The following is a 72,089-nucleotide window of genomic DNA, read 5'->3' on the forward strand; positions in this document are numbered from 1 at the left end:
CTTGTAGAAAGATTTTTCTATTGTCTGCTGTACTAATTTAGAATAAAGTACATTTTAATTGAAAATAGGTCACATACAACGTATTTTATAGATACAAAAAATCATAAAAGACTTTAATAAACTGTGAACTATTCTCATTAAATATAGTAGTAGTTACAGAACTGTTACAAAAAAATATTATCGTAATCATTGAAAGATTACTTTTAAGCAAATGCAAATATTGTAAGCCTACAATATTCTCTTCTTAAGGTGCCTTCTCCATTACTGAAGGTTGGCTATAACTACAGCAAACTGCTCTCTATCTCGAGCTGTTCTTAGTATCGAATGTGTGTCCAAGCCTGTCCAGTCTCTTACATTCTTCAACCAGGAGCATTTTCTTCTTCCTGGACCTCTTCTTCCTTCCACTTTCCCTTCCATTATAAGTCGTAGGAAGTTTTATACAGATAGAGTTAGACACAGATAACAAACATGATATGCAGTTGATACTAAATAAAATAAACACCACAGGAAAAACATATGGCCTGAAGATAAATGCTGGAAAAACAAAATGCATGACAATAAGAAAGGGCGCATTTTTCAGAGTACAACTGCACGTAGATAATGCTCCAATCGAGCAAGTGAAAACATTCAAATACTTGGGAATGATAGTGAATGACCAATGGGATCCTCAACAAGAAATAAAATGCCGTACCGAACAAGCAAGACAAGCTTTTCTTAAATTTAAACCGCTACTTTGTAACCGCAATCTTTCCTTCAATCTTCGTTACAGAATGGTTAAGTGCTATGTATGGTCCATATTGTTATACGGCATGGAGACATGGACGTGAAAATATCTTCCATTAACAAGTTGGAAGCCTTCGAAATGTGAACCTTGCGAAGAATGTTCCGCATACCATGGACAGATAGGGTGAGAAACGAGGAAGTCCCAAGAAGAGCAAATACTGAGAGAGAATTGCTCAGCTTGATCAAGGCACGAAAGATTGGATACCTGGGCCACATCCTGAGAGGGGAAAAATACGCAATCCCTCAACTAATTATCCAAGGAAAGATTGATTCTAATAACAAATCAATCAAATATAAAAAACTTCCCTTTATTAATGGTCTAACTCATTCTGTCATATCCATATTCAAAAATGTTCCTAATATTAGTATAGCTAAATATAAAACCATGAACAGCAAACAACTATTTTCAAAAATCAAAGACCCAGTACCAACCTTATATAAAAGTAATGTTGTTTATGAAATACCGTGTTTAGGATGTCAAAATAGCTATATTGGTCAAACATCACAATGGCTAAAACAACGCATCACACAACATAAAAGTGATTGCCGCTTAAGAAAAAATACTTGCGCAGTGGTTGAACACTATGAAAACACTGGTCATATGCTAGACTATAACAAAGCTCACATTTTGGCACATACTGATAACTACAAAAGTAGATTATTTCTTTAAATGTATTACATTAATAAAAATAAAAACACTTTAAATTATAAAACGGACACTGGACAGTTAAGTAACATATATTGTAACATATTGAACAAAATTTATAAATATTAAAAATAGCCAACATTCATTTTAATAACAACTAACCTTAATAATTCATCAAATAAATATTATTCTTCTAACTTTTCTTTTGTTGTTATTTTTATTTTTACATTTGAAATAATTTTAATTTTTTATCGTATAGCTGTAACGAACGTGCTTAAGACAATTTAATCTTGACATTCAATATTTCAAATACTTCAATGTCAGTTTTTATTTGCAAAATCTTTTAAATTCTGTAAGTGTTTTAAAATGTATTTGTACGCCATTTTTTATAATGTTCAAATTGTTTTTAGTTTACTCCTGAGGAAGCTTTTAAATAAATAGCGAAATATTGAGTAATTTAGAAAAAAGAAAGATTTTTATTATAGACCACTATACCCAATAATTTGAATTTATATATATTTATATATATATATATATATATATATATATATATATATATATATATATATATAAATATATATATATATATATATATATATATATATATATATATATATATATATATATATATATATACATATATATAAATGCACTCGTAAGTGAATGGGATGTTTTCGGTCAATTTGGAGATAAAAAAGACAAGAATTGTGCTACTTTATCTATTTTTTGAAGACGTTTCCCCCCTGTTTAATGAGCATCATCAGTTCATCTAAAAGAGTGTTATTAGCGATACATCAATATGAGAAACAATTAAGTAAATTATCTTACCTTTAAAAGATCTGGATTAATGTGAAGAAACATCAAAAAGGCAAACATCAAAAATTAATCTAATAAATACATCAGCAAAAAAAATCACAAAAACACAGAACGACGGAAGATTCCCGAAAAATTTACGTAATTTTTACAACAAATTACAACAAAAGATGCATATTGGAGATGATTCACGTAAAAAAAGATCCAAATTCCATCAATAATAAGACTGGCATCAAAGATCTTTTCAATATGTATCATAATTTAATAAATTGAGTTGTTTTTTAAATGAATTATGACAGATATTTAAGATACGACCCTGAACCACTCCTATTTTAAGATATCTGCCAGATGTCATCTGTCACTGTCAAATAATGTTCAAAGTTTAATAAAGTGCTTATTGAAAATGGCAAATTTGCCGAAACCGCTATTTATATATAATTGACGATATATATATATATATATTTGCACTCAAGACTAATCAATTTTTATTTTTATTCTGCATTAGTTGTCGCTCTTACTACTGCACCACCGAAACGTTGAGCATTATTTTTGTCAAAAATATACGATTTGTTTCCCTGTTAATAGTTACGTCAGTCAACTAAATCAGAGAGACATAACGTAATCTAATTAACTTTATATTTAATGGAATAAACCGTCATTTTTCATTTCCACTTCTTTTTCTTTCGATTTTCACATCTTCCATTTTGATAGCAACTTCCGAAGTGGAAATAGAAACGTCAAATAATATAACATATTTTTAACTAACAGTATTTATTTCCATTAGACATAAAAATACGACAAGAAAATAGTTTCAGAATAGTCTACCTTCACACCATAAATGAGTTTTGTTTTATTTATCTTGCTTATTTACTGGGTACATTTTTTATCCAAATTGATTTTTTTTCCATTTGGCGTGTTCAATTTTATTCCACGTAGTAAATTACCCGACAGCATGGTCCTTTGAAATTTTGTCATTTTTATTACTGATAATTGATCCTTCTAAAATATTTTTCCTGTTCGACATACGAACTACCAGTTTCGACCAAAATAAATGGTTGAATTATACGGGCAGCGCGATGTGGGGAAATTTATTGTTTTGGTACTAGAAGTTTATTTATGGGGAAAACGCTGCGTTTTAGCATACGATAAAAATTTTCTATAATTCTTCAAGTTGCAGCTGGTAAACGTGATTCGGTCGGAATAGATGCACTAGGGTGGAAAATTCGATTATATGTTATTGTTGTAAAATGTATAGGTAAAAACATAGAAAATTCTCGAATGTATACTTAAAGAAATATTTCTATTTGTGAATATTAACCCAGATATTACTGAAACTTTTATTGTTAACATTTTGAATTAATTTCGAATTTTCATGGAAATTATAGCATATGGAACCAAAAAACACAATCATATATTTTTTTATGACGATACCTGTCAAGTTTTGACATGTTCTTTTAAAAGGACGGTAGTAATATACGGTACCAGATATCATATATATTTTATTAGTATCAATTTACAAAGAATGAAAGGATTTAAAACAAAATTTTGGATATAAAGGTATTTTGCACTTTTCACACAAAAACTGGACTTTTTTGTGACAATATCCACATCGCGATTGCTTTTCAAAATATTAGTTGCAATAGATCTTCTAAATTCAAGTTGATCCAGTTTACCGTCTTGAGTTTTGTGAATCTGCCACGCATTTTGAATAGAAATATAAACGCAATGAGCAAAAAGGGGAAAATACCATTTCTTTCCTCTTATGGACACTCGATATAAACTGATGTTCTGGTCACTGCGATCAACGCCACCCATGAAGTTATTGTATATTCTAACAATATTTGGTTGAGGAACTTGAATATGTTTTTTCTCTGCTTGTGAAAATCTCTTTACAGAGAAGCAAGGCATTACTGGTACAAAATTGGAAGCAATAGAAACGATATTATTATCATGCCAGCGGCAAACCACTATTCCTGTATTTTTATCAAGACGATACTCGTATTTACCACGTTCAGTTTTTTTCATAATAGATGAACAGGGTAAAGGGCATTTCATGGTGCGATTTTCCCTTACAGTGCCTGTACCAAATATGCCTCTTTGTTTTAGCTCATGCAGTAAATGAATAGAAGTAAAATAATTATCAAAAATAAGATGGAATCGCCTTTAAGGCCATACTTCATTCAATCTGTCTGCATAGGATAGAACTACTTATGCACCCAATCCAAGGACTTTATATTGTTCAGGTATTGTAGTGGAATTACCTTGGTAAGGAGAAAACCAAACTATGTATCCCAGACGAAGGGCTCCTACCCACATTTTGTACCCTCAACGGATTGGTTTTCCCCTGATGAATTGTTTTGTGGGATGGCGACCAAAATATGGAACCATTGCCTGTGACGTTGTTCTAAAGGGGAAAATTGTATAAATTTTTTGTTTATTACGTCGAACAGGGGTCGCATCTTGGCAAATCTATCAAATCTATCTAATGACAAGTTATTGCAAACATGCAAAACTTTCATTATGTGGGAAAATCTATCCCTAGATATAGGCACAACCACATAACCACTCAATACAAGAACGCCTATAAAACATCGAATCTCATTTAGAGTAATGTCGTTCAAAAGATTTCTTTGTCCTGCGTAGATGTTAGTGTATTCGGTAACCAAATTGATGATTTCATTATCAAAAAACAAATTGAAAATTTCCATCGGCGACTGAGTCATTTTCGGTCCAAATTGAGTTTTCCAGTAAGTACAATCAGGGTGTTGATACAAGTCTCCTTGAATCCAGTGTGCAGATATTCTCTTCTCTAATTGATGGGGCAGCTTTTCTTTGGAAAGAAACAAAGCCAATGGTATATTGTCATCATCCGAATCTTCTTCTGGTAGGCTGGAATTCACAGAATCTTGTGGTAATTCAGTCGCGTTGTCAAAAACAAGTTCTACATCGTTTCTCAACTGACTACCCGGTAAATTATTTATTGTAGTTAGTTCTTCATCGCCGTAGTCGCAATCGGTGACATAATCATTGGCATTTTCTGGGGGAAATATGATCAAAACATCTGGAGGGACTGGGATTTCATCAGAATCAAGCTCTTCTAATAGCTCATGCAATTTGAGAGGCCTCCTGAAACAATACGCACGTTGGTAGTACTAATTACTACCGTCCTTTTAAAAGAACAAAATGAAATCCCAAGAGGCGATTGAAACAACGTGACAACTATTCGAGCCAAGAATATACGTACATAAGTCCCTATTATACAATAATCCACATGCCAATGCCGTGAAATAACAGTTTTTTAATTCTAGACTTACCTCCAATTATAAGCATCCATTTTGTAGTCCAAAACCTGGCAATTTACATAGATAACCTCACAATTACAGCATGTGCGCGCACTAACATCGTTAAAACTTGTCGAATGCTGGCTCTTGGAAACACTCCATCTAGAGCCGTCCATCAGTTGGTAGCTGTACTAACCTAAATTACGCATAATTTACACTGCCTTTTAAAAGGACGGTAGTAATATCTGGGTTAAAAACTCAAAAATCTAGTTTGCCAACTGAAATATTCCAGGCGATTTAACAAATTTCTTTATTTAAACACAAGAATGTTTTAGCTCGTACACAGAAAACCTAGAGAGCAACCAAATACACTGCCCCGCAAAATTAACCGAACACATGCATTCCAAAACGTTCTCCTTTTGGTTTTGTTGAATTGCCCTGTATAATAATTCAACACATTTATCAATCTTCAATCAATCATCAAACAATCAAAATATAAATTGTCTTTATCCATTCGGTTTTTAAATGTTTGTCATTTTTTGTGACTGAAAATAAAGTTGTAAGTTATCTGATCGATCGATGGCGATGGATGAGAATTGGCGGCTTCTGCAGACCAAAACTCATACTAGCTGTTTCCAGTAGGGACATGTTGTGCCTAAATAGATAAATCTGTAAATATATTTTATATGTCATTATCATTTTTAGCATATTCTACCGATTATGCTGTTGCCTCCTTTACATATTCATTCTTGATGTCTGCCCACGATTGTCTAAAATTCGCTTTTCTGTACCATGTTGTACCTGATAGTTTCCTTATGTCATCTTAAAATTGGACGTCTTCTTGATCTCTTGACGCCTCTTGGATACCACAATGTAATTCTAGTGGACCACCTATTGTCAGTTCTTCTCGCTAAATGTCCCGCCCACTGCCATTTTAAAGATTTATTTCTATGGACTACATCAATAGCCTTGGTTTTCTGTCTGATCCATTCTATTATTTTTCGATCTCTTTTTGTTATACCTAGCATGCATCGCTCCATTGACCTTTGACTGACTTTGAGTTTCGATATTATCTCTTTCTTTAGTGTTTAATTTTCGCAGCCGTATGTCATGATTGGTAGTATACACTGATCAAATGGTTTTTTCTTCAGGTGGATTGACATCTTCGATTTGAATGTAACTGCATTTCTACCAAAAGATGTCCAAGCTAGTTTCATTCTTCTGTTGAATTCTGGAAGTAAGGAGCCAGATTTATGTATTACTCATCTACTGTCTCAAGTGCAGTATTGTTTATTATCACATCTTAGACATCAACTAGCTCGTTGTACATGGTTTTTGTTTTTGTGAGCTTCATTTAGGTCGCTTATAAGCTCTTGTAGTTCTGCAGGATTCTTAGCAATCAGAACGATGTGCAAATCTTAGATGACTGAGATCTCCATCAATGGATATTCCTTTGTTCGGCCAGTTCATTTTGCTGAATATATTTTCTAGAGTTGCAGTGAAGAGCTTTGGTAATATTGCGTCTCCTTGTCAGACCCCTCTGATAGTGGGAAATTCTGGAGGGTTTCCATAAATTTTTACCGTAGCTTTTGCTTCTCTATATATATATATATATATTTGCTAAAGTTTCTATATTCAGTTTGTCTATGCCTTGGTTGATCAAAGCTTCTATTACTGCCTTGGGATATATAGAATAGAAAGCCTTCTCGAAATCTATAAAGATTGATGCTAGCGGTATTTTATATTCTTTAGCTCTACTCATTAGTTCTGTGTATGAACATGACCTTAAGTACTGAATCCACTTCTGAATCCAGCTTGTTCTCTCAGCTGTGCAGCATCTAATGCGTTTGTTATTCTGTTGTTGATGATCTTTGTGAATATCTTGTATACGATTGGTAGTAGACTTATAGGTCTGTAGTTTTTAGGTCTTTGCTACCTTTCTTATAAATGAGAATTATAAAATGCGTTAGGCTTTCACAGCCATCGCCTAACTTGTTAAACTGTTTGTTTGGGCTGTTAGGCCGTTGTCTTTTGAGATTAGTCCTCGACGTTTCGCCAACACTAGGGGATTAGGGGTTGGGGGTTTCAGCTTACAAGCGAAGCAGTAACATCTTCAGAAGATGCCAACCCCTAGTGTTGTCGAAACGTTGAGAACTAATCTCAGAAGGCAACGACCTAACAGCCCGAACAAATAGTTTAACAATGAGAATTATGTTTGCTGTATTCCAGTGGTCAGGTATGCATCTTGATTTTAAGCAGTTCATAAATATGCCTGCTAAGATTTTCCAGGTTTTATTGTCAGCGTATTTAAGCAGTTACACAGTTATACTATCTATTCCAGCTGCTTTACCGCTTTTCATTTTTGCAATTGTCGATTTTACTTCTTCCGGAAGAAATTCTGGTACATCTTCTTGGTTTTTCAAATTCATGGAAGCATTTGAACTGTGGGTGTATAGGACAATCCTAAAGATATCATGGACCAGCATGTAACAAACAATGAAGTCATGAGAAGAGTTAACAAAAGAATAGAAATATTGGAATGGAAATAAATAAAAGGATATTGGAAATAAATGAAAGAATGAAAATAACCATCAAGACACGAAAGCTGCAGTACCTGGAGCATGTTATAGAAGGGAAAATCCAGGGCAAGAGAAGTGTATAAAGAAGAAGAATCTCATGGTTGCGTACCTTGTGGGAATGGTACGGATGCACATCAATCAAACTATTCAGAACGGCAGCATCTAAGATCGGAATAACCATGATAATTGCCAACCTCCGTCGTGAAGATAGCACGTAAAGAAGAGAAGATCCTTAGCAGTGCTATTTTGGGCTTTTTTTTAGTCTATCATTCTTTTATATTTCTTGATGTTAAGCATTTGTTGCCATACCGGTGCCACAGAGAGTACAGTAGAGTAGACTACTTTTAACAAAATTTTCTTTTTCAGAGTCCCTGGTCCTCCCACATTGAGCATAATCCTTGTCAGTGCCGAAATTCTCTCCTCTGCCTTGCTAATGGCGTACTTCACGTGCTGACCAAAGGTTCGCCTCGTATCTAGGACTACCCCAAGTACTTCACTTTTTTGGCAGGTACGACCCTTTATGCCCCCAGTACAAAAACTATATGGTCTCTGACCCTCGGACCCTTGAGGATCGTAGCTTTATTCTTCTTGGTAGCCAGTATGAGGTCCCTGCTTCCCATCCACGTGTTCACGTTGTTAAGGGCTCGTTTCGCTCTATTCATGATTGGCCAGTTTTCGTTGTGCTACACCAATGCTCAGGTCAGCCTCCAAAATCTCGATGTATAGAACATTCTAAAGCATGGCCCCAGGACGGAGCCCTGTGGCACTCTTGCCGTAGATAAAGAAGGGATTTAACTAACAAATATCACAACGAGATTTTAATGTTGGAATTTTCGATTGAAAATTAGATGTTTTTTCTATTTTAAATCAACATAAGGACAAAAATAAATATTTAAATAATAAAATAACTTTAAACCAAATTTTGTGAACAAAATTTTTTTAGGTGGAAGAAAAAAAAACCAATTTTGATTTTCTGAATGTTTCGGTTTTTTGAATTTTTTGCATAAATTTTGAGGTTATGTGAAAAAAGTGTGGATACCAAAGGGCCAGATTTTTTTATTACCTATAAGTTTGCTATTTATTGCGGTTTATTGAACTTGTAGCTTTTTCCGGAAAAAAATGCTTTTGACACTTAAAACTCACCACTTCTTGACCTCAGATCCCCGTAATTTAGTTTTCATTATTATTTCTTTCTTTTGAAATGGCTTCCAAGCTGATTATTTTTTTTAGGTCCTAAAAATTACCGGTCCTGGCCTATAATAAGTATAATCCTGGCTCAATATAATTTCCATTAAATCGTAAAATTTCGTATTGGGATAAAATTGTTTTTATTAAAATTTAATATCTATTTCGGTAGTTAAAAGTGCTTTTATGTTAATTATTATACTAATTATATATTTAATAGATTTTATATTAAATATATTAATATGTTTCGTAAGGTGCAAGCAATAATAAACACATGAATGCACCATTACACATAATAAATAAGCATATGCCTAAAGTTAAATTACTATATAGTTTTGATGTAGTACACATCTGTTTTAAACTTTTTCCATTTTACTCGTGGTTTTGAAATAAAAGCGTAAAATACTTTTTAATTAAAAATGGTCCTATAAACGCCTATTTATTTTTGGCCAAATTAATTGCGAATTTTAAGTTTGATTCGTTCGAAAATTTAGCTTCAACTCCCTTCTAATTAAAAAGGAAAATTATGAACTTAACTGAGGAGCTTTATAGATGCTCTAATTAATACTAAATCAATTTAGTGTCTATTAGTATGTATAAGTACGTACTTGTACTTATTGCAGCATGGTATAATTGAAATTAGAAGTTTATAAAAATAAAAACTTATTCTTAACTCCAATATTAGCGTAGAACATATCCTTCAATAATTCATTGAACATATCCTTCAATGTTTTTGGCCTTAATTGGTGCCACCCCTAGACTTCTCCTAGTATACAGATTCTTAATTCAATACTTTTTTGATACTTCCTTATTCATATAAATATTCTCATTTTGTTTACATGCACTTATTTCTGCTTCTTCTTTTAACTGTCCAACATTTAGTTCCGCACATCATAGCTGGTCTTACGGCAGTGTATAAAATTTTAGTTTTATTCATCTGTCACACAACACACTCCATTTCATTTTATCCATCTCGACTTAATTATATTGCATGTAGCGACATCTATTTCCCAATTACTCTGTAATACTAATCCTAGACACTAAAAACTATTACTTTTCATAACCATTTTATGATCCAAAGTTATATTAGTTGTGACTTGTAACTTGTATTTATATTAGTTGTATCTCCATCGCTAATGAATATTTTTTCAGTAGCCTCTCTGCAATGCTCCAGTTTTTGTTCTAAATCGTTCTAAATTGTTCAGTAGTTTTTCAGTTATTACATTTAACATTTATAACAAGAAACCGGAATATATGCAACAAAAAACAGAAACATAATGCGCATATACATCGTTATATTTAATTTTGTAAAATCTTGTGAGCCACCCCACTCCGTCGAATAATTTATTTATATTCTAAATATTTTTTAAGACGATATTTTATGATCACTTTAGATCCCATTAGATATTTATTTTGGACTGTTCTTAATATTCCTATTTAAAGATTGCACCAAGAGCACCGTTGTATGTAATACAACAAATCAGAAGAGACATAACTTAATCAGCTTAGAACAAGAAAGCGTGAGAGAATTATACAGAAATAGATAAAATTAAAAGTTGGAAAATAAACAATTTAATAATAATGAAGAACATTACACTCACATAAAAAGCTACCTCCAGGAGGCAGCAACAGAAGCCAGAAGGCTTAACAATTTGATCAAACGAGAAATAAAGAAAATGAAGAAAAATTAGAGGCAAGTGATATTAATTGGAAGGGAATTTAAGTGACCGGATGGTCAAGCTGGTTAACTAAAATGTGAAAGAGATATAGAGTACGATAAGAAGATAAGACGTAGATATTCAGAGCATGGAGATAAAATGGATGATGATAAAGAAACAACAGATAAAAACCGAAGATCACTGAAGGGGAAAGGAGTTGATAACAAAAAAAAACGGGCGCCAGGAGTAAAGGTTTGTTGGAACTTCTACTCCGTTGATATTACAGTGGGAGTGCTACAAAGTATAGTGATAAACAATAAAAGTCTGATTTAATCCTAAAAACTATTTAAAACCCAAGTAGCTGAGGGAGACCAAGTGTAGGTAAAGTAAAACGCAATATACACAATATGTGGTTTAATTCTAGAAAAATATAAAAAAATGGCTTGATTATAATAATATATAATAAATAGAAATGTAAAATATATGATATACTCTTTTTTTTATAATGTTCCCTTTGTTTAAATCAAAAATTTTTACAATATACAAAAAGAAAATCTGAGTGATTCCATATTAAAACTTCAACAAAATACAGACATAAAATTTTGAGTGCTAGTGACTGAGAGCATGCATGGTTGTACCATGAAAAATTATAGTTATAACAACACTTAATTAGGTTAATATATGAATAAAACGGTGAATATAAAGTAAAACTCAAAGATAAAGTTGATTTAAATCTTTATGATTGAAGCGAACTAAAGAAGAAAAATTTAAAACAAGTATTTACGGTGTTTAACCAAAAGTACAGTACATAAGAATGAATTAGAGACACTTATCTTAATGCAACTCCAGACAAGGAATACTTGCTACACAGTTTAATAACGATTATAAGCGATTAACTGCTCCAAATCGATAGTAGTTTGTAGGCGACTTACATCAATAAGATTTCCTTATGAAAATGGGTCTTCGGTAAGATTTACCTTTCAATTTCCTAATTTTTTTCTTGTTCAGAGGTTTATGTTATATAGGCTTACTTGTGTTTTTTTTATATTTACTAAGTACGGCAGACGACTCTTATCATAGTTTTATTTAACTAGAGCTGGCTGAATTCTCATTTATATATTTCCACATCATTATTTAATTCATTTTATTAATCGTGCCTCTCGACTGCCGGTTTTGTTTTCTATTTAATATCGTTTGTGTTTATTCCCATCTAGTTCTGCTCTAAATCGCTTGCCAACTTGCACTCATTTTCAAACAAGGCGTTCAGTTCAGTAGTTAGTAGGTATAATTAGAGTTCTTTTTTTTTGCTCGATACATTTTTTGATATGGAAATGGCTAAGGTTACGGTAGCGTAGTACTACAGAAGAAGCACAGAAAGTTAAAGAGTCGTAAAATCTTTACGACAAGATAAGAAGAGAGACATAATGTCAACAATAACAATGGATGACTGGGACCAACATTTTGAGAAACTCCTAAGGGAAGACCACAATTTAAAGACAGCAACGAAACACAAAATATAAATATTTTAACTTTGCCCATACGAATAACAACGAAAGAAGTGGAAGATGTATGTAAATTTCTAAAAAATAAAAAAACACCGGGTCCAGGTAACATTAGCCAAACTGTTCCAAAACTGCATTAATTGAATGACAACCCCAGGAGTGGAAGACAGCATTTATATCCACTATCCACAAAAAAGGCAGAAGACATGAATGTGACAATTACAGAGGCATTGCCTTGACAAACTCGGTCAGTAGAATATACGAAAAAGTAATTCAAACTGAATAGAAAGCGAATATAAAGACTTAGAGGCTGAGGAACAGGCAGGATTTAGGGAAGGTAGATCTACTGTTGACCATTTGTTTTGCATTACACAGATTATTGAAAGGAAAATAGCCATTAATCAAGAAGTACATTTATTGTATGTAGACCTACGAAAGGCTTATGATAGCGTACCACATTATAAATTATGGGAAGCGTTAGAGAAAACAAACATAAGCATGGATTTAATAAATGCGACGAAGGAGCTGTGCGCTAATGCTAACTCAAAGGTAAAGGTTGGAAATAATCTGTCAAGTGGATTCCAAATGAACAAAGGCCTTAAGCAGGGCTGCTGATGAATTATGCTTATCTACAGGTATTCGGTGCTTTACCGCACAAATATCACAACTAAGAATTATTATGCAACTGGCTTATAAAATGCGATTATCTCGAAAACGGTTGAACTTTGAGGTTACTAAGAAGTATACCTTTTCTTTGTAAAAATAATGTATCTTTAATATTTTTAACACAAATAAAGCTAACTTAAAGAACAAAAAAGTTAAGCGCAAATTTATGCGACATATGTGGCGCCCTCTATAAGTTAAAATAAAGTATGTACAAAATTATAATTAATCCTACACAAATGCATCTAATTGCAAATTTTTGTCCAAAAATATTTACAAACGTAAAAGTTATAGCGAAAAATAAAATTTTAAATTTCCACTTTAACACCCTGTATCTTTTATAATATCAACATTTTATAAAAGCAAGTTGGCTTAAATCGTAATACTTTAAAGTTCAGAGCCTAAGGTTTCTGTTTGTACAATTACTTAAGGACCACCCTGTATATATAAAGAAAGAAAAATTCATTCAACATAAATTAGAGGAAATACGGTCGATACTTTTGTGATATCCCTTGTTTCCTTGTATGTTCAATACATTCCAAAAGGTATTTAAAATGCCCTGTATATATATATTCTTACCTTAGCATAACAGATATAATAAATACTTGAGATATTTAAAAAACCATTTATTTAGTATATTTCAGCACAATTAATTTGTTATTGATTTTTAACACCAACCAGTCTAAGCAGGATTTTTAAAGTTTATAAGAATCAATAACTGCAGATACTCAACCCCTCTTAACTTTTATTACATATGCGTATTAAAAAAAAAACTCATATGCATTATTAGCACAAAAAACGCACCAGTCACAAACAAAAGAAGGAAAGATAAAATGCCGAGCATCCTTTTAGGCGCAATCTACGCATTATTTCGTATTTTCCATTCCACTAGTCGCGTAAATCATGCAAATCAGCGTTACTTAATTACTTTCCGTGTATTGTAAAACCACCAAAAAGCCTCTATGTAATCCGGAAGACACCGCACCGAGCGGAAGTACTCAATAAAATAAAGTTTTTCCGATAGCTTGTGAAAGGGAGCGAGAGAGTCACTAAATCAATTTGCAAAGCATTGTTTCGTTTTGTCATTTTTATGACGGCTAATTGATGCTTCTAAAATATTTTTCCTGTTTGACATAACAGTATACAGCTTTGTCGGAATTATGGGCGATGCTTGGAAATTTATGGTTGTTTTTATTAACGGTGGAGGTTAGTCCCATGTAAACAGTGTGAACACACAGTCAAAAGTTAATTCTTTGTTTGAAAATAGATTTAAAGGGGATTTTGATTAAAAGCGCAAACATTTTTTTGACCTGGTTAATAAAATATTATAGGAAGATATCAGCCGATTTTTTTAAATGAACATATTTTATGCTGGACATATTAAACAGCTAAATCAATATGTGGAACCACAAGAAATAACAACAGAGGAAAACGAACATCTTGGTGGAACGATGAAGTGAAAATAGAAATAAAAGAAAAGAAGAAATTATGGAAAGAATATATCCAAGACAAAACACAACAAAAATATGAAAATTATAAGAGACAAAGAACAAAAGTTAAACAGATAGTTAAGAAAGAGAAAAAGAAAAGTTGGGAAAAATTCGGGGAAAAATGGAAGAAAACAGCACAGAAAACGTAAAATTATTTTACAGAACACTGAAAAACCTAAGAAGCAACAAAGAAACGAAACTGAAACAAATAATGAACAAGGAAGGAACAATAATAAACGACGATAAGACAATAATGGAAAGATGGAGGGAACATTTTCAGCTGATACTGAATGGAAATCAAGCGAATACAATGGAGAAGGAAAGCCACAATAGGAGAGTATCCATGAGAAACACGGAAAATACAGATACTATAAAAAAAGAAGAACTGGAAGAAGCAATAAGAAAGATAAAGATTAGAAAAGCACCAGGAAGCGATGAAGTAGCACCAGAAATGATGAAATATATAGGAGTAAAAGCAAAAGAAAAATTGTTATACATATATAACCTAATATGGAAGAGAAAAGTAATACCCAGAGAATGGACAAATGCAGTAATTATACCTATATACAAGAAAGGAAACACAAGAGACTGTAGGAACTATAGAGGGAACTATGTGTAGCAGCAAAAGTATACGAAACCATAATAGAAAGGAAAATTAGAAAAGAAATAGAACATAAATTAGAGGATGTACAAAGTGGATTCAGGAAAGGACACAACACACAAGACCATATATTCACCATGCAACAAGTAATAGAAAAAGCCTTAAAGAAAAATAAAGAAATACATCTGAGCTTTATAGACATGGAAAAAGCATTCGACTCAGTCAAAAGAAAAGATATATGGGAAAGCCTAAAGAAGAAACAAGTAAGTGAAGAACTGATAGAAGCAACAAAGAGTATATACATGAAAACAACAAATACAGTAAGAATGTTAAATATATAGTCAGAACCATTTGAAACAACCCAAGGAGTTAGACAAGGGGGAAGTCTCAGCCCAGTACTATTCATAAATGTAATAGATGAGATAGTGAAAGAAGGTAAGAAAACATTCAAGAAATACTGCATCGGTTGGAACAGAATGCAAATGATAAATGCTGAGATGTGTATATTTACAGACGACATAGTATTAATTGCGGAAACTGCAGAAAAACTGAAATACAACTTAGAGAAATGGAACCTAGAAGCAAGCAAATACAACTTAAACGTAAACAAAGAGAAGACTCAAATAATGAAAATATCAAGGAAACAAGGGACGGAAGATCAAATAGAAGTAATGATAGACCAACAAAAAATAATACAGACAAATTCATATAAATACTTAGGAACAGTAATCAACAACAAAGGAGACATCGAGGATGATCTTAACAACAGAATGGAAAACACAGGAAAACTATTCCAAGCACTAAATAGAGGATTCCTTAATAACAAAGAAATATCAACAAAGACCAAGATGATAATATACAAAACAATATATAGACCTACAGTGACATATGGAGCAGAAAATTGGATATTAAACAAAAGACATCAGAGCAGAATTCAGGCAGCAGAGATGAAATACCTCAGAAGAACGATAGGAGTAAAAAGAACTGATAGAATCAGAAATGAAGAAACAAGAGAAAGACTCAAAATCAAACCGATACTCGAGTCAATCAAAGAGAAAAAATTGGCATGGTTCGGACATCTAACCCGGATGGACAATAATAGACAAGTTAAAAGAGTGTGGGACGCCAAACCAATAGGGAAGAACAGAAGAGGAAGACCCATTAAAGAATGGAACAGTGACATCTCGCAGATACTACAGAGTAAGGGTAAGACTTGGCAGGAAGCAACACAGATGGCATCCAATAGGAAGGAATGGGGAAAGTTCGTTAAGAGCTAGGACACCTCAGAAGACTGGAGCTAGGACACCTCAGAAGACTGTCAAATAGTGTAATGTAATGAATTGTATTTTAAACGGCCCAACACCGAAAGGTAGAAATGGGTCTACTGATTAAGTAAGTATGCTGAACATAAAAGTCAAGTTCATCCTGTGATGAATCTGTACAGTATACGTACTAATAACTACAGACCGGATAAAATGCACATTTTAATGCACACATTTTTGTAAAAAAATGCAACCATATTAAGAATATTTAAACACCAAAACTACTCTTTGAGGATTTAAAATTCTATTTATTTAATTGATTGATGGATTCGACCGTTACTTGATGGAAATTCATTTTATGTAACAATAAAACACTGAAAATTTTGTTTTAAAAACTTCCACAAAATTTATTATAATTGATATATATATATATATATATATATATATATATATATATATATATATATATATATAAATATATATATATATATATATATATATATATATATATATATATATATATATGTATATATATATATATATATATATATATATATATATATCAATATAAAGCAAGCAACCCATCGGATCACTACCTAGTGGAAAGTAGAATAAGAGCCAGAATCTTAAACATTAAAAAAGAAAAGGGATCCAAAATTGAAAAATATGCTATAAAAAACTTAGCAGACAACAACAAAAAGGCAAAATACAAAAAACATATAAAAGGAAGGCTAGAAAACAGACAAAAGCACGAGGATATAAACAGAGAATGGGAAGCGTGTAAAAACATCATACAAGACGCGGCCAAAGAGACCCTGGGTCTACAAATAAAGCCCAAATCAACTGAAGGACAGTGGTTCGATGAAGAGTGTCGTAACATAACAAAGAGAAAACATAATGCATATTAACGACTACAACAACAACATAGAACACTAAATTCAGAGAAGGAATATATAATGCTAAGGAGGAAAGAGAAGAAAATACATCGCAGAAAGAAAAGAGAACACATATAAAAATAACTCCAACTCAACAACAAAGTGAAATACTACAAAGATGGAAAGAATTCTTCAAAGAAAAGTTTGAAAAAAATGAAGATTCACTATTATGATGGAATTATACTGGATCAAACGGATACCAAAGAAACAACCCCCCCCCCTTCAGTAGATGAAATGCAAGAAGCAGTTACCAGACTGAAAAACAACAAGTCGCCTGGATTAAACAACATTAGCACAGAATTAATAAAGGAAGGCGGATACTCCCTATTGAATGCGATATACGAACTAATAGTGAACATATGGAATAATAAACAACTGCCACAAGACTGGAATACCGGAGTAATTATCCCACTACATAAAAAGGGAGATCAGCTTCAATGTAAAAACTACCGGGAAATAACGCTACTAACTGTGGCATATAAAATACTCTCGAATATTGTGTATAACCAATTGAGACCATATGCGGAACAAATAGTTGGGGGATATCAATGTGGTTTCTGCAGGCAGAAGTTCATAATAGATCAGATCTTCGTCTTAGGCAAATCTTGGAAAAGACTAGTGAATTTAGTATAGACACATATCGTCTTTTCATTGATTTTGAGAGTCCCTATGATAGCATCCATGGAGAATTTCTGATCCATGCACTGAAATAGTTTAATATTCCAACTGAACTCATTGATATAGTAAAAGAAACACTTAAACTACAAAGCAAAATTCGAATTCAAAACGCACTAACAGATACAATCCATGTGAGAACGAGCCTACGACAGGGAGATGCCCTATCCTGTATTCTATTCAACATCACATTAAAGAAAATAATAAGAGAGTCAACAGTCAACACCAGAGGAACAATAATAACAGAAAGTGTACAAATATTGGAATTTGCAGATGATGTTGACATCATAGCTAGAAGCGAAAGAGAGATGATAGAAGCATTTATTGCGATAGAAAGAGCACAAAATAGTGGCCTAGACATTAATGAAATAAAAACCAAATACATAAAGGCCAGCAGATCGACAGGTCAAAGAAACCTACAGAATCTGACAAAAGGAGACTATAACATCGAAAGCGTGAAAAATTTTACATATCTAGGTTCACTAGTTACCGCAGATAACAATGTCAGTGAAATAGTTAAGAGAAGAATACACATCACTAATAAAACATATAATGGACTAATTAAACATCTAAGATCTAACAATATCACAAGAAAAACCAAATGCAAAATATACAAGACCCTGATAAAACCGGTCCTAGTATATGAATTAGAGACGTGGACACTGTCGAAAAGCGATGAGAACCTATTAGGTACGTTTGAACAAAAAATCCTTAGACACATATATAAGGGGGTGAAAGAAAATGACATATGACACAGAAGATATAATTTTGAACTATACACAGCATACAATGAACCCGAGGTCATAACATCCATAAAGATCGGACATTTACGCTGGATGGGACGGGATGTTGGAGACTGAAACACCAAAACATATAGTGAGGCAAATACCAGTAGGGAGAAGGTCAAAGGGAAGACCCAAACTTAGATACATGGAACAAGTGGAACAAGATCTGAAAACACTTAATCATTTAAATAAAAATTAATAAAGATGTGACATTTATAACGTCACAATGACGAAGAAAATTTGTGATCTAATAAGGGTCACTATTGAGGATCGACTTACATTGACGGCCCATTAAACTCTTGCGGCTCTACTCGATCCCAAATTATTTCCTAAATACAACCTTATTTCTCCCGAAGAAAAACTGAAGATTGCTTTGCAACATTAGGTATCCATTTGTAGATGCGACCAAATTAAAATTCGAGTTATGTGTACTATTCGCTAGGACTGACTTTTCAAGGGCGAGTGATTTTGTGCCATTGCTTTAGGTCTTGAGTCATTGTTTGTTGAAAACAATCTTACAAATTTGTTTTCAGAGTCCGCTAAATTAATTAACATTGCAAGCACAACTCCCATGACAACAGTAGAAGCAGAGATATCCTTTTTAACTCTTAAGAGGATAAACACATTTCTGTGGACTACGATGTCAGAAGAACGACTCAATGCCCTAGCCACGCTATCTATTAAAAAAAAATTCATATTCAACTGCCACAAATTTATTGAACTCGTTATTGACCATTTCGCAAGCCAGAAAACACACCGAATTAAACGTAATTAGAAATCCTCCTTCTAAAATGCAATAGTAACTGATACAAAAAACTGATTGTAAGTCTAATATTTATTGACCTATATTGATATATAACCTAATTAAAACTCACATGTGCAACTTATTCATTATTTCTTAATAACGTTTACCAAATAAAAAAACGTTATATTAATATTTTTTAGTTAGATGTATATCGATGTTTCCTTGAAGGCTATAGAAATTTTTTTATTTTTCATCCTGCATATTTTAGAAATATTTTGTTTATTTTTTTTAAATTTTGTACTCATATAAGGGTTCAGTTTTGTCTTTTTATTATCCTTTAATCCGGTATGGCATTTTTTGTGCCAAAGTTTTAATATTTTGTTATCGAATAATTTATTTTGTTAACAATCAAAAGAAGGCTTCAGCCATTTTATGTCCACCATGTACTGTAATTCCTTTTCACCAGCTACTGCTTTATAAACTCATCTGGGTTTCATATTGTAATAATCCAAAACTAAAGTTATGGTGTACTATATGTGTTTATTCTATTATTCTTCTCTAATATCACTCGGTAGCTTGGCTTGGCATAGAAGTCTTTCATAACCATTTCAAGATAGCATATTTTTTGTGCGACTCTACATTTCGGTAATAAATTTCGTTAACGGTGACTTTTGTTACATCTAAAATATGGTACGGTTTTAAAATTTTAAACAATACTAACTATAAACACTGGACCAGTCTTAGTCATTTAGATAAAATTTTAAACAAAAAGATTTACTGTAATGCCAACTCTTGACTATTACAGCAGCCCCAAAACTTTTAACAGCTTAGAGGCTGAAGTAAACTTTCCCGTCCCAAAAACGCACTTCCGCACACCACAACAGCTTGCTAATGATATAAAGAATTTTCCTATTCCATTTACCTACATACCCTTCTTCTAAACGTAGACCATTCTCCTGGGTAATGAAGCCCGCATTAACTCCAAGAAATATAAAGCAAAACTGCGGCGAAATCCCGAATAAAACTAATATTATGTAAAGTAGTATAAAACATAAGACAACTATGGTAATATGCCCTAATTAAGTAGGGCATTTGTATTCATAAAGTCCTGGCACTCTTTCTATTCATTACCTCAGGGCCAGAGACAAATGAATTTTTGAGTATATCAAAAGGATCATTTAATTTAGTCGTGGAGCAAACTAAAAAATTTTAAATTCTCGTTATTCGAGGTAACTTTGAATACAACATGCATAATAAATATTATGTGAAGCATCAAAGAGTTTTCCATAAAAATGTATGTTAAAAATTACCAATAAAAAATTACAGAAAATTTATGAACATATTTAAGGTTGCATGTAAATAAGAGCTAAAAACAAAACTAATAATTACAAAATTGCCAAGAGATTCTTTCATTAATACTTTTTGCTCTTATTTTTAGTATATATCCTGTTACTGAAATTACGACTACATGAATTAATCTTTCCAAGATTGTTGTATTTTTCTTCTTATCTGTCATTGATAGCGTAACATCTTACTTTAGTTGTTAGTATTTTATTTAATGTTTAGTTTAGTTGTTTTAATATCAGTGCTGTGCCGTTGCATGTCCTGGCTAATGAAAGGGTTCAGATGCACTAAAGGGGAAGCGGAGCTTTAGGTTTAGGAACACAAGAAAGAAAAAGGAGTTTGGGGATCTGGCAGGACCAATGATCAAAAGAAACAGACAAGCTGCCTGGACGAGTGCCCTTATCCCAGATGTATAAGGTGGTATGACGTGTCAACTACTACTTCACCCAATTTATGACGGGGCATGGATCTTTCTGGTCTTATACATATAGAATAAAGAAGACCGAGGACGATCTGTGTCCTGAGTGTGGAGCGATGGATGACGCGCATCATGTGATATTCGTTTGTCCGGCATACAATGTAGGGCGAACCCTGCTGCAGCTGGGCCTGGGGTCACCTCTAGGCTATCCATATGAACTAATGAATAAAGCAATTAAAAACAAAAGAATTTTTGACTTGTTCGTTGGTTTTGTGACAGAAACGGCTGACTGAAAATAATTTTCGTTTTGAGGACGGAATGCTAAAAGCCGATTTTTTTGGTTTAACAAAATCAGCGTAACCAAGATTTCAAAATTTTGCGATTAACAAAATACTTGAAGATAAAAGTCATTTGGCGTTGCGACTTTCCCCCTTTGGGCTGTAACCAAACATTAGGTAGGACACTAAAATGTTGACTTAACCTTAAAAGTAGTAGAAACATTATGCGATAAACTATTTAAAAGATTCCCGGCGAATAAATGGAAATCTCAATTTTTATGGAACAGTAACCACTTCTGGTTACTGAAGTGGATAAATTCATTATAAATTTGCAAGAACATAGTAATGATAGTAATGACAGTCAGTGGTGTGATATATCAGATAGTGATATGTCAAGTTAAAATATATCTAGACAAGTAAAGACAATGATTATTGAGAAAAAATGCATACATGGGCACAACCTAGTGACTTCAAAATAGACCAACAGCTCATTAAGATCAAATTAAAATCAAATACAAGGACACTTAATACTGAAGATTTAAATGTTCTTAATGAATGAATCACACAAGCTTTCCGAGAGAGCCAAAAGAAACAGTGTCCAAAAGTTAAGAACGAAAAGAAACTCAGCAGTAAAACCAAAACAATAATAAAACAAAGAAGAAATATAAAACAAAATATAAACAGAAGTAAAGAAGAAATAAAGAAGATGAATCAGGAAGTACATAAAGCAATTGATTTAAAAAAATATAATAACGAAAAATCCAACAAATGGAACAAACAGAGTAAAATAACAGCCAATAGGACTAAGTTGTAGTAGATTTTTATCAAGAACTATACAGTAGTAGACAAAACAGCAAAATAAAGATAAAAACGGCAACTGCAAAAACCATAATAAATCAATGCTGAACTAATGCCAGACATAACACTTAGTAAAATCAAATAAGCAATGGATAAGTTAAAAGCCAATAAATCACCAAATGATGATGCACAAGTAATCGGATCTCTCAAGAACAGGGGTGAGACTGATTCTCAAACTACAAGAACTTTTAATTTAGGCTTACGAGAAAAGTCGATACCGTCTAAACGGAATAAGGCAGTAACGATCATCTTACACAAGAAAAGAAATAAACCTGACTCAGAAAATTATCGACTCATAAGCTTGTTAAGCCATATGTACAAACTCTTCACAAGAATCAACAACGAGATTGGAAAAAAAACTAGATATGTACCAAACCAGAGAGCAAGTGGGATTTCGCTCGAGATTTGGCACCAACAACCATTAGCAAACGATATAACAACTCGTTGAGAAATCCATCGGATACAACAGATCTCTGGTATTTGGGTTTATAGATTTTCACAAAGCGTTTGACTTGGTAGTAACAGTATAAAAACAGTAACAAAATAAAGTCAGACAGGGTGACACAATAATACCAAAGCTTTTTATAACTGTCTTAGAACGTGCTTTTAAAACACTGAATTGGGATCATAGAGGGATAAGTGTTGACAAGGAAAGACTACACTACCTGAGTTATGCTGATGACATAGTTTTGATAGGAGATGACTAGGCGACATAAACATCATGTTAGAGCCAGCAGAGAAATGAGCTTAAAAATAAATATGTATCCCCCAAACAAAAGACATGACGAATCTTGTGTCCAGTAATTTTTTAATAATTTAAAAAAGCAAAGTAGGACTTGTTGATAAATACACCACATTGGACACGAAATTTAACGAGTTAAGTACAACCAAACAGATATGGTATTAAGAAGAATAGTGCATAAATGGGCAGCGTATGGAGCTCTTAAAAACGCACTTCAATCTCAAGTGTTCTGAAAGTCTTCAATCAATGTGTTCTCTCAGTAATAACCTACGGTACTGAAACACATTTGTAGAATTTTTACATGTTAAGAATTGGTAAAATCTCGTACAAAATTTGGAAACATAAAGATTTTACTTTGAGTAGGGACATATGGATCCCGGTAAGTCATTCAATTACATCGGCATTTTGCTGTATAATTTAATAATTTTAAGCATGTTATCTTCAATGTAAACCCAACCACTGTGTAGTTTTGGGATGATTTACGCAAGTACTCCCAAAAATCAGTATAGATGAACTGATTAGTCCGAAAACGTTCTGAAATTTATTATAATCCATTTTTGTTTTTTAAACATAAAATATACTTTACACTACTTACATGTTGGGGTTTTCTAGCTTAGATCAGATGAAATATATTTACCTGAAACAAAAACAATAACATAAATTTGTCTGTTAAGACATTCTGCAAAATTAAATTACATGTGTATATATACCATAAGCTAATCCGGATACCTCCACAAACATATATCTCTTTATTAGCAGCTTATGGTACTAAATAATAATAATATATTATACAGATTTTAGTTCTTTTGTTATTTATAGCGGCTATTTGCAAACGCTCAAGTAAATATTCCTATAACATGTTTTTTAGAGTTAGTCAAAATTTTAACCCTTTTTAATCGTTATATTAAAGTGGGAATACTTACTTTCAGGTTTTCACTAATGATGGTCTGATAAGACCTAAAACCGTTCTGATGAAAATTGTAATTCTTTTGGATATTTTTGTTATGTTAGCAATTTTATAAATATACCATTGTAGAGTATCCACAGATAATTTTTTTTTAATATTAACGTCAGAATAATTATTAAAATAGAAGCTTGGAAATAACTTGGATTAATAACAATAAATCAATAATGATTAACAATACGTGGATTTATAATAAAAAAGGCATGCACTCTTATAGTAGAATCAGCGACTTTTAGATTTACGATTATGGATAGATACACGTAACTACGTAAACTTTTGTTTACGTAGTTCGACACGAACTGGGTCGTAATGTTATTATTAAGTTATCAATGAAGATCGCAACAGTACTATATTTATTTTTTTGAAAGTGCAATGTGGAGAATTAAATTTATAGCCCACCACTGGAAGCTCTCCCTTGAAAAAGCTATATATATATATATATATATATATATATATATATATATATATATATATATATATATATATATATCTATATATATATATATATATATATATATATATATATATCTATATATATATATATATATATATATATATATATATATATATATTGATATGATTGGTTAAGGAAATAAATTATAAGTTACACTACTAGATAATATTAGATATTAAAAGTATTTGGTTATTTTAATAAGTTATATACTAGAGAATTTTATAAAATTTATTTATGTGAGGGCATTTTTAAGAAATTAGCATATAATAATTGTAAAAAGTTGTATTTTAGTAATTATAATGTGGTAGATATATTTAAGTGAGCCATGTGACTAGGCAACCAACTATACATTTGAGTGACAGACAGATATACATACTCTTTAAAGTGACAGATAGAAATTCATAATTGGGAATATAAAGTGGGGTTATAATAATAATGTTAGTTTAAAATATTTAATTTATATATAGTTACTGATTTAAGTGTTTATTCTGATCTGAAAAGCCTAAATGTCAACAAAATTATCAATAGAAAATTAAAGAATTCTCCAGATTACAGAATTTGACCTTTATTTACGGTCGAACATTCTCGAATAATGATTATGTCTGTGGATCGAACATATACTTTTTTCGAGAACATCCATATAGAAGAGATGGAACAGAATCGAATAGGATTTCTTACCAGATGATTCTGGAACATGAAAAAAGATATAAATACCCGGTGATTTGGATTCAAGATGTCCATTCAGTTAGTCAATCAGTTATGAGTTACAGTTACTATGATGGCCAGTTTTTTAGTATGAAAGTTAGTTAGAGTCAGTCAATCAGTTATAATTGTTCAATATAGTAAGTTAAATCAAGATTAAGAAACAGTATAAAGAAAATATTATTGAAGATTAAAAATTATGTTATGTATAAATGATGATTGGATAATGGAAGAAGTATTAATTGAATATTAAAATTAAATAATATATTTGGTGATTGGATATTGGTATATAGAAAAGAAGAATAAATATAAATGCTGTTTGCTGGTTTGCTTGGTGGTTTATAAATGCTAGTGAAGAAAAATATCTTAAATTGGTGGAAGCTGATAATTGGAAAAAGTAATTTCATAAAAACAAGGATAACCGAAGCTGAGAAGAAGACATTGAGTGGTGATTATAATCTATACAGTGGAAAACAGTTCATTTAGGCATTCAGTGACAGAAAGGTACAAAAATTTGTTAATATAATTTAGTTAGTGTCATAACAATTTCAATTTTGAAGATAGTTTGTTTAAATTTTACATTGTCTATAGAATTTAATTAGTTTCATAAGAATTTCAATTTAAAGATAGTTTATTTTAAATTTACATTGGCTAGGTTAGATATATATGTGTGTTTCATAATAGATATAATAAAGATAATTTAAAAAAGTACTTACAAACTAATTCTTTGAGAACCGCGATAAAAACCCTATATATTATATTATTAAAATATACTCATTGCTCATCATTCACAAACAATACATCATAACAATATATATATATATATATATATATATATATATATATATATATATATATATATATATATATATATATATAAATATATATATATATATATATATTTATATATATCTATATATATATATATATATATATATATATATATATATATATATATATATATATAGTAATGTTATACAAAAATCACGATATATGTATAACTTAGAGTTTTAGCACATTACTCAGACGATTCCTATATTGACTTTATTTCAGAGTTCTTGATTTGTCTCTAAACATTAACATGCATTAAAATATGTTAAGAATGTTAAACGTATTCCCTTAATGTTCAAATTATAACCAAAATACATCTTTAACTCTATCGCTTTAAAAATTGTTAAATAATAAACTCTAACGTTTAAAGTATTTAAACATCGACTTTCTGAAGAAACTCTGTTGTACCAGCCTCGGAACTAATGTTAAACCACTGCTCGCTAAGTTTAATATATGGACGCAAGTTTGAGAGAGGTTAGTGTTCTTCAAGTTTTTGAATATGCAGCTAGCTCTATTAGGCTGCCGTGTGGACATAAATTGAAAGTGTTTGTGTTGGGTCGTTGCCACGAAGTTCTTAATGAGAGCAATTTTTTTAATAAGTTTACATTAAATTGGGGAAGTATGAACTTAAGGAAGGTTATTTGATTTTAAATAAATATCCATAGGGGATCCTGTCAGGACCCCCTTTTAAAAAATAAAGAAATTTTTACAAAGTTTATATAAATATAGATATATATATTTAATATAGATATACTTGGATCCGAAACAAAACAAAAGTGACCGATGTATTAACGCAGATAGCAAAACTTAAGTGGAAGTTCGCTGGACATACCATAAGACAGAAAGACGACAGATGGAATAAGATGATTATACACTGGAGACCATATAGTTACAAACGAAAAAGAGGAAGGCCCCAAATGAGATGGTCAGATGACTTGAAGAAACACACAGGCCCGAAGTGGATACAAACTGCCTACAGTAGTGAGACATGGAAGAAGGAAGAGGAGGTCTATGTCCAAAATTGGACAGCAAGGGCTGTATAGATAGATAGAGATACAACTTTATAATAAAAAAGATTTTATAAAAATATTTAACACAAAAATATTTTAGGCGTTAATGGGTTAATTAATCTTCATCGAAGAAAGGTATAACTCGATGTCGGAGAAATATTGTAGACTGCAAGATTAAGTCTAGTTTAAATGACCACTTTGCTATGTCGAATATGTAAGTTAACTAAGTGAAGAGAGCGGGATGAGCACTAAGGCGAGATACGGTTTTATTAACTAAGAACTGCGACATCTAACGCATAAAGAGCGCCGAGATAATTGTCCTACTAAGGACGAGATACTGTGTAGTAGATCATTGAGATAATTAATGACTAGGAAGATTTTATACTATCTTTTTTTTTGTAGTTTTGTACATTCAAAAGCATTAAAATATTTGATTGATTCAAATTATTTGTTTTGTACTGATACTACTGCATCGGATTGACCTCTCGGATAAAGTCTTTTAGAATATATATAAAAATGTCTGTGAGTTATGAGATAAAATCTTAAATAGACATTTATCGAAAACTCGACCTCTTCTGCAGTAAATTAAATCTATTTATACAGAAGTATAGTACGGAAACGTATTTATAAAGAAATATATTAGGACCATATTATGATATGCTACAGGCTTTAAAAGTCAGCATTGGTCTAGATACTTCTGAATTAATTGAAATTCTGTGTAGGTTAAGACTGGAGTGTATATTATTACAACTACTTCTTAATTTGTACTCCTAGCATGTTTTTAAAGAAGCAGTTACCTAGTACAAATTTCAGGTTTAATAAATTTCCCCTGTAGGACCATTAATGCTGAATACTAACCTGTCATCAGTTTTTTCTTATTTTTTGCAATTTAAGCTTCACTAGTCCTTGAACGGACCGCAGAAAACTACAGGATCCATATTTTTCAAATTATTATTTAGACCTAAAAGTAATATTCTTAATAGACGAAATATATCACGTCTATATTCCGCTCAAGAGAGAAAGAGGAAGAGCAGACGATAGAAAAGATATATAGTTGAAACGGAATTTACTTCCGAAAAATGTTGCGCTTCAGCAATTGCCAGCCTTAATCGTACGTATTTTTTTAAAGTTCATTTGATGGAACTAATTCATCTACTTAACGACAAATGGAGTAGAGAAAACGGAATCACAACAGAAGCAAAATCGAATAAATCCATTCCGGGCTAACACAACAACCGTTTCCAAATACGTTAATGAATCGTTGAACCGTTTCAATTAATAATGCTGAATCCTTTGTCGATCGTACTTAAAATTTCCACGCAAAAAAATACTTTAATTCTGGTGATTGATCGGATTCGAACTCTGGAAAGCACCAGAGTGGTAGTGGAGAACTTTCTGAACCGGTTTAGTTACGTAGGGAAAGTGTGATCGGATTTGTTAAACGGCAGAAAAGGATTATAGGGGATTCCCCACTGGACTGGGAGCTTCCAAACTCTGGAATCGAGCTTATGGATGATGGTCTTATACTGTGATCCGCTTTTATTACTTACATTTGATCTTTAATGTCTGAAATTTCCCTACTCTAGCGGATAACAATAACAGCCGAAGTTTCACTCCGAAATTTGTTTCAAGTGGGGATGAAGGATTTTCAATGCTTCGCTGGTTTCGTTCTCAATTGGAAAATTTAAAGTAAGTAATTGCAAAACAAACGCTAACGCATTTAGCGGGGGAAAGGAATTCGTATTTTCAACGTTCTTGCCACAGTCGAGTATCTTAAAGTGTTCTACGTTTTAATAATGAAGGGGTCTAATTATGACAAGGTGAGTAACCCCGGATATTTCTGTCTTGTCAAGAATAAACTGAATTCTCTTACTGTTACCAAAATAAATCAAAACTATGTTAGTCTATGGGAAATTAAAGTGAGTAGGAGAAAAGTGATACGCACTGATGTGATAAAGTTAATTTGAAATCAAATTACACACAAATGTACTCTAGAACCTCTTAAAAATTACCGAAGGATATAGAAATATGTAACAATAAAACACTGAAAACTTTGTTTTCAAAACTTCCACAAAATTTATTTTAAATTCTTATCACTACAGCTATTTCGGTTGATTGCCTTTCTCAAGTGATCTGTTTTTGGCATAGGTTTACACTTTATAGTCTCTAATGAAATAGGTTGAGGAGGGGAGAACTGTTTGTCTCAAGCTGGTCATTCAGAATTATATCTGTGTTTTTTAATTTGTTGATTTCCATAGATTCTAACAAAGATAGCTTAAGGCCTTTATTTTGAACGTGGAAAATTTTAAATTCGTCATTAAAAGAATGATTATGATCTAGAAGGTGAAGTGCGTATGTAGAATCTGTTTTTCTATTATTGAAAGCCCTTTTATGTTCTGCTATTCGTTTAATAAAATTTCTACCTGTTTGACCAATGTAAGTTTTTGGGCAGTCGCCACATTTAAGTTTGTACACACCACTGTGTAAGTGTTTTGTATGTTGGCTCTTGTTGTTTTTAATATATTTGCCTAGGTTGTTATTTGTTCTGAAAGCTGGTGTTATTCCTTTCTTTTTTATGTGTTTGGCTATTTTTGTTGATATTTTGCCTGTATATGTAATCGAGCAGAAGGTACTGGGTTTTTTCTCTGGTGGTGGAAATACTAAGTTCAGGGCTTTCTTGTGTAGTTTTTGATTTTAACATTTTATTAATTGTTTGTTCGTTGTATCCATTGTTTACTGCTATTTGCTTAATGATATTTAATTCTGTCTCAAAATTGTATTTTGACATAGGAATTGCTGTTAATCTATGTAACATACTATGATAGGCTGCCAGTTTATGTTGTGTGGGATGGGATGACGAATTGTGAATAGTTGTGTCAGTATGGGTAGGTTTATGAAATATGGAGAAGTCATGTTTGTTTTTAAGTCTGGTAATTTTTAAATCTAAAAAATTTATGGATTGATTTTGTTCTGTTTCTATTGTAAATTCAATATGACTATGAAGAGAATTAATATACGATAAAAATTGGTCGAGTTGCCTGTTAGTTCCTGTGAAACATACGCACTTCACCTTCTAGATTATAATCATTCTTTTAATGACGAATTTAAAATTCTCCACATTCAAAATAAAGGCCTTAAGCTATCTTTGTTAGAATCTATGGAAATTAACAAATTAAAAAACACAGATATAATTCTGAATGACCAGCTTGAGACAAACAGTTCTCCCCTCCTCAACCTATTTCATTAGAGACTATAAAGTGTAAACCCATGCCAAAAACAGATCACTTGAGAAAGGCAATCAGCCGAAACAGCTGTAGTGATAAGAATTTAAAATAAATTTTGTGGAAGTTTTGAAAACAAAGTTTTCAGTGTTTTATTGTTACATAAAATGAATTTCCATCAAGTAACGGTCGAATCCATCAATTATATAGAAATATAATAAATTCATAATACGAAGGACATAATAATAAAAAAAAGGAAAACTTCTAGTGATTGGCTGTATTATCATCGTCGTTAGCCGTTGTGAGTCCACTGCTGAACATGGACCTACCGTTAATAATTACACTGCTTCCTTTTTTGAGTATCTTGAACTTGAATCCAGTTATTGTGAATGCGTTTGATGTCGTCCAACCACTTTGTTGGAGAACTAAGTATCTACTGAATAAGTATCGTATCTGGGTCTTGATTCTAAAATTTTATTGGTTTATCTTTAATCTTTGATTCTTACAGATCCTACTTAGTTCCGTTTTTGCGTTGTCTGCGTCCCTAATACCAGTTTTTTATAACTATCTGATTTCAAACTCTGTCTCTGAGGAATATATTTAACATTGATCTCTCCATGGTTCTCGGTGTCACCTGTATCTTATTGATTACTTTTCTGGTAAGGGTCAAAATTATTGCTTCATAGCAATGTTAGAACTGGAAGTACACATTAATCAAAGACTTTTCCTTTCCACATGACGAAGCATTACCGCATCGTACAAAAAAGTGGTACTGTGGGTACCACTGGTACCCAGTGGTACTACAGTGTACTAAAAAAAGCTTTATACTATGTTCCTGTATTTTTAAATTTTAAAAAAATTATGAAACATTTCAAAAATTAAAATAACAAATAATGGTCAATTTCGACATTTTGTATACCTAACGACTGTTCCCTCATTAGGTAAACAAATGGACTGTTCCGCCGTGACTGTATAAACATGAAAATTAAAAGATTTTACTAATTGTATTTATATAAAATTTTATTTATATGAAATTATGAAAATATAAATAAATATCATTTGATAGTGAATTTATTTACTATATAAATAACAAATTATATTAAAAAAAGTACAGTAGGCGGTACTGTGAATTAGCGCTGAGCTAACATTTTTCTGTATAAATTTAAATAATATATTATACAATTAAATGAAGAAATTTTATTATTTATTTATTATATTTTAGTCAAATTATTATATTTGCACCTAACACCACCTGTTAACGAATTAACAAAGCATAGAAGCATACGTTGTTTTAAACCTGTCAAATTCAGACCAAATATTAATAATAAAATAGAGATAAATATCATTTGATAGTAAATTTAATCATTATATAAACTAAATTTGTTTAAAAATATTAATTGTATTTATATGAAATTATTTCAAAACAAGAATTATTATAAAAATTTAAACAGATGATTCAATGTTGTTATTAATCGGTTTGTGTTTTTTGTTTCATGACAAAGTATGCCTTGGTTCATTTTTTAGAGCCAAATGGATTTGCCACCCACAATTTAAGACTTTTGTAATTATGATTAATATGAGTTATTTTTTAATACGACGAGGTGGCTTTGGTGACTGTTATCATTATGTCATATTGACACTTCCATTTTGTTTACCTATAATTGATCATGGTTCTTAGTGTCGAAGATTGTGCGAAAGCCGTTGCTCTGGTTGAAGATGGGTGAAATTATAAATATGTGGCTAGAGTACTACACACTCATTGATCTACCATCGAAAGGGTAGTGGAAGGTTTTATACGAATTGAAACAAACAAGGGTAAAGCGGGAAGTGGCAGAAAGCGCAAAACTACCGCTTTAGATGATCGTTTTATACGAGAGATTTGCGGAGTGCGCTTTCGGTGATGGTATGGGCAGGAATATCCCGAAAGGCGCACACTGAATTGGTATTTATTGAGGGTTCGTTGATTGCACAATGGTATATTGAAGAAATTTTAGATAATCAGGTAGTACCCTTTTCTCAATATATCAGCGATGATTTTCTATTAATGCAAGTTAATGAGAGACCCCACTCTGCAATGTGTGTCATGCAATATTTAGAGGAAGTTGGTATTAATAAAATGAACGGGCCAGCGTGTTCGTAGGATCTGAACCCAATAGAGCACATTTGAGAAATGCTTGGTAGAAATATTAGAGGTTGCGAAGTCGCATCAGCCTCAATTAACGAACTTCGCTTGGCTCTAGAAGAGGAATGGCAAAACATCCAGCAAGATGATATTTGCAACCTCATAGACAGCATGTGCCGAAGTGTACAGGCAGTTATAGGGGCTGGGGAAGGCAATACAAACTATTAAGTTATTTTTTAAGATTCTTAAGATTCTTAAGAGAATCAAGATCAATGAACATAAAACTAAAAATAAAAACTGACATACTTTGAATTTGACCAAAATTTTCTCCGTTACGTTTTGTTTGCAAAGTTTGCATACTGAGTATATATATATATATATATATATATATATATATATATATATATATATATATATATATATATGTATACAATATATTATATTATATATTCCTTCTTATTATATAGAAAATAAGAAGGAAGGAGAGAAGATACACGGAACTATAAAATCTTGTGGATGCGATTTCTCTGATTAAAATGTGTAGTACCGAATAAATGTACCGGTAAAGGACAAGAGATAAAATCTGCGTCACTCGAAGCACGGCCACGGGTAATAAACAGTAGTTTTATTCATAATCTTTACGTGTCGCCTCATAAAATAAACTCCCCAGCATAACTAAGATTAAAATTATTATAGTTCGGAGATTACTACAGACACTTCCGGTATTCATAAAATTTAATGCATTAAGCGGCATTTGCGGCAAAACCTCTTCGAGCGCTGTCATTTAGATCTTTCCCATGAAAATTTTCAGTGTTCAGCTGCGCTGGCGGAATTGAAACCTACGTTGGAACGGTCTTGTCGAATATGGCCTTATCGAATGTTACCACTCATAAGGAATATTACTGTTGATATGAATTGGAGAATGGAACTCTTGGGTTAGCTTTATCGACACGGGTTTGATTATTATTCGATGGTTTTTACGCTACAATGGAAAATTTCATTCCGTATTAAACTTTTAAATGTCTCGTTATAGCAGTTTTCAAAACATTGTACTTGGCTCTTGAGTATAAAACTTCGTGGAAAGTTCAAATCTTAATAATTCTTTTTTTATTTTTATCAAATTGCAATAACTTATGTAGAAATATGTTTATATTTGCCTATTTTAAATTTTTTATAAAAAGTAAAAAGAATATTATAAAGAATGTAAACAAAAATGTAATTAGAATTGCTATGAAATCGTTTATTTATAAGTAGACTTCGGCAAATATGCATATTGCATATTTTGCATATTGTGCATATTTTATGCAAATATTTCATATTTTGGCATATTTGTATAAAAGTTTGCATAAAGTGCATAAAAGTTCAGATTTTTATACTGTATTTGAAAATTTTTAAACATACCAATTTATTTCAATTCTTGTATAAAATTTTGTAGTCATTTTAATCAAGAAATGATCTACGTACGTAATCTCTACAGGTACAAAACATTTACAATTTCAAAGAAGATCAATTTAAGTAGCCCTCAACATTCTTAGAAAGTCTCGGTCACTGAGGCATTCAGTTATTGGATAATCGCTAAGGGTTCGCTCATTTGCATTTTATGATCTAATCCCCAAATCTATCTACAATTTATTGTATCTTAATAGCAGGTAAACGGCTAATAGTTCTGTTCCTAATTTAGGGATTTTCCAAAATCTCCCAGTTTATTGAATTAGGTACCTAAACATTTCTAATTTGATGCTCAGATTTGTAAATCATTTTTGTTTTGATATTCAAAGCGTAAACACTCGTTGTGCGTAACAAAAAGGAAGATTGTGATTTTATAATGCCTAAAACAACCAGTGCTTCAACTTGGATTAAACCTTATAAAGAGCTGTCTATGGATATGGGAAAAATCTACTGTTCAGTCTGTGGCAAAATTGTAAGTATCTAATATTTTCTATTAAATATCTAATATTTCATACATACAGGGTGTTTCCAAATGACACTTACAACGTTTGACTGTAGATACTTCTCGAAAAATTGAACAAAACGATATAGTTAATGAGGGGTCAAACTTATTTACTTTTCGAGATACAGGGTGTTAAAATTAAAAAAAATTAAATTCTTTTAGTTAATAACAACAGTTTATTGTAATTGAATTAACAAAAAAAAACTTTTGTTGAATTTTAAAATAAGTTATATGATGTACTAATGGTTAGTAACCAAAACTAATTTGTGGATTAATACTGCATTTAAAACACTTAGCGAGTGTTTTTTTTTCCAAACCAGTTATTTGATTAACCAAAAACACCTTCTATATTTTTATATTTTAAAGGTTGGGTTAAAATAAAGGTTTTTATTTTTATTTATAGATAGCATGTGAGAAGAAATTTCAGATAGACCAACATGTGAGAACTGCTTCACACATTGCAAAAAAAGGAAAAATAGGAGCAAAACATCAAACTTCAATGGCTAAATGTTTCCAATCTACTTCAAAAAAATTAGATAAGCAAGAAACTTTTAATGAAGACTTGTGTCGCGCATTAGTGTCTGCAAACATACCGCTTTCAAAATTAGCAAATGTAAATTTTAGTTCGTTTCTAAAAAAATATTGCAAACTTATTGTTCCAAGTGATCGGTCTCTAAGAAGAAATAATGTGAACGGGCTATACTCGTCGGTGTTAATTAATATTAAGGAAGAAATTGCAGGTAATTATTTTTACATATCTGTAGACGAAACCACTGATTCCTCAGGAAAGTATATTGCTCATTTATTGATTGGTGTTCTTAAAGAAGATACCTTACCAAAATCTCATCTTATTTCATGCCAGCAACTTGAGAAAACAAATGCTTTAACAATTTCGCGTTTTATACAAGAAACATTAGTAACTTTTTTTCTTCCGACAACTATTCCTTCTAATAAATTACTGCTTATTTTATCGGATGCTGCTCCTTATATGGTGAAAGCAAGACAAAATTTAAAAACATTTTTCCCAGATTTAATACATGTTACTTGTGTAGCGCATGGATTAAACAGAGTTGCAGAGGAAATACGAAAAAAGTCTCCTCTTGTAAATACCATGATATCCAGTGTCAAAAAAGTATTTCTTAAATCTCCTATAAGAATTCAACTTTATAAAGAAATGCTACCTAACATTCCTCTTCCACCACAACCTATTTTAACGCGATGGGGAACATGGTTAGAAGCAGCTAATTTTTATGCAGATCATTTTGTTAAAATAAAGACCATAACTGATACGTTAACAGATGAAAGTTCCCAATCTCTTTTGGATTCTAAACAAACTTTTCAGAGTAACTTGCTTCAACAAGAACTTTCATTTATAAAATCAAATTTTAGTTTTGTTCAAAAAACAATTACTCAGTTAGAATCACCAAAACTGTCATTGTTCGAAAGTACAGCATTAATAAAAGAATTTGCGTCATGTTGTCGGAACGTTAGAGGTAATATTGGAAAAGATATTTTAAAAAAAATTGAAGCTAATATGGAAAAAAATAAAGGTTACCATATTCTTTCTGAAGTAGTCAGTGTTCTAGCTGGAAATATTTCGGAAACAATTAATTTAGAACCAAATGTTTTGGTTAGTTTGAAAAATGCTCCCGTTACATCAGTTGATGTTGAACGAAGTTTTTCCATATATAAATATATGTACTCAGACAGAAGCCACAAGTTTTTGTTAGAAAATTTTGAACACCACTTGGTCATTTATTGTTACCATAATTCTAAATAAGTTTATTCATACTTAAAAATGATGTAGTTACTTAAAATAAATGTAAATCTTAATGAATAGTAGGAAATATTTAGTTATGTACACTTTTTTTTTAAATAAAATTGTTACTATTTTACGATTTTTTTATTTATTTGTATGCATATTTTGTAAAATATTTGCATATTTTCGGGTAAACACGTGCATATTTATGCGCATATTTTCTACATTTTTATTTGCATATTTGCCGAAGTCTATTTATAAGGCTCCTTGATAATTCAATGACCAGTAATTTTGGCTAAATTCCATTACAATTATGAGGTTTTTCTAATACAAACTTTAATGAAAAGATATCACAAAAATCAAATCGATAAATAGATAGAAAAAGACTGGAATGCTTATAAAAAAGTAATGGAAAACTGCAATCAAACCTTCAAAAACCAGATAATATTTTTCTTCTTCAGATGAAGATCTTTCGCTCTCTTATTCCTTAATGTTTTCCTTTTTTCATAAATATTCAGCCTATTTGTGTCTTTTTAAAAATTGTATGCTACTCTCCGTGATACTATTTATACCAGGGATGGCCAACCCGCGGCACGCGTGCCACTCTGTGGCACGATTAAGTCCTATCAGTGGCACGCGTAGCGTTTTGGATTAAAACACTTTCAAAAAAATTAAAACTTGAAAAACAAAAAATAATAAGAAGAAACTTGGTAGGTTTACCGAAGTTACGATAGATGCGGCATCATTGCATCCTCTGGCTCCTCCGACTTTATTGAAAAAAAAAGAAAACCCTAGCCAGCCAACAGTCACTGTTTCAGAAGAGAAGTGATGAAATGGAAACTATGGTTAAAACATCATATGAACTTTCTCTGCTGTTAGCCCGGAAGAAAAAAGCGTACTCTGATGGAGAGGAGATAATTAAAAATAGTCTGGCAATATTTGCTAAAAATGTGGGAGATGTAAAGATCAAAAATATGGTCGATAATATTGCATTATACCGAAATACAGTCATGCGCCGTATAGATGATATGGGCCAGGATGTTGTTTCCCAAATTATAAGTGGATTAAAATCCTGCAAATTCTTTTCTTTAGCGTTGGATGAAATTTGTGACAACACAGAAATTACGCAGTTAAGCATTTTTGTCCGTTATACCAATGATAATTTTGAAAATGCCGAAGAGCTTCTGGATTTGCGCCAACTAGTCACAACAACAGGAGAGGACATTTTTCAACAGCTTAAAAACGTAATCGAAGTCAACAAAGTTGAACGGTCAAAATTAGATAGTGTTTGTACAGATGGAGCTCCTTGCATGGTTGGTAGACTAAAGGGGTTTGTTACATTACTGGAAAACTATTTGGGAAGAAAAGTTTTTAAGTACCATTGTATTATTCACCAGGAAGCTCTTTGTGCCAAGGACCTAAACATGTCATCTGTTGTTGACCCTGTAACACGCTGCATTAACAAAATACGAGCTCGGGCATTGAATCGACGACAATTTCGAGAACTGTTCGCGGAAGAAACGGAGCAAGATGGAGAGTTACTTCTCCATTGCAGTGTGCGCTGGCTCTCCAAAGGAAATGCACTCGAAAGGTTTTGGAACTTGAAGGAGTGCGTCTTAAAATATTTGCAAGAAAACAATGAACTACCCAGTGAGTGCTCGTTACTTAATGATAAAGATTGGCTTTGGGATTTAGCTTTTCTCACTGATATTATGAGACATTTAAATTTATTAAATTTAAGATTACAGGGAAAAAATTGTATTTTTCCTACTCTAGTTGGTCATATATCTTCTTTTGTGAATAAACTTATGCTTTTTTGTAACGATTTTGGAGAACAGAGATTGACACATTTCACATTAATGCAGGAATTAGCCAACAAGGTCAGTAGAACTCCAAATTATGACAAATTTAAAAACCTTATATCTATTTTGCTAGGTTCATTCAATACCCGGTTTGAAGATTTTCAAAAAGACAAAATGAATGTTGACCTTTTCATAAATCCTTTTTCTATTTCTCTGCAAGATATCAATTGTTACTCAGCTGAAATACAGATCGAAATTATTGATTTACAGAACCACACTATACTAAAAACCAAATATAGGGAAATTATTTCAACTGTTACTGATCCCAATTATATTGAATTTTGGAAATTTGTACCAGCAAACAATTTTCCTAATTTACACGAGTTACCTCTAAGATATTGTTGTAGATTTGGTTCAACGTACGTTTGTGAGCAAATGTTCTCTATTATGAACATAATAAAATCAAAATATCGGTCACGATTAACTGACATGCATTTAAAAAATCTAATTCTGTTGGCTAGTTCCGAAATTAATCCCAATATAGATGAATTAATTAAAAAAATACAAGTTCAAATACCACATTAAATAAGTAACTGTTTAATAATTTGAATTTTAGATAAAAAGAAAATATTTAAGTTTTTTTGTTTAACGTTTTTATGTTATTTTTATTAACAATAATGTAAGTTTGTTGTTATGTTTTACTTATTACGTTATTTTTTAAACCTCCACTATCTTGACTAAACGGAAAAATGTGGAATTTACATAAGAAATACATATTGTACCGTATATTATTAATGTTAGTATGTCGAAAAATTTTAGTGGCACGCCAAATTTTTTTTGTTCTCATATTGGCACTCGACTTAAAAAGGTTGGCCACCCCTGATTTATACTATTACACCTTACTATAATAAAATTTTGGGTCAATATAATAATATACAGGGTGCCCCATAATTAATTGGACATTAGCTAATGGGAGATAGCTGACATCAAAATAAAGCGTTTTAGCTCAAATTGCTTAGGCAAAATGTTGCTAGTTTTCATTCTACAGGATGATTTATTAATATTTTTTATATTATTTTTAGGGATATCTTGAACAAAACTGAAATCCTTACAAATATTTGTGAAAAAGTACATAGTTTTGTATCTTCTTCTTCAAGTGCCGTCTCCATCAATGGAGGTTAGCGGTTATGGTGGCAAACGTTTGTCTATCTTCAGCTGTTCTTAAGAGTTCCTCAAATCCAAGTCCTGTCCAGTTTCTGATATTACGTAACCAGGACAATTTTTTTCTTCCAATTCCTCGCTTTCCTTCTATTTTGCCTTTTATTATCAACTGAGGGATGTAGTATTTCTCGTTGCGCAACAAATGCCCTAAATAACTGGTTTTTCTTCTTTTGACTGTTCTCAATAGTTCTTTTTCTAAATTGAGTCTCGCTAGTACTTCTTCATTTATTTTTCGTGCTGTCCAAGGAATTTTTAAAATTCTACGGTACACCCACATTTCAAATGCCTCGATTCTATTCAGGCTCTTTATTTTTAAAGTCCATGTTTCGACTCCGTAGAGAAGAACAGACCAGATAAAACATTTTACAAGTTTTAATCTCAATTTAATATTTATATGTGTATCGCAGAATAGAACGCGCATCTTAAAGAAACTTTTGTAATAAAAAAAGTTTTGTATAATAAATAAAAAAATATAAAAAACCACATAAAGAAAAGTGTATTGCTAGGATAAATGTTCAAACTGCACACTAAACAAAAAACTATAAGTAGGTAGAATATATTATAGGTAAAATAAAAATCGATCAAAAAAGTTTGTTTCCATTATCAGTCAAACTTTACCATTATTATATGCAATTTTTACATAGTGGTTTTGTACATCTCAAACAAACAGGCTTTTTAAAACGCAAACACAGATATTTTGTCATCCTGCGCTTTTTACTCGGACACAAACTGCAAATCTTGCGTTTTTCTAAAAAAAGAACATCCGTCTGATTGTCTTCTTCTTCTTCTTGAACTCCAAGTATTTGGCTAATTGTAATACGTAATTGACGTGGAATGTTCGTCATTATCATTCGTCGTTTCATGTGATTTTGCACTAACTGCATAACCAACTTCAAATCAAAAACACTTTTTTCTTTGATTACTGGATTGCTTTTATAGCACTGATGTAGAATATATGAATTTGTCACAGAAATGTCCAATACACCGAAAAAAAATTGTTAATTGCCATCTTCGGGTACGACGGCTTGAGGAGCTTTTGGAGCATTTCTCATCTAAAAAATCTACACCTCCCTTATTCTTATTATATTAAGAAATAACTTATAAGTAGAGGTTTATAAGTAGAGGCATCAGTATAACGTCTATTATGCATTTAAGATATAAGTAGTGTAGCCTTTTCCACTTTTCCTTTATGAGAAATTACTATTACATTCTCCATTGTACCACTTTAAATTTTCTCATAATCGTCATCGCCGAAACGCACCCGTTTTAATAACCCGGCCATTACTGCTAAAAATGTACAACACATAAAAAAGTAACACAAACGGTCCGGCGTTGTCTTAGCAACTACTCTCAACCTAACTGTTGCGACATTTTTTTAGAAACTGGGAGAAACTTGCCTCAAATATACCCACTTGTCAAGCTCGAATAGTTAAAGGATTAGACAGAACGACTTGCCTGTGGGCGGTGTCGATTGTCAATAAGTAAGAATTAAAAATACTGAATCGTCTGTCAGACGACGCCGGAGCATTTAAGGGTTAAAATATTGCAATTGTGTAGCCCACGCGATAAATACACTATAGTTTATTTTTATGAACGAGAGAGTAATTAGCATAATTTTAACTGGTAGCTCCGACCACTCCATGGGCGTGCTCAAGATTAATTGAAAAATTACTTTGAATAATTGTAAAAAATAAATGAATTATTTCAGTGTTATAAAGTGTTATGTGTATGTAAACAAAAGTGACCTCTTTTATCACACACTATATTAGAACTGACTGGCCTACATTAAAAAGGGTTTTAAAAAATTCACATTTTTTTTATTTTTAAAAATTACAAAAGAGAAAAAGAGTTTTTAAAACCGTCTAAGGTATGTTAAATAGATGAATAAAAATATTAATATAAAACTTACAGCTACTTGTTACAAATCCAAATCAGATTCAGAAGATGAACTTTCAGAACCAAGATTTATAATAACTGGCTCGATCATTTTATCAGTAATATTGTCCAGCTTCCACATTTTTTCCTCTTCTTTAATAGTGTGATTTACTGCCTTTTCCCAGTTTTCAGGTTTTACATTATTTACGGCCTTCAAAAACTGTTTAACATCATGAATTTTAAAAGTGGTATTTTTTCTTGAAACTTCACTCTTTATCTGTGCCCATACCAGTTCAATCGGGTTTAATTCACAATGATATGGTGGGGATCTAAGTACTGTCATTCCACGATTTTTGGCAATTTCATCAATTTCGTATTTTTTTAATTTTTCTTTATGAAGGGCACACAACAAATAAAGTTCCTTTCTTATAGATCCGGGATGGTACGTAATATTTTTTGAACTCAGCCAATTCTGCAAGTCTTTTTTTAACCACTTGGTTGTGGGCAGTCCTTCTATAAGTCTGGAGTGATAACTTGCATTATCCATTACTATTACACAGTTCTTAGGAAGAAGATCTATCATTTGTTCGAACCATTCTTGAAAGACATCAGCGTTCATGTCTTCATGGTAGTCACCGGTACGAGTTGATTCAAAAGTTTACACGGCACTTCCAAATTTTCCATAACACTAGTATACACAATAAACTGCACCTTGCAACTGAGGTACCTACTTTTAGTGAACTGTTAAGAATTTTGAATACGCCACTTGGACCTTCCTACAAAATGGAAAAACCCACTATCACATTTTCTGTGGAATAAGTTTAGAAGGTAATTATCTAGTCAATTACTGTCGTAGATTCCTGGAATTAAAGAATTAAATGTTTGATTGTTGAAACCCTTACTTCGTGGAATGCACTCATTTCAGATAAAATAAAACGTTTTATTTTATCTAAAGAATTAAACTTTATTTTGCAAATAGGTAGGTACTTATTAAACTTTTATTGGTTATATATAACCAATAAAATAAACATCTTACATTTCTTGCAAATTCATTAGTACCTGTTAACCTTCATCACTCCGACACTGGCAACCTTATTTAGGGATTAGTAACCCTCACAACTATTGTATTCTATTCTGCTCCAACCTTTATACCTGGGGGTCATACTCAATTTAAAATTGTTTTCCTATATACTTCTGTAAACTTGTTGACAAATATCTGTTTTTCATTGAGTCACCCGTATCAACAGTTTAGGGATTTGCATACATAATTTATTGTTTTATTACTCTCTCATACATAAAAATACACTATAACAGAATAAATAAGAAGTGAAGCTGAACGATTTTATAAATTTTATGACAAAAATTTTTTCCTAAAAGCTCTGTTGAGGGTGCTTATATATGAAGAAACACTTCCCCTTTGTCACCTAATAACAAAGTAGGGAACATGGCTTGAAGCATTTTTTTTACTTTGAACACTGCAATGAAATGTATTTAAATGTGTCAGAATTTGAATATGATATTTCCGAAGCCATTCGAGAAGTAACATATTAAAAAATCCGAAATTCAAGTAACAACAGCAATTACCTTATTACAAAAATAAAACAAACGTTGGTTCTTTTTCTACTTTATTTTCTTTTTTACGTTTTTATATAAACATTAATTACATGTATTTAAATGTAGTTGGTTAAACAGTGGCTATTCTGTAGTTTCTATAAATTACAACACAGAAACAGAGAAGGAATAGCATCACATTTCAAGGTGGACTTATATCTCAATCCAACATACCGGGCTTCTGGTCCAAAATGAATTTTGCAAGTCTTCTCTGTCAATTTTGTTAATCCAAATATAAAGCTAAAAAATAAATAGTTTGTTTTTAATATTTTCTGTGAAATAATGTTACATAGTATATTTCTAGAGGTGCTTTACAAAAGGACAAATAAACAAAAGTTTTGTAGAAAAAGTTCTTGAAACATTGAAGAATTGCCACATTTTTAATGGCGATAATTTTAATTCCTAAAAAACTTTTACCTAATTCTATATCGGCAACAATTCTAATACACATCATAACGTGAAAGAAAGAAGTTTGGGACAACATCGGACATTTTAAGGCAATTATTAAAAAATAAATAAAATCTTATATCAGCATTTTCTACTTACCGCCCTATCTTTTGGAAAAATATGCATTTAAGCATCCTTATTGTAATTATTACAACCATTAAAGCAACAGTTAAAAACCTTAATTATTTAAATATGATGGCAAAAAAGCAAACAATTATTTAATCGCAAATAATACAACTCGAAACACTGTGTCGAAACCACAATAAAAATGGCGTACTTGTTTTGTTGGTTGCGGTATTGCGCAGTCACGAAGCTTTGCTATGAATGTTGCGCCCTCTGGTGTCCTTAGGAAATACAAATTTCAGAGGGCTGTCACTCCCATAAGAGATACCCTTGCATGATTCTCCGCAAAAACCAAAACGTAACATTTGTTTGACATTTGTTGACAGAGTAATGCATATCCTTAGCAACGGAGCAACACAATTGCGATTTTTGTGCTAAAAATTACAATTTTCTTTGAAATTCTATTTTTCACCTGAACTTGAAGTCTTGCTATAGAAAAAAATGTTGTATTGCACACGACGATAAAATCGCATTATCTTCTTGAGCATAATTAGCATCTCGACTGACGTCTCGACGCTAAAAAACGCTCTCGAAGATAAAGTCAAATTTTATCGTCTTGTACAATAAATAACTACTATACTGTCAAAAAGCATCTATTTGTTTTAACGTTTTTAACAAATACAAGCTACTCTTTATTTTAAACATTAATTCCCTTTTTTGTTATTTAGAAACGTACAAATAAATTAGCTTATCAGTCAACAAAAGCTCACTCTAATCTTCAATTAATTGACAATGGTTATATGAACTGGTTTAAATTAAAAACGATAATAAATAAAAAATATTGAAACTTTTATGTGCGTTAACTGATTTATTTATTTGTTTACAATAATACGGCAATAAACGATAATATAATACCAAATCAATATTTGCAAATAAAGCCTTATTGAATTATATCCTTGCATATTCATTATTGTATTTTAATGTATATTTTTTGCAAAAAATAAATAAAGGGTTAATATTATTTATTTTAAAGCAGACAAAGCAGCTTTAACAGACAAAAAGCAAATTATTCAAGATGTCACTGTACTTAATAAACTATCAGTAGGAAGCGACCACAGACCAGTAAGAGCTAGAATAACGATAAACCTACAAAAAGAAAGAGCAAAGATGATAAACAGTGGCAAACGCATAGTTTGGAATTCACCAAATCAGCCAGAAGCGTACATAAAAAATATAGCAGAAACTTTACAGAGTAATAATCCCAAACCTCTAAGTATCGACGATCATAATAAATTAATTACAGACTCGGTTAGAAACGCACAACTCAAATTTTGCAAGAAAAATTACACCAAAAGTGAAAAAATTAGCAAAGACACAAAAGCTCTCATGGAAATACGACGAAACCTAAGCGAGAAAGAAAAGGGAAACAAAGAAGAATATAGAAAACTAAATAAAAGAATTTCAGCGGATATTAGAAGAGATATAAGAAGATATAATACTAATGTAATTACTCAAACAGTAGAAAAGAACAAAGGTTTAAAGATAATGAAAAGAGAACTCACACAAAGTAAAAAAGAAATATACAAGCTAGAAGATAAAGACGGAAAGGCAACAACAGATAAACAAAACATTCAGAAAATAACTAGAGAGTTTTATAAAGACCTCTATACCAGCCAAAGATCACAAGAAAATTTACCGACACGAGTAAAGACTCTCATAAATCAGGGATCGGAAATACTTTTACCCATTACTGTGTCAGAAGTAAGATCAGCTTTAAAGGAAATGAAGAACCATCGATCGCCTGGTGACGATGGACTCGTTATTGAGGCAATAAAAGCAGGAGGAGAAATTCTATTAAAATCAGTAAGCGAACTGTTTAATAAATGCTTACATGCGGGTACGATTCCTAAAGACTGGAACAATGCAGTGATAGTCTTGTTACACAAAAAAGGTGATATTACTAAATTAGAAAATTATAGACCCATCAGCCTCTTGACACATATGTATAAACTCTTTATGAAAATCTTAACAAAGAGACTAACACCTAAACTAGATTTCTATCAGCCCAAAGAACAGGCAGGCTTTAGGAGAGGATATGGCACAAATGACCATTTGCACACCATAAAGATCTTAATTGAAAAATGCATCGAGTACAACATACCACTGGTTCTTGCATTTGTCGATTACGAGAAGGCTTTTGATACTGTAGAGTTTGAAACCGTACTGGAAGCCCTAAATCAAAGCCGAATAGATTACAGGTACACGTCACTAATCAAAAACATCTACGAGAACGCTACATCAAGTATACGACTACACGAAGACACAGAAAAATTCAGCTTAGGTCGAGGAGTAAGACAAGGAGACAATATTTCACCAAAATTGTTCACGGCAGCTCTAGAGTCAATATTTAAGAACACCCAATGGCAAGATATGGGCATCAATATAGATGAGGAAAGCCTAAATCATCTGAGGTTTGCAAATGATGTCGTATTAATCGCAGATAACTTACAGGATACGGTTTCTATGCTACATTCGCTTAAAAGTCTGTCTGAAAGAGCAGGATTAAAGATAAACTTTGAGAAAACTAAACTTATGACAAATCTCGTAATGAGTGGAAATATAACTATCGACAATAATACCATACAACAAACAGACACTTACAAATATCTGGGACACGAGATCAAAATAAACAGAGACAATCAAACAAATGAAATACAGAGGCGAATAGGCCTGACATGGGCAGCATTTGGCAAACTAAGCCATATTCTAAAAAGTTCAATTCCCATGTGTCTCAAGCGAAAAGTTTATAACCAATGTGTTTTGCCTGTACAAACTTATGGAGCAGAGACTTTAACACTCACGCAGAAATCTGCGAATAAACTAAGAGTTACACAACGAGCCATGGAACGTGCAATGCTGAATGTGAGCCTCCGAGACCACATAACAAACCGACAAATCAGGCAAAGATCAGGAGTTCAAGACGTCATCGAAAGAACCACGAGACTTAAGTGGAACTGGGCAGGACACTTAGCCAGAACACAAGATGGACGATGGACAAGACGAATTATGGAATGGAGGCCCAGAAATTATAAAAGAAGCCGAGGACGACCACCGACTAGATGGACCGACGACATAAAAAGAGTAGCGGGAAACTGGCTACAAGCGGCCCAGTGTAGAGAACACTGGAAAGAACTGAGGGAGGCCTATGTCTAGCAGTGGACGGGATTGGCTGATTGATGATGATTTTAAAGCAGTAATTTTTTTTTTTTTGAAAATAATAATTAAAGATGGTTAAATATTGGTAATGGGGCTAGGAGAGAGTTTGGGTTGTCATTGATTAGGATAAGGTATGATAATTGAATCCAGATCTGCCGTTAAATCCTACTATAAATTTATTTAAATCTACCTCGACAACTATAACTTACCCTTCTTACAGCTGCTACTATAATTGATTTAGAGTTCAATCAGTTCAGTCGTCAGTCCTTTAAGATTTTCCTGTAACTCGGTCTACTGCTTCACATGAAATCGTATCAAAGAAGGATTTACCCTTGTTGTAATATATTTCATGTTCCTTCTCCTGTTCAGTCTCTCCAACACCTGTTTCATTTTCAAAATCATGTTTTTTCCCACATCTCCATTTACGTCACTCTTAGTACTTACACTTCCAACTTCATCAATTTTTAATTTCACCAGCTGACATTTAAGTTCCTCAAATTCAGTATTGGCCTATTTGTAATCATAATTATTGTCAAATTTCAAAGTATTTCTTGATCTATTTCCACCAGTACCAATGTTGTTTTTGTAGCCTAGACCCCTTGCTTGGTCTCTTATCTTCATTGCTCCTCTATTGTTCACCCAATTACCTCTAGGGTGCTGTTGGTATCCTTGATAGTGTTGGTTAAAATATCCAGAATGATGTTGCTAACTGAATTCGACATTTTTCTATTGAGATCGACCAATGGACTGTCTGTTTTGCTGTTGGTTGTCATTTGTTGTGCTCATTTTTTGGACGTGTAAATCATAACTGCTCTCTTTAAAAAAATTTACAATAAAGGAGAGCACTACCAATTTATTAGTTGTTTTCCTGAAGCCATTTGTTATCAGTCACCTTGAATATCGCACAAACATTTTAACAAACGAAAACAGAAACAAAAATGGGCAAAACAAATGACACAACAATATATAAAACAGAATTTTATAAATCGCAACCTACAGGCATCAATACTCTCGGAAATAAAGAAAAAAGAAAAAAGAACGGCGTTAGAAATACTACTAATTAAATTGCAAAATAAAATATACTCGCTTTTTTCGCCATTTAAGTATAAAACTTTGCACAGATTAATTTAAGATTTATATTTAAGATTTATATGTGTCTTTATGTTACAGACTACTCGGTCTAAGAGAATGGAGATTTTGAACAAAATCTTACTAAAATTCTGAATAAAAACCTAACACCAATGAAATAGCATTAGTACGATAGTAGTCCCTTTTATGTTAAGAGCACTAGATGGCGTATGGTAATTAATTCCACTAACATATTCTAAAACACTCATTTAAAATAATTTGCCACTCATTACTTTAATAAGGGTATACAATATTGCACAAAGAATATAAGAACAGGAATATTTCCACCTCTTCCATTTTCCGCTATTATTATTCGTATTTCAACATTTGTAAAAAAAATACCTCACACCATCTAGTGTCCTTTGAAGAAAGGGGACAGAGAATGTCATTGAATTAAATCTGCATCTATTTGCGCAATACTGCGTATACAGCGTAATTCATTTAAATTACGCTAATCACATACAGACTGTAAGTTTGTCTATAAACTACTAACATACGATTAAGAACATTTCCTTCTGTTGTAATCTGAATCTGATGATAGCATAATACTCGTCATAGTCGAAAATGCCACTGAACCTCTAAAAATTTTGGTATCCCCAAAAAGTTGGCACTAAAGGCTGCCACTCCTACCCATTTCGGCTAAAATCTCCCTTGTATTATCGGAAACGGATAAAATCGATTTACTCAGAATCTGTAGTCTGGAGAAGAAAATGTCTCAAACAAGAAATTTAGGTGAGACAATTTTTAACAAAAATGTTTATGAGCAGTTTTTTTGTATATCCGAATGACATATACGCTCAAGAAATCAATTTTTACATAAAATTTATATCAACTTGACGGTAAAAATTCGTGATCGCCTGACATTTCTCCATGTTAAATCCCATAAGAAATCGCTAAGGTCCATTCTGCACGTTAACACAAAAAAACAGTCGCAAAGACATTGCTGAAAAGGCATTACAGCATATCTTCGTTGTTATTGGCCCGATCGTGACGTGTGAGGTATCGTCGGAAAGGAGAGAGGGTAAAGAATATGATAACACAAAAAAGCAAACGCAAAGACAATGCCAAAACGACATTACAGCATATCTCCTTTATTATTAGTCCGATCGTGACGTCGGAAAATAAAGAAAAAAGAAAAAAATCGGTTGCCTGTAAAGTCGGTTTTACGGGCGAAGATTTTACGTGAAAACGTCTTTTTCTTGGTAGAATATTTATTGATATGAATATTATTAAATTGCACAATAGGAACAAGGAATTGAATGAAAATAAGAATTGCACAAATTTTAACTATAGAAATATATTTTGTTTACTAAAACATTGTACATGTAAACTTAAACTTAACTAATTTCTATTTGAGTGATTTTGTTGAGGATGGGACGATGATAGGAGAAATATGAAATGAAAGGAAGTGTTTCTGCTGTAATGTGTCTTGAACGCCAAGAACGCTCGAGAAAGACAGAGACACAAGCACGGAAGCACGCACCGATTCAACGCGAATAATTTTCTAGTGCTGCGCGCGCAGCGGACCGATCATATTTGAGTGAGAGAGAGACGCAAGGCATTCGCCGATCCGGCGGGCCTCTCTCTCGTTCGGTGACTCACTGTAACAGACGTGAGCGGGCGTTACACTTTTTCATGAATGACTCCGAGCCACAACCTAATTTAAGACGTTGTCACGTCAAAAGAACGGCGTTAGAAATACTACTAATTAAATTGCAAAATAAAATATACTCGCTTTTTTCGCATTTAAGTATAAAACTTTGCACAGATTAATTTAAGATTTATATTTAAGATTTATATGTGTCTTTATGTTACAGACTATCGGTCTAAGAGAATGGAGATTTTGAACAGAATCTTACTAAAATTCTGAATAAAATCCTAACATCAATGAAATAGCATTAGTACGATAGTAGTACCTTTTATGTAAAGAGCACTAGATGGCGTATGGTAATTAATTCCACTAACATATTCTAAAACACTCATTTAAAATAATTTGCCACTCAATACTTTAATAAGGGTATACAATATTGCACAAAGAATATAAGAACAGGAATATTTCCATCTCTTCCATTTTCCTCTATTATTATTCGTATTTCAACATTTGTAAAAAAATACCTCACACCATCTAGTGTCCTTTGAAGAAAGGGGACAGAGAATGTCATTGAATTAAATCTGCATCTATTTGCGCAATACTGCGTATACAGCGTAATTCATTTAAATTACGCTAATCACATACAGACTGTAAGTTTGTCCATAAACTACTAACATACTAGTAAGAATATTTCCTTCTTTTGTAATCTGAATCTGATGATAGGATAATACTCGTCATAGTCAAAAATGCCACTGGAACTCTAAAAATTTTTGTACCCCCAAAAAGTTGCAGTAAAGGCTGCCACTCCTACCCATTTCGGCTAAAATATCCCTTGTATTATCGAAAACGGATAAAATCGATTTACTCAGAATCTGTAGTCTGGAGAAGAAAATGTCTTAAACAAGAAATTTAGATGAGATAATTTTTAACAAAAATGTTTATGAGCAGTTTTTCTGTATATCCGAATGACATATATGCTCAAGAAATCAATTTTTACATAAAATTTATATCAACTTGACGGTAAAAATTCGTGATCGCTTGACATTTCTCCATGTTAAATCCTATAAGAAATCGCTAAGGTCCATTCTGCTCATTTTTGTCTCGTTTAGTGGTGGAGGTCGTGACGTATGAGATATCGTAGGAAAGGGGAGGGGGTATCAAATACGTTAACACAAAAAAACAGTCGCAAAGACATTGCTAAAACGGCATTACAGCATATCTTCGTTGTGATTGGTCCGATCGTGACGTGTGAGGTATCGTCGGAAAGGAGAGAGGGTAAAGAATATGATAATACAAAAAACAAACGCAAAGACAATGCCAAAACGACATTACAGCATATCTCCCTTATTATTAGTCCGATCGTTACGTCGGAAAGTGGAGGGGGACCGAATACGTTGAGTATTACTATACATGGATCTCCCTCCAATCATACATCTGCTTTTTACAAAGAACATATACCATTCTTACGGTATGGCCAAACCAACGAACAAATCTCTTCTGATAGATTACTACTATACATGGATCTCCACTGAACGTACATTACTATACATCGTCATTATTCTGAAAATGCGTAACCTTTTTAAAAAAATTACTGAATTCAGATGTACTGTGAGTTGCACACTATATTGCATCTACGGCAAGTCGGGTAATATTATGAAAATCACCGAATTGCCGACCACTTCACGAGCTCATTCTGAGAGAACGGTTCATTCTACAGAAAAAGTGCTTTTCCCACCTATGAAAGAGATTTTAGGGCGAAGCTCGGGGTAGGAGTGGCAACCGTTTTTGCGTGTTTTTTGGGGTCCCAAAATTGACATTCTCAGCAACATTCAGCTTGTTCGTTTCGTTTTTAGAGATAAAATCTCCGACAACTGGACTAAAAATTGTACAGATGATTTATATATGCATAATTTAGGAGTTCTTTAAATATGTTGACCAAAAAAGTCTGTACTCGTTTAGAATCCTGAAATTGTTAATACAAGTGTTATTTATTGATTATGTGTAATTCAATTTTGGATTTGCGTGAAGTAATTTTCGCCAGCCAGGCGGTTTTCTGTTTATACAACTATGTTCACTACACAAGACTAACCATTTGGTCAATTAAATGTCCGCTGACAACCGTCCTTTGATCCAATTGAATTAGTCCTAGATTTGGGAAAAGATCCAGACCGATTAAATCGAAATGTGTCAGTTGGAAGTAAGTTTTAAGTGCTAACTAGTTATATAAGACCGGTATGAGAATTCCGGGATAATCAGAACGATCCTCTTTCAATTAAGTGAGATTAGTTGTTATCCAATCAGTGACCGCCAGAATAACCAAGTCCCTTGTTACCAAAACTTTCCAGTAAGAAGTCGTATACCTTCTTCCGGTATAGAGATGGGCCATTTAGTTCAAACAGCCATTTAAATCAATCAGACTTACAACTAAGTTTTTAATTCAAAATAATATATATATATATATAAACAAAAAGTGGTACACTAACGTGATGGACGTGTATAAAATAGTTCCGATACTTACGTTATATGTGCAAAATAATTGAAAGTTAGTTTTGTAAATAACAGGTAAATATATTTGTATATCTAGTATAGTAGAACGATGATTCTATAACGATTTATTTTGCCTACCACAATGGGTATCACTTGTAACAATATATAATTGCTTATAGGGGGTTGAAAGTGTGGACTGAGCAATAACTAGGCTGAAGATAGGGTAAGTAAACAAACCGAAACGTTTGCGAACGGCCACTCTTGTTTTGGATGGAGAGTTGAGGTCGTAGATAAGTGTCTTCATTTGAGAGTCTAGAAAGGGGTAACTACAAATGAAGAAATTAAAAAAATACCTACAGATATTTCCTGTAAGATGGGATAAGAAAGTGGTGAATAAATTAGAATAAATAAGAAGAACAAAATGATATTTTAACACAGCCCACAAGTATTGCGGGAATTACTAGCGTATGTTTTCACCTTATTCTATAAAGGACATGACTTCCCTCCGGAGTGGACAAAAGCACATATTAACAATATCTACAAAAAAGGAGATTAAAAGAATTGTTCAAGCTACAGGGGACTAAGTGTCATAAATTCACTCTCAAGACTCTATGGAAAAATAATAAAAAAAAATTAAAAAGAGACGACAGCTGTAGAAGAACAAAATTGCTTTCGTGCAGGCAGATCCTGTATAGAGAGCATATTTTCTCTAAAGCAGGTTATTGAGAAAATATTAGTCCACAAACTTTCAACTCATGTAGTCTTTATAGATCTGAGAAAGTCATAAGATAGTGTACCACTTTCAATGATCTGGGTAGCAATGAAAAAATAAGGAATAAATAAAAAATGTAAAAGCAATAAAACAGCTTTACAAAAATATGCATGACACTATAAAGATTAAAATGGGAAACAAATTCTTCTTCTTCTTTAAGTGCCATCTCCGCGACGAAGGTTGGCAATCATCATGGCTATTCTGACCTTCGAGGCAGATGCTCTGAATAATCGCCTTGAGCTACAACCAAACGACTCTCTCAGGTTCTTCAATCAGGAAACGCGTCTTCTTCCTACGAAACAAATTAACTAGAGAAATTCCTATTAGTAAGGATCTAAAGCAAAGCTGCTACATAGTACCTGCACTCTTTAAAATATATCTGAATGAGGCGCTCTCAGTATCAAGAAGAAAATGCTGAAATATGGGCATTCCAATTAAAGACCTTATACCTCTCATTAAGAAAATATCGTCCCCTCCATACTCGAAGCAAAATCGCACTGTCGGAAATGTTCACGTCAACTCCAGCGCCAACTCCAGCGTCAATTCCCGCGCCAATCCATGCGCCAATCCCAGCTCCAATCACCACGCTAACCCCCACGCCAACCTTCTCACAGGCCACGTCACCATCAATGGTATAAATGAACCGTCTCCTGTTCCCAGTGGTAGTAGTAAAGTGAATATTGATCAGTGTAGTAGTGTCTGGGGACTCGGGAGACTCTCACCTTGGGAGTTCTAAAGAAGACATCAGAGAAGATGTCGAAAGCTCGGAGCAATGAAAATCAACGCAGTTCAACCCGGAAGACTGGTGAGTTTAAAACTTTTTTATTAGTATTAATATTAGCTCTAGGTTTATTTGTACTAACCGAGAAAATTTAATACTCAATTTACCTTAGCGATCCCTAAATCTGCCTTATTCGTGTTTATTCATTCTTAAGTATCTTTAAGTCCTCTATAAGTCACCCATGCATCCTCTTTATACGCCAAAAGGAACAACAATTAGGAGTAACTGCTTATTTTTATTCCAAAAAAGACAAAAAATAAAATTGAAAGACCAGTAGCACTAAATACTCCAATAGAGTACTCCAATAATAGTTGCAAAAAAAAATCTGCTTCTGTAAATAAATGAGAAAAGAAGTTGTTAATACCCTGTTTACACTGAAACCGGTAAAACATAGCTTATTCAAAAATTATTACGTTTACCTGACGGATGTTTTCAGGAAGCACAACCTGCGAACTGATCAGTGGCTAGATAAGGAAAAGGACGCATATTTGTTGGGAACCTCAAACATTCCCGCTGGAATTACGCCACAGCTTAAATTGTATGAATAAATTCGACCAATAATAAAAGAGGTTCTATAAAACGCTTACGTCATCTCTCGGTAATCGCCGATTTTCCAAAACAAATTTAATAATATTATTATTTGAAACGCATTTTGCGTTACACCTTCTTTAAAAAAGAACACCAAAACAAGAAGAGTCAGCTTATTCGTTACCACTTTCGCTAATTCTTCCATAATTCTTCGCGTCAATTTGCGCAAGATGTGAAAAATAAATAAACAATATTTTACCAAAAATCATCAACAAGGTTGAACAAAAATTTATTTGCGGCTTAGAGTAGTGTTAAACTTAAATTACTACAAACTAATTAAAACAAGGGCTAGAACTAATACAAAAATAAAGTCCACTTTGGCTGGCTTATTTTTAGTTTTAAGTATGTAAATTACTAATTAAAATTACTTAAACGCACTTAAATGTGGAAAAACAGATTGGATTGAACTTAATTGCCATTTCTGTAAATTTTAATGATAAAAGCTCAAATACGTATATTACTAATAAAGCTAAACCGTACCTTTATTTTGTAAGACCAAATCATACTATGATTTGCTCTTATAGGAAACGTTCCAACAAAGGATCTATTCAATGGAATTCAATCTATCTAAATGAATACACCTCTACTTTCCTCCACGAAGCTTTCCTTCTCCTCCTTTCCAATTCACCTACCTAACATAGTTCGTAACTCTAATAAATGTTATTGCGGTCGATCTTTTATCCCCTGTAGTGATTTTATTTTAAGTTTAATTAAAAGGCGTTGTCTCCCGATGCATACAAAGTGTTGTTTTTGCTGTTGGGATATCGAAAGCTTAGGAGGATCTAAAACTATTTAGAAGGTTATCTACGTTACATACGGGGAAACTTTTAGATTTCTTTTACTGGATCAATATAATAAAATAGTTAATGTATTCGATCGGTATTTAATAAAATTCATTTTCTAAAGAAAATACTGCAGGAAGCGTTATGAAGTAATACCGAAAATTTAATATATTATTTCTTCTTTTTCTTTAGGCACCATCTCCATTAAGAAGTTTGCAATCATTATGTCTGCTCCAACTTTAGAAGCAGTTGGTATTCTTCTTCTTCTTTAAGTGCCATCTCCGCGACGAATGTTGGCATTCATCATGGCTATTCTGACCTTCGAGGCAGCTGCTCTGAACAATTGCCTTGAGCTGCAACCAAACCTCTCTCCCAGGTTCTTCAACCAGGAAACGCGTCTTCTTCCTACGCTTCTCCTATTCTCTACTTTTCCTTGAATTATGAGTCTCAAGATGTTGTATCTTTCGCCTCTCATCACATGTCCGAGATGTTGCAATTTCCTTTCTTTTATTGTATTTTTCATTTCCCTCTCTCTGCCTATTCTCCTTAACACTTTTGTATTCGTGACTCTATCTACCTATGGAATCCTTAACAATCTTCTAAATGTCCACATTTTCAAACGCGTTAAGTCGATTTATTGTATTCCGGTTTAATGTCCATGATTTAGCTACATAGTAGAGTACACTGTGTACATAGCATTTAATTAGCCTTATTATGAGGGCCAATGTCAGATCTTTGCTGCATAAAATCTTTTTTATTTTCACGAAGTTGGCACGTACTTTTTCAATTCTGACTCTTATTTCTGCAATATAATCGTTATTATCTGTGATTATCGTTCCCAAATAAGTATATCTTTTTACTCTCTCAATCTGTTGGCCGCTTACCGTTAATATTTCGTTTGTATTGTTGTTCTTGCTAATTTTCATGAATTTGGTTTTTTTGATGTTAAGAGAGAGTCCGTATTCTTCACTATAGCAGCTGGTCTATAAAGTTCTTTTTAGCTGCAACCGTACCATTCGCTTAGGTTTTCGACTCCGAAATAAATATTAGAAGTGAGGATATAAATGCTTCCCTGATTTCTCTCATTAATCATCAATTCTTACTGAAGTTCTTCTATGTCAATTTCTGTTAAATATTCAGTAGCTTAGTACTTCTCTTATATCAATAACATTACAGAAGCCTAACTGCATATTACTAGCTCACGAATTTATGGTACGGACCAAACACATAATTGATCAACCATGTACGGCCCATCTGCAAACAACTTACTCGTCAGGGAGTTGCCCAATGGTGCAAAATTCAAGTGGCCAGTATATTCCAGTCGGGTTAGACAAAAAAAAGGCTTAACTGTCCCAAATTTTATAATGCTAGCCTTTAGGGAGGATAAATAAAAATGGAGAGAATTATATTTTATACAATTTTGGTCTCCCTAATTTTTTTTCTAAAATTAATATTTCAGGTCGTACGTATGCGGTAAAGACGCGAGCGGAAGACGTTAGTGGGATTGATTTTATAGGAATTGTTTTTATTTAATATCTCGGCCAGTTTCAATTTTTAGACAAAATCGTGACGACTTAAATTGTAATTTCTTTGCACTTTTTTTGTGCGGTCAATATTTTCCGAGTTAAGGGAAAAATAGTAACTTTGTATAATTATTGCAGTATCTTGTTTGTTATTACGTTTATGACACATTATATTTATTTTTGCTTATAACAGCTGGTTCCTAAAAAACTGATAGGGCTCTTGAAGCGTATTTTGTATAAAATTGAGCAGTGTATTTTGAAGGATAAATACTTATTATTTACATACTGTCACTGTTACTGCCAAATCTTAACATTGGTCTAATAACTTATTCTGTTCAACCTCAAAAAATGGCTCCACATGTTAGCAAAGAACTAAAAACAGGAATTGAAACTAAATTAGAAGATGGTTGGTCACTATCTACTGTAGCGAAATATTTTAACGCAAGCAGAACAACAGTTTTAAATATTAATTAAAGATAAAGGAAACAAGAAACTCTCGAAAGAAATCAAGGTTCTAGAAGACCAAAAATATCATGAAGATCGTACGCTTTTGGAGAGATTAGAAGAGAATCCTTTTGAAGATGCGAAAACTGCAAGAATTATGTCACAGTTTCCGAAAAGAAAGACAATAACTTGGCACAAAATTAAAGCATCGCGTCTTAGGTACCGAACTGCAGCAAAAAAACAAGCCCTTACAGTACAATACAAGGACAAAATTGGGGTGTATAGACCAGATAATAATAGATTTAATCCTCTATATGTTGATAGATATCAAGGAGCTCGTCATGTTAGCGCCAATGTATGGGGATAGATTTCATCTAGAGGAATGGAAATGGTATGGCGTATTTATGGCAGGTTTGTTGGGCAGACTTATCTGAATATTCTAGAAAACATCATGTTTCCTAGTGTAGAACAGTTGTCCCCAGAAAATAATTTTATACTCCAACAATATAATTGTCCTGTTCACACTGCAAATATAATAAACCAGTGGCTCCAGAATAACAACATCGAAACCTTACCATGGCTCAGCTACAGTCTAGATTTAAACCCAATCGAGAATGTGTCGTGGGTTATTATAAAATGGTTGTATCGGCGTAATTTTTTACCTCAAAATGCTGAAGAGCTGTGGCACGGTATACAACAGGTTTGGGAAGAGCTCTCTGAAGAAGACAATGTCATAGTTCCTTTTACGCAGATGGACCGAATACTACAAGCTGTTATCAATGCTGATGGAGATATTACAAAATATTAATTTTATTTTTACATACCTAAATTTAGTATAGTTTTGGTCTTCTCGCTCTCTTTCGAGAGTTTCTTGTTCCCTTCATTTTTTATTAATAGAAAAACTGTGGTTCTGTTTATGTTAAAATGTTTTGCTGCCTCTCATAGTGCCCAGTTATATTTTAATTTGGTTACAATCCTTGCTTTAATATATTGTTGTTTGTTTTATCTATTAATAATAATAAAAATAATAACAGCAACTCTTTTTTTATGTAAAGACGATCATTTATATACTCTTTATAAAATGCAGGAATTCAAAATAATATTAAAATTTAGCCTTTTTTTTTAGGAACCAGCTATACATTCATGTCGTAAAGTTAATAATAAACGCAGTAATTCGATAATTATGCTTCCCCCCTTTCCACTATTTTTCCCTTAACTCGGAAAATATCGACCGCACGAAAAAATTTGTAAAAAAGAAATTGTAGGAAATCACATTTGGAATAATTTCAGTGTTCGGCATTTTTGTCGGCAAGTTGAAAAAGGCGAAGATATTGAATAAAAACGGTGCGGATGGCGGCTGACGCAACGGCGGAATTCAGTCTCGATTTTAAATTTAAACTACTATTGACCCCCTTCTTAAGGTCAGAATAATAAAATTTGGGACAACTTGCCATGCAAAGTTAAATGCTATCCCGACTGAACTAGTATAGATAATACTGCACCGAATAATAACCGGAGTTGCAACAGTGAACACCAATTAAATGAAGTAGACACGAAGCAGAACTATGAACTTCGTGCTTTTGGTACCTTACTAATATTTATTACTGCATCGACCGTCGAGCCGAGAACTTTTGCCAGATTTTTATCTTTATTGGTATAGCCTATGTATTGGATGTATACATGTATTTTATATTTTGCTTAGTCAAATTTTTTATTTTTAGCACAATGAGTTATGAAAAGGAGCAAAGTCGTCTACTTCAATTGGTTGAGGAAGTAGAAACTGACACAGAACAACATTTTGATGACGTTAAATCAGAAAATGAAGTAGATAATATAGAGGAACATCTTTTAGATTCAAATACTGAACAAGAGGGTGATGACAACGATTGAGAAGTGGATGTAATACCAACAAAAGTTTTACGGATTGCTACTTTTATAGGCAAAGGTAGAGCATTCTGGAAAAAACACTTCCCGGTGCAAACGGTAAGAACTCGCCAATTTAATAAAGATTTTCACTTACCGGGTGTAAAAGCATATGGCAAGAATGCCAAATTCATAATGGATTGTTGGAATTTGTTTTTTTTTCCGAAGATATTTTAAACATTATTGTTGAAAGTCCGAACAAATATATAGATCAAATAAAAGGGATGTATAACAGAGTCCGTTTTGCTAAAAATACTGTTGTAATTGAAATAAGAGCTTTACTAGGATTGCTCTATTTAGTTGGGTATTTGAAAAGTAATCAGTTAATCACAGAAGAGTTTTGGGAGCGAAATGGCAGCGGGGTTGAAATATTTTGGTTAACCATGTCCCAGAAACGTTTTTTATTTTTGTTAAGACATCTTAGATTTGATGATTTAGAAATTCGAGACGAAAGAAAATTGTTTCATCCACTTAGTATTGTCGAGAGATTAATTGGTCCAATATCGGGTACTGGAAGAAACCTTACGTGTGATAATTGGTTTTCTAGCTTTGAGCTTATTTCAAAACTTCGTCGTGATCTGACAATCTGACATACGTCGGTAAAGTGAGAAACATCGAACATATTCAAGTATGTTTGGATTCCAAGAAAATACTAGTATCCTATGTGCCCAAGAAGAGAAAAAATGTCATACTGGCCTCAAGTATGCACAATAATGATCAAATAGAGTAATAGACGAATCAACAGATGATTAACAGAAGCCAGAGATTATAACGTTTTATAACTCATCTAAAAGTGGGGTAAACACCGTTGACGAACTTTGTGCCACATATAATGTAGCTCGAATACCCGGAGATAACCAATGGTGATTTTTTATTTACCTAGTGTGGCTGGAATAAACTCCCAAATTATATATCTGGCCAATAATAAAAATGATAATTTGCTTCGTATAATATACATAAAACGTTTGGCTGCAGAGCTAATCGACCAACATCTAAAGCGTCGCCCCATGGTGGAAAATATCTCTATAGCTATTCGCAACCGACGCCAAGCAGTGGCTGAAACTTCAAGTGAACTTCCAAGACGAAATCCCGAAAATTTAAATATTAAAAAATGATGTAGATTTTGCTTTAAAGGCAGTAAGTTATTTTTGTCAAATGAGCAAAAAATTTATTTGTTTAACACATGCCCAGTTTCGGTGCCCTGATTGTATATTGCACCCACAAAATGTTTAAAAGTGCAACTCATAGGACCCTTAATAAAATAAAAGTTAATTGCATGAACCCTTGTTTTATTTTTCTTGAAGATTATATTATTTATTGGGCCCAAATTACATTTTATTGTTTAAATGATATTCATAAAAAGTAAAGCTAGATAATACACCAGTATTGTTGTGATTTTCTAATTAATAAATTATTGAATTTTGGGTCTGTCAGACTTGGCGCGACTACTGGTGTTCCGATATGGGTCGCCACCAGTGCAGGGTTAAACATATTATTTACTCTATATAATAACTAAATTTACTATCAAATGATATTTATTTACATTTTATTATTAATGTTTGATCTGAATTTGGCAGGTTTGTCATAAGTAACCAACGTTAATGCTTTGTCAATACGTTAACAGGTGGCGTTAGAAGCAAGCATAATAATTTATTGAATTTGTTTAAAATATAAAAAATAAATAAATAATAAAATGACTGCATTTACTTATAAATATATTACTTAACTTTTAAAAATACAGAAAATTATATTATTTTAATTTGCAAGGGTCATTATATAAAAAAACAATTTAACTATACGCAATCCTTGAAGCTCTAAAATTCATTAACAAAACGAAACAGAGAAATTACACAATCATAACTGACTCAATGAATGCCCTTTGTGACATCCAAAACATACACTCCAGCAACCCTATTCATAAAGACATTTACAAAGAACTTCAAAATGCTGCAAAGGAAAACAAACACGTGGTATTAATCTGGGTTCCATCTCATATTGGAATACACGGTAACGAGGTTGTGGACCGTCTAGCTCACGAAGCAGAGACGAAGTGATGGTCAAGTGCAATTAAATAAAATAGTGCCAAGTGATCTTAAATTGTGCTTAAAAAACGTAGTTAGTTAGTGCGTGGCAAAACAAATGGGCGCAGTATTCCGAAAAACTAAGGCAAATTAAAGACAATGCTTTACAAAAACAAGCCTTTGTGTTACCTAGAAAAAAACAAGTCATCTTTTCTCGACTTCGACTTGGTCATACCCGCCATACACATCTTTACCGAATTACAAGAGACAATCCTCCATACTGCAACCAGTATCAAACCAACAGTACAGTAAAACATATTTTAAACGAATGTCAAATTTTTTCAGGAAACGAGAAGTAAACTCGACCTTCCCAGCAACATAGGCGAGCTTCTTAGAGACAACAATCATCTAAACAATATAAAGTCTTTAACGGCTATAGGCATAAAAAAAACTGGGATATGAGCAAAGAAATTAGAATACGGATAGAGAAGGCCAGAGCTGCCAGAGATTCTTTAAGATGAAGAAACTGTTATGTGGAAACAATATTACTTTAAGTCTGAAAATTAGATTAGTGAGATGTTATGTGTTCTCTACTCTTTTGTATGGTGTCGAAGGTTGGACTTCGACGGATACACTTCTCACGAAACTGGAAGCCTTTGAAATCTGGGTGTATCGGAGAATCCTACGAATAAGTTGGGTGGATAGAGTTCGTAACGAAGTTGTTTTGCATCGGATGAGAAAAGTTACGGAAGTCGTCAAAACAGTTAAAAATCGCAAACTTGAATATTATGGCCATGTTATGCACTACCCAGAGAGATATAATATACTCCGTTTAATAATATAAGGCAAGGTAGACGGAAGAAGAGGGCCAGGTCGAAGAAGAACGTCATGGCTTAGAAACCTGAGAGATTGGTTTAACAGAACCTCTGCATCTCTTTTCCGAGCTGCCGTCAACAAAATTACTATAGCCAATTTGATAGCCAATGCTCGATAATCGAGCTCGGCACATGAAGAAGAAGATAGGCATAAAAGATATTTAAATCACAAATCACAAATATCGTATCGTATCACAAATTACATATTATATCAATCTTCTTCCATGTTAGTATGTAATTAATATTTACCTTTCTTTGTTCTAATATGTATTTTTCATTATTGTCGTCTATAACCTCAGTGGTTCGGACGACATTAAATAAATCAATAAAAAAAATTCAACACGGTTCAATAGTTAACTTTAATTGATTTTAAAAAATGAGCAGTTTTTTGCCGCCAACTTACGTATTCGTCATTTTGTTGCCGTAATTCTTTTATGAGCTCAAATTAAATTCAGTTTTTTTCTGCCTTAATTTGATATCTTCTCAAATAAACAAACAAGGTATTCACCTACCAAAGCACCATTTTTCTAAATATAAGAGATGAGTATTAATGTTGCTGAAATATTTATTTGGCTTCCGCCTCCATATTATTTTTTTAATAAGGTAAAAAATCGCGCTTTTTGTATTGAGGGCGTATAAGGCCTCGCCTAAATGAAAAATTACTGGTCTGTGTAAATGGAGGGTATTTATATAAATTTTAGATGAGTCAGGGCGAACTTTGGAATAGGGGATTTAAACGGGAAGTAATACGCGACGGGATGGTATAGCGGAGCTTTTAGGTTAACTATTTAAAAAAAGGTTAAGAGTTGTTTTTGAGTTTTATGATATAATTCATAAAATGCCGTCCTCCATTGTGATGGGGGTCCAAAATACCTTTGCAATATTCAACAATTACATACACGTTAAATGGAAAATTCTATTTGTATACATGCTGAATGGAATAAAAGGAATAAACGAAACAAAAATATGAATATGGAAAGAAAATATAAAATGCACTTTTTAAGAAAAACTCGGTTCAACTATATCAGAAGAACCTAATGACAAGAAAGACAGCGGACCTAATGATAATAAACGAAGAGGTACTACTCTATATGTGCTCAAGAATATAAAAAAGGAAAGGCTCCCGAACTGGACGAGATCACTGTTGATGTACTTTTATAGTTGTTAAACGAAATAATTTTTAGAGAGTGTATTCATGTCAAAATTTATTATATATCCATTCGCAACATTATTGAAAATGAAAATATTTACTTATTAAAATTCCTATGCACTATTATTTCAGCGCGAAACCTTTAGAGCATATGATGAAATTGGCCACATCCACAGTTGGTATTAAAGCTGAGTTAATACAATTCCCGATTCGAAACTGATAATAAACGGTCAATAGTCGGTAGAAGCAACCTTGATTCACCTAAAAGTGATTACAACCGCGTACGTATATATGTACAAACGACATTTCATATCGCTTTTACGATCCCGTAAAATCATATTTATTAACGGGAGCCGTTTAGAGCACAAAATTGTGAGGTCATATTGTTATCGTTTCACCGTTAATCGAAATAGAGACGATATTGGCAACTGCTGCTGGTAAATGGCGGTGTATTGATTAAGGATAACTAGTGTAACGGCTGCAGAATATTTTTCCTTTTAAACGATATCAGTTTTACACGGTTTTAAACAGAATAAAGTGAAGTTTTCAATCCAATTTTCCGAAAAAAAGTCATCAGCATATCGTTTCAATCTCCATCTTGCAGAATATGTATTTGATGGGCGTCTAAAACAAATTACAAAGCAGATTATAGGATTATGGAACAGATCAGATTATGGAATAATATGAGTGTAAAAATCACAAAGAATTTAGGTTATCACGTCACAGCAGCTGATACGAGATATATCTTGTACTGTTGTTGTGATGGATTGAAATAAATAATTTCTTCGTTGAAAATTAAACAGTTAAATTCCGTAATTAGGACTTTTTAGGTGTCCTTTTCTAAAGAAGGATGGCGATTATTTCTGTTTAATCTTGTGTGTCTTGGACCTTTTTTATTAGTGAAAATGTGTCAGGGATGTAAGGGATACTAATGCACAACGTATAGCTTCTTCTATCCAAACGTCAACCTCACCTGCCCTTGTGATAATTTTGATTATGATCATCCGGTGAATCCTGCTAGTTTACAAAAAAGGCTCTGACGTCCGAGTTGTTGCCAGTATAAGCAATACCCCACTTACTGACCAACGGCTTCGGGCAGATGAGTTGGTAAGTAGCAGGGCACTCTTTTGACTGCGGTTCAGAAACGGGCTACGAAGGCCGATAAATCATCAAATTTTCAGAGGCGTAAGAATGCAGAAGGCAACGAGAAACCATTGCATTAATAACTCATACAGTACCATCAAAAAAATCACCAGAAAATTTATACATCAATTGCAAACCGTTAATAATCATGGAAAGCGGAGGCCAAGATTCGACAGGAGAAGAAAAACATATTTATATCTCGAGGCTCATAGGTCGTATACTGAAAAACTGAGAAATTCAATTTCAGAAATAAAAAGAATAGAAATAAATCTACTGGAAATTTACGAATTGAAAGGAGCAGAGTCAGGTAGTAGTGTTTTATATTATCCCTACTGTAGGTATATTAGTAACATCAGAAGTAAGTAAATATGTGACCAACTTTGTACCAGTCTAGGACAGAATATTAATACTCTATAAATACTCAACCGTTCAACACTAAAATAATATAATTTAGGTAAAGAGAAATAAGAATAAGATGAATTTTTTGGCTATTTTTGAACTTGCTGCTCTAAACAAATCACTGGATCTGCATTGATACCAATCACGTAGATTCTTTAACCAAGAATTCTGCCTTAGGCCAACAGATCTTGTTCCTTGAATCTTTGCCTGTATTATGCGTCTCAAAATTTTATATTTTGGTCCTCTTATCACGAGAATTCGAATTCGACATATAATGATATTGAAAATATATTATACGAATGGTACGTATTCTGATTTCCAAATTAAGATTTCCGCTCGTAAGGAGTGGCTTAATTCCTATAAATGCTGATCTGGCAATTTCTGTTTGTCTGTTTATTTCTGCAGTATGATAACTATGTTCTTTTCTTATTAAGAAAGGATTGAGAACAGACAGAATTGAGAGTTGAGTTGTAGAGTTGGCTCGTAGAGTTGGGTTGTTAAATTGGGCTAATAAGTAGAAATGATAACTTCGAGGTCGAGATGTACTTCTCTTCAACTTTAAGCATTAACCATTTGTGTTATAAATAAAGATGAAAGTGCTAAAAGAAGTAATTTTTATTACATATATGGTGATCTTGTCCAACCAATATGCACCTATTGCAAGACTGAACATTTTTATATTTTAGAATGGTCCATTCTACTGTATAGCATAAAAAGTACACAAGTAAGTTGCTATATTAATGAAAATATAAAACAAGTAATTTCTAAACTGAATTAAAAATATTTAATTCTGAAATTAAAATCTTTTTTAAAGTGATAATAAAAAATATTTACAGTAAATTTTTTTGATATAAAATGATAAATCGGTTGCAAATGTAAGTCCATTTCAACAAGGTTGAAGAATTAAATATAAACCTTACAATCAATTTATTGTACGTTGGACGACCAGTTTTGAACATTAAACTTTTTCTCACGTGGATGATGAACATTACTCTTCATCGTCAGGTAAACAGGTGAATACAGGTAACTTAAATTATGCAGATATAAGGAATTTACATTTTGTTTTATTTGGTCCTGTCATTTTCTGTCGAATGACCTTACAATTAGTGTCTCTCCCTCAAGTTATAAGTTGTTGACATGTTTGTCATTTCTTTCTAATATGTGGCATTTCTGAAATATTGAGTTTATGTCCTTGTCAAATAAACACAGTATATATTTTATTTATGTTATATCTATGTACTTTTTTAAAGTTTATTATAAAATGAAACACCACAAACGTAGAAGAAAAACCAAGGATTATTTTATTTTAATAAAAGATGCTTCTTTCAGAACCTTGCTCGCAAGATCAAGGAATATATTAGGCCCGTCTAAAAACTGTGAATAAAACGTTAATATGATTATTTTCCATGAGTTTTGGAAAACATTTGTTATGTATAATAATTTATAATATAAGTATTAGTTAAGTGTAAAGTATAAATCGTGCCGAGTAGTTTTTAATTATTTTATAAAATTTTCAAAAGCAAACCATCGGTTTTAAACCAAAATATTATCACTATCAGTGATTCTACGGCCCAAGTTTAACCTTGATTTACACTAGATTGTAAAATTACAATGTTTCTTTAGTATAGAGTAGGTGAGGGCTAAAACATGCAGTTTCTCCTGTCGTATTCAGAAATTATGACAGTTTAGAACGTTTCCAATGTTATTACGGGAGAGCTTACATATTGTTTTTCCATTTTAAGTATCGACAGTAGTTCTATAAGTTCAATAATAAATGAAAAAAGTTTTTAAAAAATATTCATTTGCGTAATCTTGCCCATACAAATGGGACAGTAGTACGCAAGTGCGTATTTTTGCCCCAAAACTAAAATGTATAAGACCCCAAATAAAAGAGATTAGGCATTTAAAAGAAACCAATCTTTATTGAAAAAAAAAACAAATGTAAAATACAAAACGTTAATCTAAAAGAGAACTGTGTTTGGCGAGGTCGTCAGAGAATCCTAATGAATTTGAAAATCTAAAAGAGCTGGTTTTTATTGGCTTTGAAAGCTTTATATCGTCTTTTCGAAAAAAGGCATCTTCCGTTGCGTTGTCTCACGAAAACGAAATGTTGTGGGCAGTCGCTTAAAATATACGCCTTCATAACCATCATCATCTACTTGGCGGACTTTGGCGAACAATAATCTGTATGATTTTTTTTTTCAAAAACCTTCACTACGATAAAGTCATCAGGTAAAATATTTGGTCTTGCTCTTTATCCTTATAGGAAAAATGAATGTCACAAGAATTAATACTTTCTTGATAAAAGAGTGCTACTGATTCATCAGATGATGACTCCTCGAAAACTTTCCTTTTTGTAGCACGACCTTTAGCACTTTGAGATTTGATCTTTTGATTCTTCAGTTATGATTTCCCCCTATTCGCTTTTTCTGTTTTCTTCTTGTTCTTCTTAAAGTCGCTCCTTATTAGGTGTCGATGTTAGTAGGGTTGACTTCAAACTTTTCCTGGTACGTTTCCTTTATCTTAATTTTTGGGAAGGGAATATTGTATGAAGGTGAAATTACTGACTGTTCTGATTTTGATGATGGCTGGGGCTCTATCGCATCATTAACAAGTTTTTCTTCTTCTTGCCGAAACTGAATAAAAACATGACCTTCATTGTCTGAATCTTCACCTAAATCTGGCTCTGTTACTTAACTTAAAATCTACGTCCGAAAAAATATTTTTATCTAGTGGGTAGATTCCTGGACTGAAAGCCGTCTCTTGCTATATCTACAGTAGGATTTTTGCAAATGCTGTGGAAAAGGAACCAGCCACATGATAAATAGAGGGAACCTGTCCTGGCTGGGTCTTATGGCTGCTATGTGGTGGCAGACTTAAAAAATGGATAAAATTTTCTGTTGCATATGTTACTGCTTGAAGACTTGTATGCAATTCATGATTATCTAGATTGAGAAACACGGGGTTCTTCTCTGTTGGACTTGGATGTTTTTTGCACTATCAATAACAGCCATGTCGCAGGCAGTGTGCCCGTCTTTAATTAGAATAAGATTCATCCGTTTTCAAGTAAATAAGAAAAATGGAGGAACATGGTGACCAGTTGCACTCATATAGCAAACAGCCGTAATTATTTGTTCTTGCTCGGCAGCTACAGCTTTTGCTACATATACTTGCAATATTTGTTTTTCTTGGAGCTCGTAAAGATAGCTGGTTCCTTTTCATTAAAGGTCTAGTGAAGTCCCGACCAGGCAACTGATTTACAGATGCAAATGGATGTTCAATACGGTTTCGTACACAATAAGAGTAAACTAAAAATCGCAATGACTTCAGCGTTATTCCATAAAACTGTTTGTCGAGTTTTTTGTCATACTGAACTATTTCTTTTTCTTGGATCTTGGTTAAATATGCCTAAATACTGGACACATTTCTTTTTTTAACTTTTGCCGTAGTGTCGCTTCATGAAATTCCACAGCTTTAGCTGTGGGACGTTCCAAGATTTAAATACATTGAATATTTAATTCCGAAGTTAGTAGAAACAAAATTAATTAATGATAATGGGAAAAAATACGCATTCATAGTTTTGCCCCATAACTCTGGCGTATTTTTGCCCCATTTGACAAAGCTTTCAAAACGATCTGTTGAAATTTTAAGGACTTAACTTCAATCGAAAACTCTTATAACCCACAATCAAGCCAAGAAAATACCCGAATAAACTAATTTAACGAAAAATGCCAATTTGATTTTTTAACAAATTAATTTTGTTATGCTAATTTTACAGTGTAATAGTAAAAAATAATACTTACCTCATAGTTTGTAAACAACGCCTTAAACCAGCTTTAAACTTGGAACAACTCATTTGGCATACTGTTGTCAAACGTTTGTAACTAAAATCGGTTCAAACTGGGCATTAGCGGTAAATTTAAATGAGGTGCATTCTTTTGCCCCGTACGTATTTTTAACCGCAACTACCCTTTGGGCTACTCCATTTCTACACTTTATTATTGGCCTGAATCTGTTACTACTTCCCTCAAGCAGTAATAATATATGTAGTGATACATTTAATTAAAAGAAAAATCAATTGCCTTACAAGTGATCTATAGTAAAAGGTTCTGTATGAAGTTATAAGCAAGATACGGTTCTTCAAAATTTTCTACTTTTAACGATTTTTACGGCTATTTTTTAAATTTTTCATTAAAACTTCCTTTTTTGTATATTTAGGTATAGGTATGCATTACTAAATTAAAAAGAAAGCGTAATTTTTGTACTTTAATACAAGCAAACTATGCTAGGACTAACGATAACCAAGATATGGTTCGTCAAATTGTGACGCTTGTAACGATTTGTGTATACCTAATAATGTACAAGGAAAAAATACTCCAGTCGCACTCGCCAGAGATTAAAATGCCACTGAACCTCTAAAAAACGAACAAGCTAAATTTGGGAATTTGCTGGGAATATCAATTTCATCATGTTCTCACAACATCCGTCGCGCCTCGTTCATAATCAGCAGGGAAAATTTCCTGAGTTTTTTGTCATTTGTAGCAATGGTGCTTATTTCTTTTTAAAATATTTCGTACAATTTTAGCATTAATAGAAGTTTCCCTTAAAATTAGGGTGTTGTTACAAGAAAAATTGATTTCAGCTAGACTAATACCGCAGTTTCACGCTGTTTCCGTTTTTCATTAATTCATTGATTTTTATCTTTATCACTATCTATGAGTTTTTGACAATTCTTGATACAACTAGTTTTTTCAAATTTAAGTGAATTGTAGAGTTTGTTGGTACAGGGCCTTCGAATAAAAACGAAATCGAAAAAAAAAAACAAGCTCGTATGTCGGTACTAATTCCATTTTATATTCGGTCTCTTTTTGTTAACAGAACAACCTCATACTGTTCTTTTCACATTAGTTATGCGTACTAGATGCAATTTTCAGATTACCACAACTATGTATATATAAACTAATAAGATTATTTTTAAAATAATAATTTATTATTCATAAAATAATAAATAGAAACATTTTTATTCTGTGTTAGTTTTTCCCCACATACTGGCCTACATAAAACCATATCTGCGCGAATAGAGTAAGATATATCTTTTGCTTTGCATCAAGGACCGGTTTATGAGATATGTAAATATGAAGAAATATCACTGGATATGAAATCTGCGTTCAAAAATTCAACATGGGAAAAGTGGTGAATTCATAGTATTTTGTAAAATACGATATCTGTTCAGTAGGATTTGTCTATTATGAACATAAATTTATTAGCTATAAATGTCATATTTATTTTCATTACATTTATATGGATGTAGATAGATGAGGTTAAATAAAACTGATATTATTGGAAAACTATTTTATATGGTACAGCTATTTTATACAAAGGAGTAAAGTATGTAAGTAAAATGTATTGTCTTTCCATTTCCACTTCCTATCCGTGTGCTTCTTCTGTCTTTGTCTTGTCTTATAAATCGACAAGTTTATGATGTTAACATTCAGTTTATATTGCTTTAGTTTTAGAAAAGTTTCTTATTCTACAGATATATCTGATAGAAATTTGGCAGCAATTTTCACGGAAACAAAAATAATGCTTAGAACTACAACTAAAATCACCCAAAGAACTAAACCTGATGTAAACAGATCAATCAGAATTAATAGGATGCAGTCACAACACTAACATTCACAATTTTCTAACATGAAATGCTGTATTTTATTTTATGAAATAAGTTACGTCAGAGCGACTCAAAACCCTTTCAATATTTTTTACTGAAACTATATCATTAGCATAATGAAAATAAGTAAGAACTAAGCACTAAGCCCTAATGCAATCCTACTTTCACAGAAATTTGTAATTGTCTCCCATATCTGATCAATTACTAGTTGTTACTTTGTCGTTTATATCTCCCACGAACTTAACTACCAATGTAGCATTTTAGAATTCTGTTTGTGCAAAGTTTTAATTTGTAAATTCTATTCTGTATAAGATTATAATGTACTTCTGGCAAATATTCTAACCAAAGTTTGTTATAAACATTGGAATTGGAATATAATAAATAACCAATGATTATTTTACTAAGCTCAAATTACCTTTTAATTAGTTTTTAATGAAGAGCGCTGTGAGAATCGAAATAAATAGCACACCGATCAAAGTATTCAATAAGTGGATCACTCTTAAGACTTGTTTACACGAGTAGAGTTGTGAGGAGAGTAGAGTAGCGAGTAGAGTCGACTCTACTCGCTACTCTACCAAAAATAGCTTGATATTCACGCCCGTTCACACCAGGAGAGTTACAAGTATAGTACTTATGCTAGTATACTGTGAAGTAGGTGTTTGTTGAGTACAAAATGAATTCAAGAAGAAGAAAATTGATTCAAAATTGTTTAGCTACTGTTGCAAATGCATTTGTAACTGAGGTCGCTTTGTAACAAAGAAAAGAGTGGATGAGAGAGTTGCTTAAAAGAAGGACACGGGGCCTTAGCTGTTTTATCTTGATAAGGATACATTTTTTATTTCTTATTGTATTTTTTATTAACAAGTAATAAAAACCTGTAACTTGCCCGAGAGCCTTCAGTTTTCTTGTTTCTTTTTGCACCTTTTATGATTGCTTCCATAGGAGTGAACCATTTCACGTTCGGAACGTATACATCGGCTGAACCTGAAACCCCATTTTTTTATTTTTTTATTTTTGAAACACTCTTAATTATAAGTGCACCTTATATTCTTAATTTTTTGCTTGAGCTCGTTTACTCCAAAGCCCCATTTTGGCATTCTTTCGACGATTTCATCTTCGGTGAACTTCATTTTCACTATTTACACAAAACACAACTCCAGACGGAATTACAGCGTCCCTATGCACTATCCTACCTACTCTACTCTACCAGAATCAGAATTGACCGCGTTCCATGGGTAGAGTGCGCAGGCGAGTGGATATTTTGGCGGTGGTGGTGGTAGTAGAGTAGAGTTACTTTGCCACATGTTGCTAGTCACTACTCTACCACGTACTATGCACTCTACTTGCTACTCTACTGCGCTGAGCGTTTTTACGGGTAGAGTTACTCTACTCTACCAAGTACTTGCATCATTACTCTACCCGTGTAAACGGGTCTTTAATATCCGTGAAGTGGGGAAATTTTTACTGTTGAGATGGTTGATATGTGATCAAGTAATCTCTGGTAGTAGTAGTTGTTAATAATTCCAGTCAATAAAATAGTATGAAGTAAAGTAAAGTATTTAGGAAACCATCAAGAAAAAAAAAGTTAAAGTTAGTGGGATTAGTTGTATATGCTTTCGAAAGATTTTACTTCAGTATTATCCTTCTAATATGAATAAATTGAGAAAACAACTTTACAAGAATTTAGAACAGATAATTGTGTTATTAATTCCAACATAATCAAAATTTTTACAGCAAAACAGTCACGTCAGGATTCAAATTTGAAGAGCTATAATATATTACTCGGTATATATCTAAGATATTTTCGTAAATAGAATACGTCAGGTATCATCTCAGATAGCTAGGCTGTATAAAAGATATTTTTAAATATATTTTCTTTTCGTTACTTCAGATTTGTCTTAAATTTCCGTAGTTATTAAGTCCCTTTAACGATAATAAATTGTAGAAGATTTTTCTACCTCAAGTATTTCTTTATTCGGCGGAATTTTGCTATAACTTTGTTCCATAATATAGAAAGATATAAGACCTTAGTAGAGTTTAAACTTCCAAGAAGGAGATCATTAATAATACCTGGCTTTATAAAACTTATAAATAATTGTCTGGTTTAAATTAGTTCTTAGAAAGGAGAACATTTATCCAATATGAAAAGCTTTTAAGGTACAATTAAGGTGTTCATTATAAAGTAATGCACAAACGAAAACATTACAGAACAACTTGCAGTATTTTATTATGTAGAAAATAACAATTTAATACGCTTTTTACTTTACATGAAATGCATGAAAGATCAGAAATTGTCACTAAAGCATTCGTAAGAGCACTAAA

General features: G+C 32.5%; 1 protein-coding gene across 1 annotated transcript; it reads left to right on the plus strand.

Moving 5' to 3' along the window:
* Positions 1-37,099: 37,099 nt before the first annotated feature.
* LOC140436122 (zinc finger BED domain-containing protein 5-like) lies at positions 37,100-58,478 on the plus strand. The gene is made up of 3 exons (XM_072524830.1): positions 37,100-37,587; positions 40,660-40,761; positions 58,310-58,478. The coding sequence occupies exons 1-3, from the start codon at positions 37,100-37,102 to the stop codon at positions 58,476-58,478; spliced, it is 759 nt and encodes a 252-aa protein (XP_072380931.1).
* The last annotated feature ends 13,611 nt before the right edge of the window (positions 58,479-72,089 follow it).

The sequence above is a fragment of the Diabrotica undecimpunctata genome, chromosome 3 (assembly GCF_040954645.1).
Source record: "Diabrotica undecimpunctata isolate CICGRU chromosome 3, icDiaUnde3, whole genome shotgun sequence".
In the NCBI taxonomy this organism is placed as follows: Eukaryota; Metazoa; Arthropoda; class Insecta; order Coleoptera; family Chrysomelidae; genus Diabrotica; species Diabrotica undecimpunctata.

Bases quoted from the DNA above. Each gene is read 5' to 3' on its own strand.
- LOC140436122 (XM_072524830.1), top strand. From the start codon at position 37,100: ATGGTTAAAACATCATATGAACTTTCTCTGCTGTTAGCCCGGAAGAAA. The intron at 37,588-40,659 runs GTTTGTTACATT...ACATTTTTTTAG, and splicing joins ATGGTTGGTAGACTAAAGGG to AAACTGGGAGAAACTTGCCT. The intron at 40,762-58,309 runs GTAAGAATTAAA...TTTTATTTTTAG, and splicing joins GCGGTGTCGATTGTCAATAA to CACAATGAGTTATGAAAAGG.